We start from the raw sequence: 61,502 nt of genomic DNA, 5'->3' as shown, positions 1-61,502 counted from the left end.
TGTTGAAATTGGAGGAAAGAAAAGCAGGTGGCGAAGACTCAAGAATGGCCTCCCACAGGGAAGCTCAGCTCAGTGGCCTAGTGGTAGAGTGTCCGCCCTGAGACTGGAAGGTTGAGGGTTCAAACCCCGGCCGGGTCATACCAAAGACTATAAAAATGGGACCCATTGCCTCCCTGCTTGGCACTCAGCATTAAGGGTTGGAATTGTGGGGTTAGATCACCAAATGATTCCCGAGCGCGGCACCGCTGCAGCCCACTGCTCCCCTCTCCCCCAGGGGATGGATCAAAATCACACGGGGATGGGTTAAATGCAGAGGACAAATTTCACCACACCCAGATGTGTGTGTGACGATCATTGGGACTTTAACTTTAACCACTTCTCTTCAACACCGACCAACCAAAAAGTGCAGACACACGTCGCTTCTTCTATGCAGACGATCTTGGCATAGGTGCACAAGCCACTGATTTCAAAATCGTGGAAGACAGACTCTCCAATGCTCTGACAGAGCTAACACCCTACTATGAAGAAAACCACCTTCGTACAAACCCATCTAAGACACAGGTGTGTGCCTTCCACCTGCGAAATCGTGAAGCTAAGCGCCAACTGAAGGTCAGCTGGTCAGGAACCCCCGTTGAACACTGTGAGCACCCAGTCTACCTAGGGGTAACCCTGGATAGATGCCTCTCCTTTCAGACCCACATTGAGAAGACTAAGTGCAAAGTAGCTGCGAGGAACAACATTGTCCGCAAGCTCACTGGCACAACATGGGGTGCTAATCCACAGACTCTCAAGACAACTGCACTTGCTCTCTGCTACTCAGCTGCGGAGTATGCCTGCCCAGTATGGGAGCAAGCTGCCCATGCCAAGAAGCTGGACCCCGCCCTAAATGCTGCCTGCCGTCTTATCACTGGCTGTCTAAAACCAACACCTACAGAGCGCCTCTACATCCTGGCAGGAATAGCCCCACCAGAGATACGTAGACAAGCAACAAGCAAGGAAGAGCGGCAACAACAGTCCACTGACCAAAGACAACCTCTCTTCGGCCATGTACCAGCCAAAAACCGCCTTAAGTCCAGGAAAACTTTTCCGAAAAGTGTCCCACCCCTCGGAACACCAAGCATAGGCAATGAAAGAGTCACTCGGTGGGAAGAAAGACTTGACAATCTTCCACCAGAAACTACAATGGAGCTTAAGGCAAGCGAAGCACTGCCCCCAGGAGCAGACACCAACTATGCAACGTGGAAATGCCTAAATAGACTAAGATCTGGTGTTGGACGTGCAAAAGTCACTCACCAAATGGGGACATCTGAATGATCAGAACGCTGAGTGTGACTGTGGCACTGAACCACAGACCATGCAACACCTCCTCATATGCCCCCTGCTGGAACATCCCTGCACAGCATCGGACTTAGCAGAGTTTAATGAGAAGGAACAGAAATGTGTTCAGCTATGGCTGAACCACATCTAGCCAAGCCTTGTAACTAACTGCCTTGTAGACACGATAAGAAGAAGAACTACGGAAATTACTTAATATAGCCACAGTGTTTGAACACTTAAACAGCGACATAGAGACAGACAGCAGTTCAGTCTAACTGCATAGCCTGTCAGCATAGGCAGCCATGTGATTACGCAATCCTCAGAGGAGGCAAGGCAGGAAGTTGCCTCCTCCGAGCGACTCGTCTTCGGTTTTAACATAACTATAAATATATATCAACGATTTTGGTTCAAAATGATACAAAAATACTGAAATTAAAAGGAAAATGATTTTATAATAAAAACAATTGAATTTGTTTTTTCCCCTTTTCATGATGGCAGGGGAGGCATGGTCTCCCTTGCTTCCTCTGACCGCACGTCCCTGGTTGTTAAAACTTTAAAAAAGCTTTCTGTGTACCGTCTTTCTTTGTAAATAACTCGCGTGCACACTTCCGTGTTGCTGCGGTACTACTGCTGCGTCACAGGCAGCGTTTAGAAAGTTATTAAAACTTTAAAAAGGCTTTCTGTGTACTGTCTTTCTTTGTAAATAACTCGTGCGCACGTGCAGCTTATAGTCCCGTGCGGCTTATAAAAGAAAAAAACTAAAATATCCCCGAATTTTAGCTGGTGCGGCTTATAGTCCGGTGCGGCTTATAGTCTGAAAATTACGGTAAATATAAATAGTTATGATAAAATAATAAAATAGATGAATAAATAAACTAGCAAACAAGCAAGCAAAAACACCAAAATAAAAAGAGAGAAACAAACAGAAAAAAAATCATTACAGCAAGGTGTCTGGAGCAGGGGCAGTAGAAAGTCATGAACAGATGTTGATGAGTGATCATATTGATCAGTGATTCCCAACTTTTTTTCATTCACGGCACACTTTTTCATTGGGAAGAAATCTTGAGGCACACTACCAAAAACCAGCTTCTATATGAAAATTACAAAAGACATTGTGAAAGTGCTATATAAATAAAGTCCTATTCCTATATATGTATATGTATGGAGAGAGTCAAATAATTGAATAAAAATATATAAATGAATATATATAGTTTAACTTTTTTTTAAATAAAAGTGTGTAAATGTTTTTTAAAAAGGTTTTAGACGGTGTAAGGAATAAACTATTGAAAGTGATTGTGATTAAAATCCAAAAGAATCAAAATTACTTTGTTTACTGTTTTAGACTAGCTCTATAAATATTGCGACAACAACTTTTAAAGACGCTCTGCTATTCTGGCAGCATCTGAGCAGCCTACGCAGATGATCTAGCAATAGGGATGATCTTGACTGACGTCACGTTCGCTCATAAATATTCAGCGGATGCGAAAGGTCGGACAAACATTGGAATGGTGACATCTGCATGCATCATTTTGGAGAAGGACGACGTCCCAGGAGCAAAATTCCAACACGGTTTCATTGCCAAACATTGTGTGGAACAACTCAAATGTTGCCTGACATGCAGAGGCCTCAAAGTCAGCGGGAAGAAAGCCATTTCGGTCGAAAGGTAAGCTTTATTTTGCAATAGCTCTCTCACTCCATAGAGGTCCTGCTAGGTAACCTCGTGTTGCTGACTTTCCTGAAAATGAATCGACAAACTACGTTGGCTGACATGCAGAGACCTTAAGGTCAGCTGAAAGAAAGCCATTTTAGTCGATAGGAAAGCTTTATTGTGTGATAGCTCTCTCACTCGGGTGAGGTCCTACAAGCTAACCTCGTGTTGCTAACTTTCATGAAAATTAATCAACAAACATAGCGTGGAACAACTTAAACATTGGCTGATATGCAGAGGGGCTCCTCCGGCCGTCATGACTACTTTTTACCGCGGCACCATTGAGAGCGTCCTCTCCAGCTGTATTGCTGTCTGGGGTGGCAGCTGCACTGACTACGACTTGAAGGCCCTGCAGCGCATAGTGAAAACGGCTAGAAAGACTATTGGTGCTTCTCTCCCCTCCTTGAAGGACATTTACACCTCCCATCTCACCCGCAAGGCGACCAAGATTGTGGGTGATGTGAGTCACCCCGCTCACTCTTTGTTTGAACTTCTGCCCTCTGGGAGGCGGTACAGGAGCCTGCGCTCCCGCACCACCAGACTCTCCAACAGCTTCGTACTCCAGGCTGTTAGGATCCTGAACTCGCTCCCCCTTTCGGCGTAGCGTCCTGTTCTTGCTGTCTGCTGTATGCACACTGGCTCGGTTTTGCCCCTCTTATTTATTGGTCTATTATTTATTCATCGCTCATTTTATTTTATTTATTATTTATTGTTTATGGTTTGTGCCTTCTTGTTTTTGTTTTGTGTCGCCTACTTGTATGTCTCGTCACCGTGGGATGGAGGAAACGGAATTTCGGTTTCTTTGTGTGTCTTGACATATGAAGGGATTGACAATAAAGCTGACTTTGACTTGACTTTTGACTTGAGAGACCTTAAAGTCAGCAGAAAGAAAGCCGTTTTAGTCGATGGGTGTTAGGGTTGAAAGATTATTTTGATCGTATGATTATGTTGGAATGTAGACTATAATGATTAACTAAACTTGTCCTGCTCTCACAACGCAGTAAAATAAAGTGGTTGCATTCTCTGCTTGATTGAACAGCTGCAGAGGAAGCAATCAAAGTTGTTCTGTTTCCCCCAACGTCGTAAAACACCCCCTGCTCTGATTTGACCAGAGGCCGGGGATTCACCAAACCTGTCCACTCTCACCCCCACCCTGTTTTCTCTCAATAAATACTCTCTTGCAAGAATCCAAAGTCAGACTTCGTTCGAATGTCGCTGTATGCACAGTCACAAACGTTGAGTGAGCACCACTCTAACAATGGGTAAACCTTATTTTGCCTCTACCCAGCAAAGGCATTTCTCTCGGCTCCTCCTCGGCTTTGGAAAAGATAGGAAGAAAACTCCCCTCATATGATCCCGGTCAGCATATCGCGAGTTGCTCCGGCAAACACCAAAGCAGCGGTGTTTTGTTGTAACAATAATAGGTCCGTTAATGTTATTTCTGATCAAAAATAGCGAGTTGGTCCTTTGCGCTCCTACTGTTTACTACCTGTGCAGCTGGAGTAAATGTCCGACCACGCAGTGGCCGCCACGCATGCGCAGTTCGCTGTTCTAAGAATAGAAACTTTGGGGTAATTGTGACAAGCACGCAGGGGGAAGAAAAAAGAAGACGTGTTGCTGACCCTCCAAACTGAAGTAGACAAAGTAGTATCGTGGAGTTCAGAGGCTAAATTAACCTTGAACGCTTCCAAATGCGAGTCCAGCTTCTTCAGTCTAGATCAGGGGTGCTCAATACGTCGATCGCGATCGACCGGTCGATCGCCAAGCCACTCTTGGTCGATCGCGTGACATTAAAATGTTTTTTGTTTTTTCGCACTTAACGCGTGTACAAACAACGGCGCTAACAACACAACACAAACACGCTAGCTCGCGAGTTCCCTCCAATTGTCAGAACCCTATTTTTTCTCTTAAACTTAAGAAAGGGTATACAAATGAGTGGGGCAGCTGGCCATAGTAAGAAGTATCCCTTTCATAGGGAATGGGAGTAGGTCTTTTTTTCACGATGACATAGTATATATATATATAAAATATTTTTTTTTAGTGGGTAGATCTTTGTGACTTGGTCATTTCAAAAGTAGCTTGCGAGCTGAAAAAGTTTGGGCACCCCTGGTCTAGATAATGCAGACACCAAATGGAAACCCACTATCAACATCAACAGAGCTCCCATTGCCTACAATCCCAACCCCGAATTCCTAGGGATTACCTACGACAGACAACTTACTTTTGACGAACATGTCAACAGCATCTATCGTACAAAGCAGGGGAGAAATAATGTACTCCGCAGCCTCTCTGGCAATAGCTGGGGCTGGCTGAAGGCTGATCTCTGTCAGGTCTACATTGCAACTCAATGCAGTTTAGCTGAATATGGAGCTCCAGCCTATGCCCCCTGTTTGTCAGCCACAAACATCGGCAAACTTGAAAGAACTAACGGCGGTGAGAGTGATCAACAAACATCTAAACTCAACTCCCGTGGAAGTAGTCCGAGCAGAAGCCCAATTACCACCTCTAGCACCCCGCCTTTCCATCCTTTCCCTCCTCAAAGCGGGTGCATGGGCAAACTTCCAACGAACGATGAACGCCACAAGGTTCTTCATACCACAACACGCAAAAGACTTGCAAAACACAACCTTATCCCCCTAACCCTCCCCATTCCTCAGTCACCAGAACAGCGCCAACCACCATGGGAAATACCACCCCCCATCAACGCCATCTATACTGAAACAAGTACAAGTCTTCCCCTCGATATACAACCAACGGCGCCCCAACTAACCCGAGCCAGCTACCCAACCCTCCCGATGTAACGATCTTCACCGATGGCTCGACATCCGAAGGTACCTCCAACGGTGATGCAGGTATGGTGGTGATGAGACACGATGCGGTAATCCACGAGTGGCATGCCCCGACTGGTGCTTGCAGAAGCTCATTCCACTCTGAAAGAGCAGCCTTCCAAGAAGCACTCAAGCAGAGAACGACTTGTAGTGGCTGTAAGTCCCTGGTTCAAGCGGTCGACAACCGTTCTCCCCAGACCCGACGAATCACGACTTGCAAAAGACAGCAGTGTCCACAGTAGCTGGCAAGAGTCTGGCTGACGCGCAGGCGAAACGTGGACAGAACTACCACAACCAACCACCACCAACGCAGATACAGCCATCCGTCTGGCGGTTATACGTCGACATTACCTGCCAACCCTCGACCACCTTCGTCTGAAAGACGTCTTCACAAAGAAGCCGGATGAGAGAACCGAAGCAACCCTATCAAAGGCTGATCTAACGGACCTGATACGCTTCCGCAGTGGTCATCATCCGGCCCTCAGACGTTAGCAGAAGATGGCGAATTGCACTGAAAACGACCAATGCCGCCTGTGCAACAAAGAGGTGGAGTCAGCAGAACACCTGTGGCTAAGATGCCCGGCACTAATGATGGAGCGGCATGTCCATCAATTAGGTGCCTCAATGGATGAGTTGATTCATCTCCCAACCGCAACTCTAGCGCATCTGAGGTCTATCCTTAGGCGCCTGAGGTGAAAAGAAGAAGAGGCTGAGTGGCTATCACAGTCAAGGTGTCTCGACTTGACTGTGTATTTTATGTTGGTGAAAAATGAACAATCTATAAACCATAACCAAACCATAAACAAACCCCATGACAACACTTCATTATCATTCACCTCAGAGAAATGTGACACGCTTTTGTCATTTTTCAACTCTAAAAGAGAAAACATCTACCACCAGCTCGCATCCTCCCCCTCTACTATCCCACAACCTGAACAGACCCATCTCTAATCTCACATTTCTATCAAAACCACTGGAAAGAGCCATCACATCTGAACTCAAGACCCACCTCCTCTCAAATAACCTGTATGAACAATTCCAATCTGGTTTCCGTACACAACACAGCACGAAACGGCCCTACTTAAAGTCACAAACAATCTCCTCCTGTCCTCTGACTCTGGTTCTCTCACCATCCTCCTCCTCCTCCTTGACCTGAGTGCTGCCTTCGACACAGTAAACCACTCCATTCTTAACCGTCTAGAATCCATTGGTATCACCGACACCTTCCTCTCCTGGTTAAAATCCTACCTGTCTGACAGATTTCACTGCATCACCATTGACCAACACAAATCCCACACCACCCCTGTTGCACACGGAGTCCCTCAAGGATCAGTTCTGGGCCCCATTCTCTTCACACTGTACATGCTTCCCATCGGACACATCATCCGCCGCCATGGTCTCAAATTCCACTGTTATGCCGACGATACACAACTCTACATCTCCACCAAAACCATCTCCCCTGCCATTCTCTCCACCCTCACTCGCTGCCTCACAGATATTAAAGACTGGATGACTCAAAACTTTCTCAAACTAAACAGTAACAAAACGGAGATCATCATCTTCGGTCCTAAATCCAGCCTCCCCACCTACCACAACTTCACACTCTGCATTGATGGCCACTCTGTCACTGCCTCCCCCCTAATCAGAAATCTTGGAATTTATATGGACCCCACACTCTCCTTCAAACCACATATCAACCACGTTACCAAAACATCTTTCTTTCACCTACGAAACATTGCACGCCTACGTCCCTTTCTTTCCACCCCTGCAGCAGAGACATTAATTCATGCATTTATCACCTCCAGACTGGATGACTGCAATAGCATCCTGTATGGTCTCCCCTCAACTGTCCTTCAAAAACTGCAATATGTTCAAAACTTTGCTCACCCACTCACCCAGCAGACAGTACACCACCCCTGTCCTCTGTCATCTTCACTGGCTCCCCATAAAACAGCGCATACATTTCAAGATTCTTGTCACCACATACAAGGCCCTAAACATCCTTGCCCCCCCCTACATGTCTGAACTCCTGCATCGCTGTACCCCCACCCGCCGACTCTGCTCTGCTGACGCCAACCTGCTCACCCCCACTACCTCGACCAAATACCGGACCATTGGGGATAGAGCCTTTGCCATTGCTGCCCCCACTCTCTGGAACTCTCTCCCCTTGACCATTCGTAATGCTGACTCTCTGCACTCCTTCAAACACCATCTCAAGGCCCACCTCTTCAACTCTGCATATGACACCTAACTCTTCGTGTGTGTGTGTGTGTGTGTGTGCATGCGTGTGTGGTTGTGTGGGTGTGCGTGTGTGTGTGTGTGTGTGTGTGTGCATGTGTGTGTATGCACGATTAAGTGCGAATTTTCTATGTAAAGCGGCTTTGAGTGTTTAGAAAAGCGCTACATAAAACCGATCTATTATTATTATTATTATTATTATTATTATTATTATTATTATTATTATTATCCAGGTTCTCCGGTTGAACTGGATGGTCTGATTTCAATCAGTCCGCAAATGCACCACAGAGTATTGCTCTTAGCAAAGGCACACAGCAGCACACACATAAACTGAATATGTGCCAATGCAGCACGATCAGACCGACACAACATGAAATCTCAAGATTCTCCGATTAGCCACGCATGCGCGATTAGCAAGTGGCTGGCCAGGCCAACTGACCAGTGGTTTTGCGATCCTGTTTACAATGTGCTCCGAAATTACTATTTGACAATTTCCCACAGCACAGCTGAACATCTCTCACGGCATAACAGTGTGCCGCGGCACAGTGGTTGGGGAACACTGGTATAGATTGTTATTCCAGTCAGAGGGAACTTTGTATTTGAAGGCACTTCTACCAATTCTACATATACTGTTAAAAGCAACATCAAGAGAATGTAGGTATTTCTCTGATATGTTTTGATATATTCTGTCAGCATAATCCATTATTGGTTGCAGCAGTTGAGTGGAGATAGTTTTCCTGACTTACAGAGTGAAACAGTTTATGGAGCGTGAGCGTGTGCTAAGATTGTGATTTACTCTATTAACAACAGATTCAATATGAGGCTAAAATGATAATGTAGTGCCGATCCAAAGACCAATATATTTAAATTGTACACTTTTACAAGGGGGCGGCGACACGGTGGAACACTGGTTCACACGTCCACCTCACAGTTCAGAGGGCGCGGGTTCGATTCCGCCTCCGGCATGTTATCCCCGTGCCTGCGTAGGTTTTCTCCGGGCACTCCGGTTTCCTCCCACCTCCCAAAAACATGCATGCTAGGCTGATTGTGGACTCCAAATTGCCCGTAAGTGTGAGTGTGAGTGCGGATGGTTGTTCGTCTCTGAAGTGACACCGTGAGGACAAGCGGTACAGAAAATGGATAGATGGATGGACTTTTACAAGAGGAAAACCATCATTAAAGCAGTTAGACAATTCAGATGAATGATGTGATAATTTTTTACTAGTTACTAGGTACTAGTTCTACTCGTACTAGTAAACTAGTACCAACCTACCTACCTATCTCTGTGTTAAAATCTCTAAGAATGATTAGTTCATTTAGATGTTCAAATAAGTTAATAGTAGACAATATGCATTTAGTTGATTCAGGATTGACAGGTGGGGTCCTATTATTGCCACCAATAATCAAGTGTTTGTTTTCATGAAGTATGTAGATACGTAGATAGAACCCTAACCATAATGTCTTTTTGACTATTTTCTTAACTGTCATTTTCTTCCCTGAAGACCCTTGCCAGCTGAATAGTCTACACCCTGAGGACTGTAGCTGATCTTAACTGGAGCTCATTTAAGTGGAGTTTGCAGAGCTTTCTATGTCCATGAAAAATAGATTTAAGTAACTTTAAAGCAGCTTTCACAATTACATTTTTATTACCAATGTTGTGTCCTATTTGTCACAAATAGTTTTGCTGAGGTGTTTATCACAGTGATGAAGTGTAGAAAGTGAAGCAACTCGCCAGTTCAAGAACTGTATAGTCTGTGCCTTTTGTCTTGCTATCTGACGAGAACTTTGTTTTGTTCCCTCTGATTGTGCACATAGAGATGAATGTTTTCCGCAAAAAGCTTTGAAATCTCTTATTCAAACAATTTGGTCTCTTCCAAAGAGAGTCGCCGTGCAAAGACAGTGCAAATAGATTTGCTGGCGACCGTTAGTCGCCGTTACGCAGCGGCACGGCGACTAACGGTCGCCAGCAAATGTATTTTGTTGTCTCGATCACTTCCAGGACTGTCTCAGAAAATTAGAATATTGTGATAAAGTTCTTTATTTTCTGTAATGCAATTAAAAAAAACAAAAATGTCATACATTCTGGAGTCATTACAATACAGAAATATTGCAAGCCTTTTATTATTTTAATATTGCTGATTATGGCATACAGCTTAAGAAAACTCAAATATCCTATCTCAAAATATTAGAATATTTCCTCAGACCAAGTAAAAAAAAAAGATTTATAACAGCAAAACAAAATCAAACATTTGAAAATGTCCATTAATGCACTCAGTACTTGGTTGGGAATCATTTTGCACGGATTACTGCAACCAATGCGGCGTGGCATGGAGGCAATCAGCCTGTGGCATTGCTGAGGTGTTATGGATGCCCACGATGATTCAATAGCGGCCATTAGCTCATTTGCATTGTTGGGTCTGGTGTCTTTCAGCTTCTTCTTCACAATACCCCACAAATTCTCTATGGGTTTCAGGTCAGGGGAATTGGCAGGCCAATCGAGGACAGTAATGCCATGGTCAGTACACCATTTACTGGTGGTTTTGGCACTGTGGGCAGGTGCCAGATCATGCTGGAAAATAAAATCATCATCTCCAAAGAGCTTTTCAGCAGACGGAAGCTTGTGGTGCTCTAAAATCTGCATTTACTCTGGACTTGATGAAACACAGTGGACCAACACCAGCAGCAGACATGGCTCCCCAAACCATCGCTGACTGTGGGAACTTCACACTGGATTTCAAGCAACTTGGATTTTGCTCCTCTCCAGCCTTTTCTTCAGACTCTGGCGCCTTGACTTCCAAATAAAATACAAAACTTGCTTTCGTCTGAAAAGAGGACTTTGGACCACTCTGGAACTGTCCAGTGCTTCTTTTCCATAGCCCAAGTCAGACGCTTCTTCCGTTGTCTTGAGTTCAGAAGTGGCTTGACCATGGGAATAAGGCTATTGTAGCCCATTTCCCGGACACGTCTGTGAACAGTGGCTTTTGAACAGTGCAGTCCACTGTCTTTGAAGCTTCCCCAAATTCTGGAAGTGACTCTTCTTCACAATGCGGTTAAGGCTGCGGTCATCTCTCTTGGTTGTGCAGCGTTTCCTGCCACATTTCCCCCTTCCAACAGACTTTTTGTGGATTTGCTTTGAAACTGCACTCTGTGAACAGCTTGCTCTTTGAAAAATTTCTTTTTGTGTCTTACCCTCCTGATGGAGGGTGTCAATGATGGTCCTCTGGACACCAGTAAGATCAGCAGTCTTCCCCATACTTGTGATTTAGTTTACTGAACCAAGCTGAGTGTTTTTCAAGGCTCAGGAAACCCTTGCAGGTGTTTTTCGAGTTAATTAGACGATCCAAGTGATTAGTTGAATACCCTACTACAGGGGTGCCCAAACTTTTTCAGCTCGCGAGCTACTTTTGAAATGTCCAAGTCACACAGATCTACCCACTAAAAAAAAAAAAAAATTATATATATATATATATATTAAAGATTAAGATTAAGATTAAAGTCCCAATGATCGTCACACACACACCTGGGTGTGGTGAAATTTGTCCTCTGCATTTAACCCATCCCCGTGTGATTTTAATCCATCCCCTGGGGGAGAGGGGAGCAGTGAGCAGCAGCGGTGCCGCGCTCGGGAATCAGTTGGTGATCTAACCCCCCAATTCCAACCCTTAATGCTGAGTGCCAAGCAGGGAGGCAATGGGTCCCATTTTTATAGTCTTTGGTATGACCCGGCCGGGGTTTGAACCCACAACCTTCCAGTCTCAGGGCGGACACTCTACCACTAGGCCACTGAGCTGGTCGCCACTGAGCTGGTCACAGTATATATGTATATATACAGTGCCTTGCGAAAGTATTCGGCCCCCTTGAACTTTTCAACATTTCGCCACATTTCAGGCTTCAAACAAAGATATAAAATTGTTATTTTTTGTCAAGAATCAACAACAAGTGGGACACAATCGTGAAGTGGAACGATATTTATTGGATAATTTAAACTTTTTTAACAAATAAAAAACTGAAAAGTGGGGCGTGCAATATTATTTGGCCCCTTTACTTTCAGTGCAGCAAACTCACTCCAGAAGTTCAGTGAGGATCTTTGAACGATCCAATGTTGTCCTAAATGACTGATGATGATAAATAGAATGCTCCTGTGTGTAATCAAGTCTCCATATAAATGCACCTGCTCTTTGATAGTCTCAGGGTTCTGTTTAAAGCGCAGAGAGAACCATGAAGACAAAGGAACACACCAGGCAGGTCCGAGATACGGTTGTGGAAAAGTTTAAAGCCGGATTTGGATACAAAAAGATTTCCCAAGCTTTAAACATCTCAAGGAGCACTGTGCAAGCAATTATATTGAAATGGAAGGAGTATCAGACCAGAGTCTGTCCATAGGACAACAATCAGTCGTGCACTGCACAAATCTGGCCTTTATGGAAGAGTGGCAAGAAGAAAGCCATTTCTCAAAGATATCCATAAAAAGTCTCGTTTAAGGTTTGCCACAAGCCACCTGGGAGACACACCAAACAAAAGAAGGTGCTCTGGTCAGATGAATCCAAAATCGAACTTTTTGGCCACAATGCAAAACGATATGTTTGGCGGAAAAGCAACACAGGTCATCACCCGGAACACACCATCCCCACTGTCAAACATGGTGGTGGCAGCATCATGGTTTGGGCCTGCTTTTCTTCAGCAGGGACAGGGAAGATGGCTAAAATTGATGGGAAGATGGATGGAGCCAAATACAGGACCATTCTGGAAGAAAACCTGTTGGAGTCTGCAAAAGACCTGAGACTGGGACGGAGATTTAGCTTCCAACAGGACAATGATCCAAAACATAAAGCCAAATCTACAATGGAATGGTTCACAAATAGACGTATCCAGGTGTTAGAATGGCCAAGTCAAAGTCCAGACCTGAATCCAATCGAGAATCTGTGGAAAGAGCTGAAGACTGCTGTTCACAAACGCTCTCCATCCAACCTCACTGAGCTCGAGCTGTTTTGCAAGGAAGAATGGGCAAGAATTCCAGTCTCTCGATGTGCAAAACTGATAGAGACATACCCCAAGCGACTTGCAGCTGTAATTGCAGCAAAAGGTGGCGCTACAAAGTATTAGCGCAAGGGGCCGAATAATATTGCACGCCCCACTTTTCAGTTTTTTATTTGTTAAAAAAGTTTAAATTATCCAATAAATTTTGTTCCACTTCACGACTGTGTCCCACTTGTTGTTGATTCTTGACAAAAAATTAAACTTTTATATCTTTATGTTTGAAGCCTGAAATGTCGCGAAATGTTGAAAGGTTCAAGGGGGCCGAATACTTTCGCAAGGCGCTGTATATATATATATATATATATATATAGTATATGTCATCGTGAAAATGACCAAGTCACAAAGATCTACCGACTAAAAAAAATTATAATTTTGCCGATGTTTGTGGCTGACAAACAGGGGGCATAGGCTGGAGCTCCATATTCAGCTAAACTGCATTGAGTTGCAATGTAGACCTGACAGAGATCAGCCTTCAGCCAGCCCCAGCTATTGCCAGAGAGGCTGCGGAGTACATTATTTCTCCCCTGCTTTGTACGATAGATGCTGTTGACATGTTCGTCAAAAGTAAGTTGTCTGTCGTAGGTAATCCCTAGGAATTCGGGGTTGGGATTGTAGGCAATGGGAGCTCTGTTGATGTTGATGTCATGCCTCGTCCCCTGTTTTGCTGTCTGTATGGGTTGTAGTCGTTTCTGTGTGTCTGTGTGCTCGCCCCTCCCTTCCTGTGCCCATGATCAGTGTGATCATGCTCACCTGCCTCTTGTTAACTGTCGCGTATTTATGTTCGGTTTGGGTACCACTCGATGTCGGAGCATTGTGTGGACAATGCTTGTGTCACCGTCACGAGAGTCTGTCTTTGAGTTCCTGCAATAAACCCTGGTCCAAGCTGCATTTGGTCGTCCTGCTCCATTTCTACACTCCGTTCGTGACAGAATGCTCCGACCACCACAGCGACCAGCGCTTGGACCTCTCTCCACCATCAGCTCCCACTGCGACGTCCGATCCGCGTCCATCGTCCGAGCAGGTTCCAGCGCGATCGGCTCCGCTGTCGTCATCGGACTTCGCTGCCGCGACGCCGGACACGCGGCCGCCATCGGAGTGCCTCCCGGCGCCATCGGCTGCGAGAGTCATCGGACTTCGCTGCCGCGACGCCGGACACGCGGCCGCCATCGGAGTGCCTCCCGGCGCCATCGGCTGCGAGAGTCATCGGACTTCGCTGCCGCGACGCCGGACACGCGGCCGCCATCGGAGTCCTCCCGGCGCCATCGGCTGCGAGAGTCATTGGACTTCGCTGCCACAACGCCGGACCCGCGGCCGCCATCGGAGTGCCTCCCGGCGTCATCAGACTCGCGGTCGCCATCGGGCTCCACCCCAGCGTCGCAGGCCCCTTTGACGTCGCCCGTCTTCAGGCCAGCTGCACCGGACCCGCGATCGTCCCACTGCTGCGGCGCGTGGTGGCTCTTGCTGCTGCCACAGCTCCGCCTTACGAATGCCGCTGATCGCGGTCCGGACTTTCGAGTGCCGCTGATTGCGGCAAGGACTTTTTTTTGCCGCCCGAGTGCGGGTTTTGCGTGAGTTGCCGCCCGAGTGCGGTTCGGTTCCCCTCGTCGCCGCCCGAGTGCGGTTCTGTTTCCCCGAGTTTCCGCCGATTGCGGTTCTGTTTCCCCGAGTTTCCGCCGATTGCGGTTCTGTTTCCGACGATTGCGGTTCTGTTTCCCCGAGTTTCCGCCGACTGCGGTTCTGTATCCCCGAGTTTCCGCCGACTGCGGTTCTGTATCCCCGAGTTTCCGCCGACTGCAGTTCTCTATCCCCGAGTTTCCGCCGACTGCGGTTCTGTTTCCGCCGACTGCGGTTCTGTATCCCCGAGTTTCCGCCGACTGCGGTTCTGTATCCCCGAGTTTCCGCCGACTGCGGTTCTGTATCCCCGAGTGTTCTGTATCCCCGAGTTTCCGCCGACTGCGGTTCTGTATCCCCGAGTTTCCGCCGACTGCGGTTCTGTATCCCCGAGTTTCCGCCGACTGCAGTTCTGTATCCCCGAGTTTCCGCCGACTGCGGTTCTGTATCCCCGAGTTTCCGCCGACTGCGGTTCTGTATCCCCGAGTTTCCGCCGACTGCGGTTCTGTATCCCCGAGTTTCCGCCGACTGCGGTTCTGTATCCCCGAGTTTCCGCCGACTGCGGTTCTGTATCCCCGAGTTTCCGCCGACTGCGGTTCTGTATCCCCGAGGCTCCGCCGACTGCGGTTCTGTATCCCCGAGTCGCCGCCGACTGCGGTTCTGTATCCCCGAGTCGCCGCCGACTGCGGTTCTGTATCCCCGAGTCGCCGCCCGACTGCGGTTCTGTATCCCCGAGTCGCCGCCCGACTGCGGTTCTGTATCCCCGAGTCGCCGCCCGACTGCGGTTCTGTATCCCCGAGTCGCCGCCCGACTGCGGTTCTGTGCCCCGTGTCGCCGCCCGAGTGCGGTTCTGTGCCCCAAGTCGCCGCCGAGCGCGGTTCGGGCTATTTCAGAGACCAGTAGGGTCGTCTGGACTCGTGCGCTGCCCCCCCCGGCCCCCCCGCGTGCCGCCGTGGGGGGTTGGGTTTTTGGGACGTCGGGAGCCGTCCCTTGTGGGGGGGGTTCTGTCATGCTTCGTCCCCTGTTTTGCTGTCTGTATGGGTTGTAGTCGTTTCTGTGTGTCTGTGTGCTCGCCCCTCCCTTCCTGTGCCCATGATCAGTGTGATCATGCTCACCTGCCTCTTGTTAACTGTCGCGTATTTATGTTCGGTTTGGGTACCACTCGATGTGCATTGTGTGGACAATGCTTGTGTCACCGTCACGAGAGTCTGTCTTTTGAGTTCCTGCAATAAACCCTGGTCCAAGCTGCATTTGGTCGTCCTGCTCCATTTCTACACTCCGTTCGTGACAGTTGATAGTGGGTTTCCATTTGGTGTCTGCATTATCTAGACCAGGGGTGCCCAAACTCTTTCAGCTCGCAAGCTACTTTTGAAATGACCAAGTCACAAAGATCTACCCACTAAAAAAAAATGTTTTTATATATATATATATATATATATATATATATATGTATATGTATATATATATATATATATATACGTATATGTCATCGTGAAAAAAAAGTCCTACTCCCATTCCCTATGAAAGGGATACTTCTTACTATGGCCAGCTGCCCCACTCATTTTTATACCCTTTCTTAAGTTTAAGAGAAAAAACAGGGTTCTGACAATTGGAGGGAACTCGCGAGCTAGCGTGTTTGTGTTGTGTTGTTAGCGCCGTTGTTTGTACATGCGTCAAGTGCGAAAAAAAAAGAAAAAACATTTTAAAAACACGCGATCGACCAATAGTGGCTTGGCGATCGACCGGTCGATCGCGATCGACGTATTGAGCACCCCTGCCCTACTAGTATACTTTTTCAGGATATTCTAATATTTTGAAATAGGATATTTCGAGAGATCAACAGGCGGATCGGTGCCGCGTCGGCAGTAATGCGGACTCTGTACCGGTCTGTCGTGGTAAAGAGAGAGCTGAGCCAAAAGGCAAAGCTCTCAATTTACCGGTCGATCTACGCTTCTACCCTCACCTATGGTCACGAACTATGGGTCGTGACCGAAAGAACGATAAGGTGAGAAGCTCGGTCATCCGGGAGAGGCTCGGAGTAGAGCCGGTGCTCCTCCACGTTGAGAGGAGCCAGATGAGGTGGCTTGGGCATCTCATCAGGATGCCTCCTGGACGCCTCCCTGGGAAGGTGTTCTGAGTATGTCCCACCGGTAGGAGACCCCGTGGACGTCCCAGGACGCGCTGGAGAGACTATGTCTCTCGGCTGGCCTGGGAACGCCTTAGGATCCCCCGGGATGAGCTGGAAGAAGTGGCTGGGGAGAGGGAAGTCTGGGAGTCCCTCCTAAAGCTGCTGCCCCCGCGACCCGACCCTTGATAAGCAGAAGAAAATGGATGGATGGATGGATGGATGGATGGATGGATGGATGGATGGATGGATGGATGGATGGATGGATGGATGGATGGACGGACGGACGGTTTTTAGAGCAATTTTATCATACAGTTATTCATGATTTTGGGGTTTCTATTGTTCAGTAGTTCTGCTTTCAATGAATTTCACAATTTAATCTGCAATTATTGTATCCATTCATCATTTATAAAGATCTGGCACATGCAATTGAAATATATCCTGTTTTACATACAAGTACATTTCTAATGGGCAATACTTAACATTATTGTGACTCCCTGCGTCAAATATTGTGAATGGCTTAACAAAATTCCCCATGATCAGTCAATGCGATTTCTAAATTGGATCCAGACTTAAGAGTCACTTGTAATGGAATGTATTATTGCTTATTACTTGAAGCACTGAAGTGGTGGCACAATTGGATTTCCAGGAAACACAGTGGGGCTGTATATCAAGTAGTGTATGAAAGGAGGGACAACAGGGTCGCATTCGCCAGTACAGTATAGGTGTTCATCACTCTGATCGCAAAGCATGATACAGCATATAAAATGAAGTACTTGCCGACACATAAATTCATATTATATGCCTGGCCAGAATTTGATACATGTATGCTTGTATGGGACAAAGGGCTGGGACAAGAGACTATAAGGTTGGTTCTCAGAAGGTATGGCCAGGTGGGTTACATGATCGCCTGAACACCAGGTCATAATGATATCTGCTTTAAATCAATCCTTCCTGTTGTATGCCCCAAATTAAATATAGTTCACTCACCTCTTTGTTTGCAAGAGATTGTTGAATGCCGTGGTCTATTCCATTGTGTGATTGGTACCTGCAGTGGTGCAGCTAGGATTTATTTTTTCTGAGAGAGAACCTGAGCCTCCTTCATGAGCCATCACTTAATGCGTGTCCCAATGATCCTTGCAGCTAAGTTGTCTGGAGCTTAATGCCCATCCATTGCAAACAAGCTCCGGTGGCCCAAAAAATCGATTTCAGACAGACCAAACTGAAACTTCACTGGGTCCTGCCCTCTCAACTTCGGAACCTGCCATGAATGGTGGCCCTGCACCCCTGAGATATGTCTCCTCTGGGAGTGCAGTGCTGCTGTAGACATGTAGCTGAAAGCCAACCACCTGCAATTCCCGTACTTGCCAGTAAGGAAAGTGCACACTTTGTGCTCCATGAGGTGAGCCCATGGAAAAAAACACTTGTGAGGACTTTGCAGAGCAGTGGCTCACCCCATCAAAGATGTAATTTGGACTATCAGAAAATTGTTGGTAAGGAGGCACAGACAGATCCCCCTGTGGCTGTGCTCCAAATGGCTGCAGCTACCCTCACAGCTGCATGTGGCTGTGCCCTTGGCACAGTGAACAGCACCAAGAAGAATCGTCTGTGTCTGTCCGGAGTGGTGAACCAGAGCTACACAGAAAATGTCATGACAAAATTAAATTATTTTTTAGAACAAGAAGTTCGGATTCTGAGCTTGCCATCTTTTGTCAGTACAGTATATGTGTAATTTACTTTCTAAAATCTGTTCTACCAATGAATTGTCGTTAAATTGGCCATTGTTCCACTGACCTTAGCTCACTGTGAAGGAGCATGGGCCCAGCGATTATTTTCTTCCAATCATTTGAAAGGTCATGCTTGCAGGTTTCTGGGCATGGTTTGACCATGTTCACCTCTCGATTTGTGTGTGCTCTGTTTCTTGTCATTGAAAGTCAGAGAAGAGAGAAAAAAAAGAAGAGAGTTGTAACATTGATATGTCCTGGAGGTGTTGTCCTTATATCTGGTGATCACCTTACAGAATCAGAAGTCGTAGATATGCACTCATTTAAGAAGTCGTCTTCAAATGTAGACACGGTAAAACTGTGAACTATCTCAGTTTTCTTGCTCGTCAGCCTCCCACAGGTCACCTCATCTTACTTGCCCACTCAATTTGGGATACACAGGCAGCTGGCAAGAATAAGAAATCTTGGTGTCAGCTGCTGTGGCATTTATTATTAAAAAAAAAAACATTGTGCCCACATTCTGTCATTCTGTCTCATTAAGTGTGCGCATTACCCGAGCTTTAAAAGCTGACAACTTGGGTAACCCAAATTAGAATTGTTTCCTCAATGGGTTTCTTGTAAGTGCACAAAATGGTGTCGTAGTGTGCTTACCGTAATTTTCGGACTATAAGTCGCGGTTTTTTTCATAGTTTGGGTGGGGGGGCGACTTATACTCAGGAGCGACTTATATATGGTTTTTTTCACAAATTTTTACTTGATCATTAACACATCACTTACTTACAAGTATAGTTGACCACTTCACATGTTATTTTTAGTATAGTTGATCACTTCACATGCTTTGATATCTTTATCTTGAACATATTCAAAACATGAAAAATAGAGAGAAAAAATCAAATAAAGTAATTAACACTAAAGCGCCATATCTTCTGGACATGTCCTCTGTCACCAGGATGACATGAAGGACGAGAAATTTGATGGATGGATTTAATGATTTGGAGTGACACAAATGGTTTGATAATATTGTTGTTTATGTGATAGTTATTTAAAATATAGTTTATATATCGTTGTATGGGCCTGTGGAATAATTTGAACTGCGGCGCGGCACACGGCATTGTTGACAAAGGACGATCGATAAAAGACGAGAAATTTGATCGATGGATTTAATGATTTGGAGTGACACAAATGGTTTAATAATATTGTTGTTTATGTGATAGTTATTTAAAATATAGTTTATATATCGTTGTATGGGCCTGTGGAATAATTTGAACTGCGGCGCGGCACACGGCATTGTTGACAAAGGACGATCGATGGATTTAATGAATTGGAGTGACACAGATGGTTTTATAAACGTGTTATTTATGTAATAGTTTTTTTTAAATAACTGAATGTTACGTCAGGCCCGTTCTCAGCTCCTCGTTTGTGTTTGTCACGTTAGCATACCGTATCATTTAGCCTGTTGTTGCTCGTTCATGTCTGTTCTTGGTGTTGGATTTTGTCGAATAAATTGCCCCCCAAAATGCGACTTATACTCCGGAGCAACTTATATATGTTTTTTTTTCACATTTTTGGGCATTTTATGGCTGGTGCGACTTATACTCCTGAGCGACTTATAGTCCGAAAATTACGGTATATAAAAATGTCATTTTTCTAGCAAGGCAGCTTATTAGGAAGCCAAAGGGGTCCTTTGTCATGGTAGTTTACGTATATCAAGCATGTTCGCCGTTCGTCACCGTGAATGCTCCCCCTCCTACATTGAAGTCTGTTGACATTTATATTAAAAGAGAACCAATACGCAGATGACAATATCAGACGGACCAAGTCATTTTGACACTATGTGAATTGGATGGAAGAGAGATTGAAGCAGGAATTTATTCTACTACTGTGCCCAGCAAAGCTCTTTGACTTGAGTTTTCCCAGGTATGTCTAATGTTTTAATGACATTTCTCCAATACAAGGTGTTGTGTGACAAAGTTTCAAAGTGAATATCCATCCATCCATCCATTTTCTGAACCGCTTAGTCCCCACGGGGGTCGCGGGAGTGCTGGAGCCTATCCCAGCCGTCATCGGGCAGTAGGCGGGGGACACCCTGAACCGGTCGCCAGCCAATCGCAGGGCACACAGAGACAAGCAACCATTTGCACCCGCACTCACACCCAGGGACAATTTGGAGTCTTCAATCGGCCCACCAAGCATGTTTTTGGGATGTGGGAGGAAACCGGAGTGCCCGGAGAAAACCCACGCGGGCCCGGGGAGAACATGCAAACTCCACACAGGGAGGGCCGGAGGTGGAATCGAACCCGCACCCTGCTTTTGCCCGCATACAGACAAATGGTGAAAGCATCCAGGCCGGTGCGCAAGCGGGTTAGAGTGTGGCCTGAGGGTGCCTCTGATGTGCTTCGAGACTGCTTTGGCCCTACTGACTGGGAAATGTTTAAGCAGGCAGCCACTTGCGATGATCGGACGGATATAGAGGAGTATACTGACTCTGTTTCCTCTTACGTCGCGAAGTGCATTGATGATGTGACCCACTCGAAATACATCGTCACTCGGGCTAACTGGAAGCCGTGGCTGACTGGGCCTGTCCTCAGGCTGCTGAGGGCCAGGGACAAAGCCTTCAGAGCGGGGGATGAGGCTGGCTTGAGGACAGCGAGGGCCGACTTGTCCCGGGGCATCAAGGAGGCGAAAAGGGCGTTCTCTTGCAGGATTACCGCCCACTTCAAGGACAGCAAGGACGCACGGAGCCTTTGGCAGGGCATTCAGACCATCACGGACTACAAGCCCGCGCCGCAGAGCTGTGAGGGCGACGTCCGTCTGCTCAACGATCTCAATCGCTTCTTTGCTCGCTTCGACGCTCAGAACAGCACTTGCCCGCTGAAGGCCCCTCCTCCTCCACAAGAGCAGCCCCTGTGCCTCTCTGCTGATAGCGTGAGGAGGGCGCTTGCCGCTATCAACACTCGTAAGGCGGCGGGCCCTGACAACATCCCGGGTCGAGCGCTGAAGGACTGCGCTGGGGAGCTGACGGGTGTCTTCACGGACATCTTCAACATTTCCCTGCAGCAAGCCGTCGTCCCTTCGTGTTTCAAGGCTGCCACCATCGTACCTGTGCCGAAGAAACCTGCCCCGTCCTGCTTCAATGACTACCGCCCCGTGGCACTGACGCCCATCATCATGAAGTGCTTTGAGCGGCTTGTCATGGAGCACATCAGATCCATTTACCCCCCACCATAGACCCCTTCCAGTTTGCGTACCGAGCCAAACGGTCCTCTGAGGATGCCATCTGCTCGGCCCTCCACTCGGCCCTCACCCACCTGGAGAGTAGGGACTCGTATGTGAGATTGCTGTTTGTGGACTTCAGTTCTGCCTTCAACACCATTGTGCCACAAAGACTCATCTGCAAACTCGCCAAGCTGGGCCTCAGTACCTACCTCTGCAACTGGCTCCTAGACTTCCTCAGTCAGAGACCTCAGGTGGTACGTGTTGGCGACAAAATCTCCGCCAGCATCACGCTGAGCACGGGGGCCCCCAAGGCTGCGTGCTCAGTCCGCTGCTCTTCCCCCTGCTGACGCATGACTGCGCTGTAACCTACAGCGCCAACCGCATGGTGAAGTTTGCTGACGACACGACTCTGGTGGGTCTCATCACCAAGGGCGACGAGACTCAATACAGGTTGGAGGTTGACCTTCTGACCACGTGGTGCAGGGACAACAACCTCCTGCTGAACGTCGACAAGACCAAGGAGATTGTTGTTGACTTCCGGAAGGGTCACACCGAACACCTGCCGCTGACCATCGACGGTGCTGTGGTGGAGAGAGTGAGCAGCGCCAGGTTCCTGGGGGTGCACATCAGTGAGGATCTCTCCTGGTCCACCAACACCGCATCACTGGCAAAGAAGGCCCAGCGTTGCCTGTACTTCCTGCGGAAACTCAGGCGGGCGAGCGCTCCTCCGGCCGTCATGATTACATTTTACCGTGGCACCATTGAGAGCGTCCTCTCCAGCTGTATTGCTGTTTGGGGTGGTAGCTGCACTGACTACAACTTGAAGGCCCTGCAGCGCATAGTGAACACGGCTGGTAAGATTATTGGTGCTTCACTCCCCTCCTTGAAGGACATTTACACCTCCCATCTCACCCGCAAGGCGACCACGATTGTGAGTGATGTGAGTCACCCCGCTCACTCTTTGTTCGATCTTCTGCCCTCTGGGAAGAGGTACAGGAGCCTGCGCTCCCGCACCACCAGACTCACCAACAGCTTCATACTCCAGGCTGTTAGGATCCTGAACTCTCTCCCCATTTCTGCGTAGCGTCCTGTACTTTTGCGCTATGCTTACTGTCTGCTGTATGCACCCTTGCTCCGTTTTGCTCCTCTTATTTATTGTGTTATTTGTTTATTTATTATTTATTCATCACTCTTTTTATTTATTGTTTGTGCCTTCTTGTTTTTATTTTGTCGTTTGCTTGTATGTCTGTCGTGTACTATGTCTCGTCACCGTGGGATAGTGGAAACGTAATTTCGGTTTCTTTGTGTGTCTTGGCATGTGAAGAGATTGACAATAAAGCTGACTTTGACTTGACTTTGACTTTAACTGTGAGGCGGACATGCTACCCAGCGCGCCACCGAGCCGCCCAAAGTGAATATCGCTCTTTTTAATTCATCATTTCCTTTTTTTACAGTATCACTGCCATTATCACGTATCCATGTGATACTTTCTGAAGTGAAAGTCATATCTTTCTGGGTTTTTTTTTAATCCCACAGGGGATGTGCAATATATTTACATGATGAGGCCGCCAGAATGAAAGCTATTCTCACCTGATTATGAAATTAGAAGTATTTGTGCATTTCCGGTGCAGCACTCCTTATCACTTAAACGTTGTCAGTGAGGACTTTGAATCAAATTTTCTTATTCTGTTTCTCTTGCCCATTTGTGTCTAATTATTGTCTTCCCTTTATCTCATTGTTTCTCTCTAGGTCTCTGTCAGATTAAGGAGGAATTCTGCAGGATCACACTACAACAACTGCAGCCCACATTCAGCAAATTGGATTAATACACACCCTCGCTGTTGAGTCTGTACAGGAGGAAGGGTGGAGCCCTTGGGAAGAAACCTGATATGATACTTGACATGTTAAATGAGGCATGTGCTACAGTATTGTAGTAGTATTTAGTTTTATGTTGTTGCTTTCTGGTGTTTGTAGGGTTAAGGTTAGGATTAGGGTGACCCCACACCCGATAAGTGGAAGTAAATGATGAATGGAATAACAGGTCATGGCCCACAAAGAAGTGGTTTTATGAGCGTCAATGGTGTGTGGTTCACTCGGCTGATTTCAGTGCAAACTGCCTTGGTTTATTTCATACTCATCAATTGATAATTTTTTATGATGAGCATGTTTGCCTCACACTTGTGATATTGCCGTTCAAATATTGGCTCCAGTCACACACAGACACAAACAATGAATGATCGAGGTCTCCAAATATTCACTTCACGCTGTGATCATTCACCGGTTGAGGTCTGCTTGCAGTTCCTTATAAATGTATTTAAAGTGGTTCAATCTTTTACATGGATTTCAACATGTCAATTCCTGCTTGTTCAGTGTCAGACAGGGTGCACCTCTTTTTTAAAGGGAATGAGAGGAGTCGGTTCCGTTGGATGGAAGCAGGCCGGCTGTGTTCACGCCCACAAGGGCGCTAATGGCCCTTTCTCAATGTACCCGTCTACAATATTATCAAAAGAAAGACTGTAGTGACTATGTGATGAGGTTAAGCTTCATGCAGGCATTGAGGCTTCCAAGGACTGCTTACATGCATACGCGGGGCCAAATCTGGTCAATACGGCATGCACAGATGCTGGAGTATGTGACAAGAAGCGGGTTGAACTTTGTTCATTTCTGTGCCCTTGTGGTTGCTTGCCAGCGCTGTTTGCTGTCGTGCAAGTATCTTCAAACCTTCATTCAGTACAATTGTGTCCTTGTTGAGAAGACGCTTTTATTCGTTGGATTATTTTATCTTTATCAGAAAACTCATGACAAAGTTCATTGGCCACATCGAGCATGAATGTTTTGGCATTAATTACAATCTGTGAATGGCTTTCCATTCATAAGCATTGCTAAATAAAGGACCAGCAAGGCTACCCGAATTGAAGTCACCTTGCTGAGTCCATACGCCTAGTTGCTGCTGAACGACCCTTGTGAGCTACCACATTGTCCAATAAAAATAGTGTTTCGGTATGCGAAATTGTGAACCCAGAAAATAACGTGTTGAGGCCGAAAATAGATAGTTGAGTGGATTCAAATGCAAAATAATGTTTAATATTTTAAATGTTAGTTATAATACAGATTTTTGTAAAGTTTTACTAAAAATATCAGCGGAATTATTAGTTATTTATAGTGTTAAGAAATGTCAGGTTAGCTTTGTCTGCGCGCCAGATGCCGTCGTCAAAATAGCCACGTGTATGCCTGACCCCTGCTTTATGCCAATAACATCTCAAACCATACTCAATAATAATGTATGATTGCTGTGCCACCTATCAAAAGAAAATAATATTTTTAGAACCACATTCTTTTCTCTCAAAATCTAACATTAGTCACAAAGGGTGTCATTATGTTGTCATTTTAAATTCATCAAAATGGCAATCATCTAATGGTTTGTATGACAGACACTTGTGTGTTTAATTTAATTTAATGACAGGGGTTCTTGGTGTCATAGAGGGATTGTTCTTCAGGCACTACTAAAAATATCCAAGCCTGTTGTTAAGTGAATATTTGAAAAACAGACTTCCATTGTATTTTAGGTTGTGTTAAGCTGCCCAGAAGTGATTCTTATTTAGAGTGACACTACCTTCAGAGTCACTCAGTACGATGGCTGTACTCTGCGTCCACAAAAATACACCTGCACTGTTTAAGGTTGACATGCAGCAGGGATGAGCAGCTTAATTGCTGGAGGGGACCACCATTTTTCATCCGTGCTACTGGAGGGCCACATAGGAACATGCGTTTCAGAACCAGAAATGCTATTTTTAAACTATGCAAAATAAGTACCGTAATTTTCGGACTATAAGTCGCTCCGGAGTATAAGTCGCACCAGCCATAAAATGCCCAAAAATGTGAAAAAAAACATATATAAGTCGCTCCGGAGTATAAGTCGCATTTTGGGGGGCAATTTATTCGACAAAATCCAACACCAAGAACAGACATGAACGAGCAAAAACAGGCTAAACGATACGGTATGCTAACGTGACAAACACAAACGAGGAGCTGAGAAAGGGCCTGACGTAACATTGTTATTTTAAAAAAAACGATTACATAAATAACACGTTTATGAAACCATCTGAGGCGGCTCGGTGGCGCACTAGGTAGCACGTCCGCCTCACAGTTAGGAGGGTGCGGGTTCGATTCCACCTCCGGCTCTCCCTGTGTGGAGTTTGCATGTTCTCCCCGGGCCCGCGTGGGTTTTCTCCGGGCACTCCGGTTTCCTCCCACATCCCAAAAACATGCTTGGTAGGCCGATTGAGCACTCCAAATTGTCCCTAGGTGTGAGTGCGAGTGCGTATGGTTGTTTGTCTCTGTGTGCCCTGCGATTGGCTGGCAACCGGTTCAGGGTGTCCCCCGCCTACTGCCCGATGACGGCTGGGATAGGCTCCAGCACGCCCGCGACCCCCGTGGGGACTAAGCGGTACAGAAAATGGATGGATGGATAAAACCATCTGTGTCACTCCAATTCATTAAATCCATCGATCGTCCTTTGTCAACAATGCCGTGTGCCACGCCGCAGTTCAAATTATTCCACAGGCCCATACAACGATATATAAACTATATTTTAAATAACTATCATATAAACAACAATATTATCAAACCATTTGTGTCACTCCAAATCATTAAATCCATCGATCAAATTTCTCGTCCTTTATGTCATCCTGGTGACAGAGGACATGTCCAGAGGATATGGCGCTTTAAAGTGTTAATTACTTTATTTGATTTTTTCTCTCTATTTTTCATGTTTTGAATATGTTCAAGATAAAGATATCAAAGCATGTGAAGTGATCAATTATACTAAAAATAACATGTGAAGTTGTCAACTATACTTGTAAGTAAGTGATGTGTTAATGATCAAGTAAAAATTTGTGGAAAAAAAACATATATAAGTCGCTCCTGAGTATAAGTCGCCCCCCCACCCAAACTATGAAAAAAAAACGCGACTTATAGTCCGAAAATTACGGTACATACTTGCTCTTGATTTACTGTATTTCATTTTTGATTATATATTTTTCAATGCATTTATATAGTAACAAATGTTAACCTAACAACCTAACAACTTTAACCTCAAACAGCAAACCACAAAATAGTGTAATTTTTGCAAAAGACTCACAATTGCCACACAAAACAACTTTACAGATTTGCACAAACAATAGTGTTTATTTACCAAAGGCGGCAGAGGTACGTACTCCTTTACGTGTTACGTCCAGTTCTCTGATTGTTTTTTGCCCCGATCTATGGCAAACATAATGTCCTCTGATTGGTTCATCGACTCTTCATATTATGCCTGTATATTACGGAAGCCACACAAAACAACTTTGGTCCACAAGAACATTGCTCGATGAGACAAGTACTGCTGATATTATTCCTTTTCCTTCAATGGAGTAAACTGTCTATTGCAGTTTTCCCCCCTTTAATAAGACAATTTCTTCCACTTTTTTTACATTAAGATAAAAAAATCAAACTACAGCCACAGAATACGGGAAAAATGGCGAAAGCGTGCAATTGTGACTTATATGGTTGAATTAATTTGAATTAATTAATGGTGTTATGTTGGTGTTAATGTTTGAATGTTTGAATTTAATGTAAAACAATTTGAGAACTAGCGATTAACAAGCTTTACTCGTGCCAATGTGTTTTATGATGACTTGCAGTTAAAAGGTACTGTTTTGGGCTGTTTTTCAGATCTTAAACCAAAGAGTTTGCTTAGCGTGTTTCTTTCAAAGACCAGCCCTGAAAGTGTGGAAGCAAAATTATTTCCTCCAGGAGGGTCCGAATGCAAGTTTGTATCTGCAAATAGTGATGGGAAAATGAAGTTTCAAGATGATTCATGAACCTGTTGTCTTCATTGAGCCTTCTGTTCAACATAGAGAGCGGAGGCTTCGTGGCCGTTTGTCTACCGTCGATCATCGGACACAAAGTGATTAGACCACCTGTCAGGATGGGTTTGGAGTCTGTAAAGCTAAAGTTAACTAGCGCTAGGCTAGACTTCCAGCATGCACATAGCTCCTCGTGTAGACTAGAGCGTGACAGTTTGAATAGTGCTACAGTACACATAAACACACTTTCTACTGGGGTAGTAGACAAATCCAATCACTCCACCCCGACCGGTTTTGCTGATGAAACGGTGCCTGTTTCAGATAATTTTACATGTGTAACAAATATTTACTATCAGATTCCCACGGTCGTATCGTCCCGCCGCGCTAACAAACATTCGAGAGGTGATGTTAGGCCTAGAGAACACAATCTTACTCGCATCTCGTTTAAATATCCTTCGATAGATACGCACCCTGATCGACCGATTACGCTTAAACTCGGTTTTATGAATATTAGATCGCTTCATACAAAAGCAGTTCTCGTTAATGACCTCATCACGGAACATAATCTAAACGTTTTTGGTCTCTGCGAGACCTGGTTAAAACCTAATGAACTGCTGCCGCTTAACGAGGCCTCGCCTCCAAATTTTGTGAGCTCGCATGTGGCGCGTCCTCGAAAAAAGGGTGGGGGTGTCGCCCTCATCTCGAATTCTGAGCTTAGACTTAGGCCTCGTTCGATCAACGTATTTAAAACATTTGAAGTTCTCATTGTCCGATCCACCGCTTTACCGTCATTTTATCTTGCTGTTATTTACCGTCCACCCGGGGCTTACTCTGGCTTCCTGGATGAATTTTCAGAATTCGTGGCTGATCTAGTAACCAATGCGGATAATATAATTATCATGGGCGATTTCAACGTCCACATGAATTTACCGTCAGAGCCACTTACTTCGGCGTTTCAGACTTTAACTGATATGTTTGGTTTTACGCAAGCCGTACAGGCAGCAACGCATAAGAATGGAAATACCATAGATCTGGTATTATCCCGAGGACTTGCAACCTCAAATATAGCAGTACTGCCATACACTACTGTTTTGTCTGATCATTACTTAATAAAATTTGAAATTCTAGTTTCTTGTCAAAGACAAGAGAGCACTCGGAATTATAGGAGCCGTAATTTTAACTCCATGACTGCAACTGCGCTATCTGAGTTACTGTCGCCGGCAACCGCTATATTTCCCGCATACACCGGCTCTGTTGATAATCTTACAAATGAATTCAATGCGACATTGTTAAATGCCATTGACTCTGTGGCGCCGTTATGTCTGAAAACTCGCCGTAGATTGCCTACTCCGTGGTTCACAGACGAAACGCGTACGCTTAAGCAATTATGTAGAAAGCATGAGCGCAGATGGCGTCTAACCAAACTTGAGGTTTTCCATCAGGCATGGCAGGATAGCCTCTTGAAATATAAAGATGCGCTTATCTTAGCAAAAACTCTGTATTTTTCGCAAGTTATTATTCTCAATAAAAACAATCCGAAACACCTATTTGATACAGTGGCAAAGCTGACTCTACGCCAGCCGACCCCCGATAATTCCTTCCACTCAGCTGACGAGTTCATGAAATTTTTTGCTCAAAAGATTGAGTCCATTAGGGACGAGATCAAGAATACCATTCCAATCGCTCGGTCGAGCCCGCCGTTTACCAACGCTGATGATCATGCAACAACCCTCTCAACTCTTAATAGCGTGTCCCTGGAAAGGCTTACACAAATGGTTAGTGCGGCTAAACAAACATGTTTGCTCGACCCTCTTCCAGCCAAACTACTTAAAGAATTATTGCAACTTTTAGGACCGTCTGTCTTAAATATAATCAAGCTGTCTGTCTCCTCTGGGATAGTGCCAACAGCCTTTAAAACCGCTATCATTAAACCGTTACTTAAGCGACCAAATCTTGACTCGGACTGTCTCAGTAATTATAGGCCAGTTTCAAACCTCCCATTCATAGCAAAACTTCTTGAAAAAGTAGTAGCACAGCAGCTTATTGATTACATGGTCGCCAATAATCGATATGACTCTTTTCAGTCTGGTTTTAGAGCTAATCATTCCACTGAGACAGCACTTGCTAAAGTGACTAACGATCTCCTCATAGCTATGGATTCAAACACTTCATCTGTACTGTTACTACTCGATCTTAGTGCTGCCTTCGACACTGTAGACTTTGATATTTTATTAGGGCGTCTTAAAAGTTGTGTTGGTATTTCAGGGTCAGCACTAGGCTGGTTCCATTCCTATCTATCAAATAGGACGCACCGAGTGGTCCATGGCAATGCGTCCTCTGAGCTCTATAATGTTACGTGTGGTGTCCCACAGGGATCGGTTCTCGGACCAATTCTATTTAATATTTATATGATACCGCTTGGGGACATAATACGTAAATATAATATTAGTTTTCAATGCTACGCGGATGACACCCAATTATATATGCCGTTATCGATGACAGATCCGCGGGATTGTTGTAATCTTGAGGCATGCCTTGCGGAGATCAAGCAATGGATGTCTCTCAACTTCCTTCGTCTTAACCCAGATAAAACTGAGATGTTGATAATTGGTCCAACTCGTTTTCAACACTTGTTCAAGGAAACCGCTATAACTATAGATAACCGTACTATCACTCAGAGCGATACTGTAACTAATCTCGGGGTAATGTTTGACCAAACTCTCTCCTTTCAAAAGCACATTAAGAATATAACCAGAATTGCGTTTTTTCACCTTCGTAATATTGCAAAGATTCGTCCGATCCTCTCGACCGGTGATGCGGAAACTATTATACATGCGTTCGTCACGTCGCGCCTGGACTACTGTAATGTACTATTCTCTGGTCTTCCTAAGTCCCGCATCAAAAGTCTACAGTTAGTACAAAATGCTGCTGCAAGGCTGCTCTCACGGACAAGAAAATTTGATCACATTACCCCAATATTAGCCAACTTACATTGGCTCCCGGTCCATTTAAGATGTGACTTCAAGGTTCTTCTATTAACCTATAAATCACTGCATGGCTTAGCGCCTTCGTATCTCGTCGACCTAGTTGTTCCTTATGTTCCGTCTCGTAACCTTCGTTCGCAAAACGCTACCCTTTTAGCGACACCGATGTTGTTTAACAAAGTGGTCTTTGTTAAAAAGGAACTGTCTCGGTAGATGTCTTCTTTTTGCTGAGTTGTCAGCTGGTCCTGTCTGACCCAGCTGTAACCTCTCTCCTGACCCAGCCGTAACTTTTCTCTTCTGTGGTACATCATAAAAACAGCAAGGCCAAACAGCAAGCATATATTGCAGTAATATTGCGGTAAAGCATTGATTAGAGAACGCATGATAACATATATATATACATTTTTCTAACACTTGCCATTTCAAATACCGTATTTTCCAGACTAAAAGTCGCTCCGGAACATAGGTCGCATTAGCCATAAAATGCACAATAACGTGAAAAAAAACATATATAAGTCGCTCCGGAGTATAAGTCGCATTTTGGGGCAAATTTATTCGACAAAATCCAACACCAAGAACAGACATGAACGAGCAACAACAGGCTAAACGATAGGTATGCTAACTTGACATAAACACAAATGAAGAGCTGAGAACGGGCCTGACGTAACATTCAGAGTTATTCAAATAACTATTACATAAATAACACGTTTATAAAACCATCTGTGTCACTCCAATTCATTAAATCCATCGATCGTCCTTTATGTCAACAATGGGTGCGCGCCGCTGACGGTGCTTGCACTTCAAAATATTCCACAGGCCCATATAACGATATATCCATCCATCCATCTTCTTCCGCTTATCCGGGGTCGGGTCGCGGGGGCAGCAGCTTTAGGAGGGACTCCCAGACTTCCCTCTCCCCAGCCACTTCATCCAGCTCATCCCGGGGGATCCCAAGGCGTTACCAGGCCAGCTGAGAGACATAGTCTCTCCAGCGCATCCTGGGTCGTCCCCGGGGTCTCCTACCGGTAGGACATGCCCGGAACACCTCTCCAGGGAGGCGTCCAGGAGGCATCCTGATGAGATGCCCGAGCCACCTCATCTGGCTCCTCTCAACATGGAGGAGCAGCGGCTCTACTCTGAGTCTCTCCCGGATGACCGAGCTTCTCACCCTATCTCTAAGGGAGAGCCCGGACACCCTGCGGAGGAAACTCATTTCGGCCGCTTGTATCCTGGATCTTGTTCTTTCGGTCACGACCCATAACTCGTGACCATAGGTGAGGGTAGGAGCATAGATCGACCGGTAAATCGAGAGCTTTGCCTTTTGGCTCAGCTCTCTCTTCACCACGACGGACCGGTACAGAGTCCACATTACTGCCGACGCTGCACCGATCCGCCTGTCGATCTCGCGCTCCATCCTGCCCTCACTCGTGAACAAGACCCCAAGATACTTGAACTCCTCCACTTGGGGCATCCCCGATCCGGAGAGGGCATTCCACCCTTTTACGACCGAGGACCATGGACTCGGATTTGGAGGTGCTGACCCTCATCCCGACCGCTTCACACTCGGCTGCGAACCGCTCCAGTGAGAGCTGGAGATCACGGCCTGAAGAAGCCAACAGCACCACGTCATCTGCAAAAAGCAGAGACGCGATGCTGAGGTCCCCAAACCGGACCCCCTCAACGCCTCGGCTGCGCCTAGAAATTCTGTCCATAAAAATTATGAACAGAATCGGTGACAAAGGGCAGCCTTGGCGGAGTCCAACCCTCTCTGGGAACGAATCCGACTTACTGCCGGAAATGCGGACCGAACTCTGGCATCGGTGATACAGGGACCGAACCGCCCTTATCAGTTGGCTCGGCACCCCGTACTCCCGAAGCACCCTCCACAGAACCTCCCGAGGGACACGGTCGAACGCCTTCTCCAAGTCCACAAAACAAATGTGGACTGGTTGGGCGAATTCCCATGCACCCTCGAGGATCCTGCCGAGGGTGTAGAGCTGGTCCACTGTTCCACTGAGGTGAAAGAGAGCTCCGTAGAGTAGGACCGGCCGTGCGTAATAGCCATGTCCGAGCCCCATCCACCGTCCCCGGACAGCCACCCGGCCCAGCGCCGGCCCCTGACTTCCATCCACGGAGGTGAAAGAGAGCTCCGGAGAGTAGGACCGGGTGTGAGTAAAAGCCATAATAGTTTTTCAAACCTTCTGTGTCACACCAAATCATTAAATCCTTCAAACTCTTCGTCCTCCGTGTCACTTACAAACAAAGCCGCTAATGATGCCGGTAGTACGAGGGGCCCTTCGTCATCTTCGTCATCCCGTGATTGAATCTTTGTCCTTTATGTAAACAACTGCCGCGCCGCGCTGCTGACGTCACTTGAAATTCAAATTACAGTAATCCCTTGCTACATCGCGGTACGTTTATCGCGGTTTCACTTTTTTTATTTTATTTTGAAAATTTATGAACGAATTCACATATAAGTCGCTCCTCAGTATAAGTCGCCCCCCCACCCAAACTATGAAAAAAAACCGCGACTTATACCGTTTCTTTTCATGTATAATGCGCAAAATTGAACTAATTTATTGTCCTAAAATCTTGGGTGCGTATTATACATGGGTACAACAATTTTTGAAGAAAATCTCCCTCGAAATAAAACTTGAAATCACCTTTCTTCTTGTTTGTTGTCAATCGCGCATCGCATTCAGCCATCCTGCCCAACACACTTAGTCAGTAAAATTCATAATTGACGACACATCGTTTGATGCGATGATGCAATCCTTGATGGTGTGTTATTGTCAAATATTGTTTGTTGTTTAATCTCCATCGCAGACCGGATATCATACGGAGGCCGCCATGACAGTATGCGCAGAACGGATGCGCAAGACACGTCAGCTATATAAAGAGCGAGAGTTCAGTTCTCTACCTATGTTTGTTGTCAATCGCGCATTGCATTCAGCCATCCTGCCAACACAGTCAGTAAAATTCATAATTGACGACACATCGTTTGATGCGATGGTGCAATCCTTGATGGTGTGTTATTGTCAAATATTGTTTGTTTTTTAATCTCCATCGCAGACCGGATATCATACGGAGGCCGCCATGACAGTATGCGCAGAACGGATGCGCAAGACACGTCAATCGCGCATCGCATTCAGCCATCCTGCCCAACACACTTAGTCAGTAAAATTCATAATTGACGACACATCGTTTGATGCGATGGTGCAATCCTTGATGGTGTGTTATTGTCAAATATTGTTTGTTTTTTAATCTCCATCGCAAACCGGATATCATACGGAGGCCACCATTACAGATGCGCAGAACGGATGCGCAAGACACGTCAGCTATATAAAGAGCGAGACTTCAGTTCTCTACCTAAATGCGTATTACAGGTAATATTTTATTTCACAACACTTTGCCTTGTTCCTTTCTTCTCTGCTGTTCACTTCAAACACGCTCCATACGAACACAATGCTCTTGTATCAGACGCTTGCTCGATCACCTGCTCGTTTGCTGTCACAATGTACCCTACACAAATCCGAAACATTTCTCCGCTATCGAGTTTGCTAGCGCATGCGCAGTGATACTGACCGGCAGAATAACATCCGGTTGTTCCCAAAGATGATCTTTTTTCTGAAATAATTTTACGTTTACGGACTTAAGTAGGAGTCAAAATTTGGGTGCGTATTATACACGGGTACAGGCTTTTTTCCAGCATCGACATGCCATTTGTAGGGTGCGTATTCAGGTACGTTTACTGACTGTGAACTGGCCTACATAGTTCTCGTTCACTCACTGAATTGTTCACGCCTGGAGAGGCAACACGTTCACTTACTGATTGGTTAATGCACGGGAAAGGTTGTTCATTCACTTCTTCTTCTTTCGTGTAACGTCAGATATCCAACTCGGTGTCGCGTAGCCATGCCCGCGTCTCTGGTCCTAGGTCAAAGAGGCTGGCTTCCGAGGGTGGTCCATATAAGGGGCAGATGTTGATTATATGGTCGGCGGTCTGCTCAGGGTCACCACACTCGCATGCCGCACTGTCCGCCAAGCCCCACGTCTTCATTGATGACCCAAAGCGACCGACCCCAGTCTGTAGGCGGTTCAGCGTGGTCCATTGCCGGCGTGGTAAGTCGTCTCCTCCGATGGCGCCATCTCCTGGGTCCCAAATGTAGCGGTGGACTCGGGAGGGTCCGGCCGACTCCCACTCCTGCTTCCAAGCTGCTGCCAACCATGCATCTCTGGAGATGTCCTCAGAGGTGGAGTTGAGCATCTCTTGTGCTGCCTTGTTGTAGGGGTGGCGGGACTTGAGTCTGCTTGGAGGTGCTGGTGTTATTGTGGTGTTGTGCAAGGTGTGCCAGTCATATTTTTGTGCCTTCCTGGCCAGGGCGAGGGTGGCAGCCTCCCGTCGGAGGCCGGCCGGTGCTATTCCCGCGAGGACCGGCAAGAGGGACACAGGAGTAGGTTTCAAGCATCCAGTTATTATCCGGAGGGAGGTATTAATAGCCACGTCGACCTTTCTCGCATGCGGGCTTCTGCTCCAGACTGGGCTGCAGTATTCTGCTGCAGAGAAGACCAGGGCTTGGGTGGATATTCGCAGCGTCTTAGCGGAGGCTCCCCAGGTTGTTCCAGCGAGGCGGCGGATCAGCGCGGCTCTGGATGTCACCTTGGCCTTGACTTCTTCCAGGTGTTGTTTGAAGGATAATGTCCGATCCAGACGCACTCCAAGGTACTTCGGGGCTTGCTGGACCTCCAGACATTTGTTGTCAACGCGCACCTCAAGTTCCCTCCTGGCTTCTCTGGTGCTAAGATGGTATGCCGCTGCGACTGTCTTTTCGACGCTGAGCTGTAGACGCCACCTCCGAAGGTATGCTACCAGTGTGCCCGTGTCTTCATTAAGACCCTCTTCCATCGCCTTCCACGTTGGTCGGCTCAGCATGATGGCAAGGTCGTCTGCGTAGCCATACTTTCTCGATGCTGTATCAGGTAGGTCGTGGATGTAAACATTGAACAACATCGGCGAGAGGACAGACCCCTGCGGTACCCCGTTCCTCAGTCTTCTGAGCCTACTGCACTGGCCACTGCTGGTCTGGAGGATGAAGCTGCGGTTGGAAATTGTCTCCATGATGAACTTCACCATGTGCCGGTCTGGTATTGTCCTCAGCAGCTTCAGGTGGAGTCCCCGGTGCCACACGGTGTCATATGCAGCCGTCAGATCCAGGTACACTACCCCAGCTTTCTCACTGTCCTGGAAGCTGTCCTCGATGTCCTGACAGAATAGTGTTACCTGGTCTGCTGTTGATCTTCCACGACGGAAACCAGCTTGTTCCCGTGGGAGCTGTGAGTCCACCACTGGCTCGATGCGGCTATGGATCATCTTCTCCAAGATCTTAAATGGGACACAGAGCAGCGAGATTGGTCTGTATGACTTAGGATCTTCTGCCGGTTTATTTGGCTTCGGCAGAGCTATGACAGAGGCACGGCGCCAAGTCTTTGGGAGCTTTAATCTCCGGTAGCATGATGTAAAGAAAGCACAGAGCCAACCAGATGTTGTTGTGCTCTGGTGGATGACAAACTCTGGGTGGATGTTGTCACGGCCAGGGGATTTGCCTGGCTTGAGCTTGCTCAAGGCCTCACTGAGTTCCTCTGCTGTGAATTCTCCCGAGAGGTTGGAATCGGCACTGGCCGCTCCCGAGAGGCCAGACACCTCACACGATATCAGTCAGGCAAAAACTTTGTCAGCATCCGGGAAGCGGCCGTTCTTCAGGAGATGGGATGCAATGGCATTCGCTGTGACTGGGTAGCTGTGGGGTGTTGTATTTCTGCCTGTGAGCTGGTTGATGGTCTGCCACGCCTTGCGACTAGAATGGGTGAAGTCGATTGATTCGACGACTTCTGTCCATCTGGCCCTACGGGTGATATCCAGCTTCTGGAGCAGTGCTGCTCATTCACTGACTCATTTGCGAATGTGGGAGTCAGCATGTTAATTTACTCACTAATCCGTTCACGTGATAAACGGGAAAGGCAGTACACGCACTTATTGACTCATTGTGAACGGGAAAGTCAGCATGTTCAGTCGTTCACTCACTGATCCGTTCAGTTGATGAATGGGAAAGGCAGTTCACTGACTCGTTCATAAACAAGACGTTACGTCATTCTTCTTCATTTTGTTTTACGGCGGGGAGGTAACAGCTTCAGGCACATTACTGCCACCTCCTGTGTTGGAAAAGTTACGTAATTACAAGACAGGTAACGAGAGGCAGGTGACTGTGATTACATTGATTGTGAGGTAACACGGGAGGGAGGGGCGAGCACACAGACACGGACAGAAACTATGACAATATGGACACGATCGGGGACGAGTCATGACAGTACCCACGCCCCCCCCCCCCGCCCACAAGGGACGGCTCCCGACATCCCAAAAACCCAAACCCCCACATTGAGTGCGGGAGGGCGGAGGGGAAGCGCACCAGTCCAAATGACCCACACTGGTCTGTGACAAAGTCCGAACCGCGCTCGGCGGCAACTGGGGAAACAGAACCGCACTCGGCGGAAACTCTGGGACAGAACCGCACTCGGCAGAAACCCGGGGACAGAACCGCAATCGGCGGAAACTCGGGGACAGAACCACAATCGGCGGAAACTCAGGGAAATAGAACCGCACTCTGCGGCAAACGGAGAGTCAGAACCGCGCTCGGCGGCAACTAAGAGGTGAAAGCCGCGTGCAGCGGCAAGAGTCATAGCCGCACACACGGCAGCATACAGGAAGCTAGAGCTGCACGCAGCAGCAGTAGTCAGACGCGTGTTTCAGCAGTGGGAGCAGGGTCTCTGATGGTCACGGGTCCGGCATTGTTAGCACGAGGCCCGGCAATGCCGCGGGTCCGGCGACGCTGGGGTGGGGCCCGATGGCGGCCGCAAGTCCGATGGCGCTGGGCCAAAGTCCGGCGACAGCTGCGGATCCAGCGGCGCAAAGGTGGATCCCAATGGCACACGTGCGTCCGGCGTCGCTGAAGCGAAGTCCGATGGCGGCCGCGGAGCTGATGGCGCCGGGAGGAACTCCGATGGTGGCCGCGGGTCCGGCGTCGCTGGAGCGAAGTCCGACGGCGGCCGTGAGTCCGATGGCGCCGGGAGGAACTCCGATGGTGGCCGCAGATCCGGCGACGCTGGGGTGGATCCCGATGGCGCACATGCATCCGGCGTCGCGAATAGGAGCTGGTGGTGGGGTTGGTCTAAGCGCTGGTCGCTGTGATGGTCGGATTATTCTGTTAGGAAATAAGTGGATCCAGGGCGACCAAATGCAGCTTGAACCAGGGTGTATTGAGGGAAAAGGTAGTTGGACGGGAGGATGAGGGGAACAAGACCCACAGAACCGGCAAACTAAGATAACTCAACGGACCAACCGACAGACTGATCAACAGCAGGTTTTCGCAGATTCTACAGATTTATCATGTACTACTATGTCTAATTTAGCAAAATTGAAATTTTGAAAAAATCACCCTCTGGGACCTATTTTTCCACAAAATGCACTTTAAAAAAGGACAAAAATCTCAAAAGAAATGTGTTTCACACATTAGTCAAGCAGCACATTTGTCAGTGAGCTCTTAAAGTTAAAATCCTATTTGGAAAGCACTTGTCCTCTTGATTATGCATCACGCTGTTAACATGGACTCCTTGTTGTACTCGAATCAAGTGCAACTCCAGTCACGATGTGAAACAGTGGACAGGCAAGACAGATTGAGGAGAGCTGTGACACACTGATGTTTTAATCATTGGTTTGTCAGAATTTTCCATTGGTCATTAAATTGAGGTTGGTCCCGGCAAACAATTTTTGATATTCCTTCGCGTGTCGACAAAGGAATAGCGTGTGACGCTATCCACTCCACGGTTGATGATCTACAACACCCTGAGGCGCTGCTGCTGATCTTCGGGGACGAGAACAGCTGGATTTGTCAATTGACACACAGCACAACTTTGCGTCATGACTGCTTAATACGCGTTTGGAGGAAAAATCTGAAAAAAATCTGACTTTTATTTATTCACCATGCTTAGTAGAAAAACAAAGACAAAAATGTATTTGTATTAATTGTGTGCATGATACAGCAGTTTATACCTAGAATAGCTAGATGTGTCAATTGACACAATTGAACATTATAGCATGCGCAATATAGTATGTAACATGTAACAAAGTTCTTTCACTAGCATTTCAGTCACAGACTTGCATGTTTGTACCTGTCCCTGATATCAGGCAGCCTTATCTTTGCAGGCCATGCAAATTTTAGCCATGCATTTTCCACATACAGGACCTTTGCAAACATCACGAGCGGTTACAGCTCTGTTGCGGCTACACCGCAGTTTTATTTGTTAAGTCACTCTGTCCCGAAACTGTTGACTCTCTGCTCATCCTTTCCCGATATATGGCTTCACACCTTGGCAGTACTTTGTTCCAACTTCAGCTAGGATCTAAAGCTTGATTCCAAACTTGTCGGGTTTATTTGGCATATGTTGAGCGAAACTACAGCGGGTTTTGGTGGGAAACAGCTGTTCATCCACTGTCAGTGAATCCTGTGGAATATATGCCTTCTGACTGGACTCAACAAATCTGTCCAAAACCCATGACATCAAACAAAATGTGTCTTTCTTGACCCTCTCTCCACAAGTGGAACAGACATAAAAACGGTACTGTTTGACTCTTCTGAATCGGTCACGGGGCATTGCTTGACGAAAGGCTTGGCTTCCATATTTTTCTGACCACGGCAAATCCAGTGGAAAGTTCTTGTCATTCATACACACTTTCAAGTACAGCAACCCAATAAATGCTTCAAGCTCATCATCTGATATATCCCACAATGGATCAGAAGTGCGGGCATACTCAACAGTGCAGCGCTTGATGTGACGAGTCATGCCTTCATCAACAAGGGACGACCACAGGGAACATGCTTTTTTTTCCGTACTGTAGTACTAAAGTCTAATTCCACATCCACAATGCCAGTAGGTTGCAGTGGCGCTCTCATTGTTAGAGTGCACACAGGTTATATTCTCACAATATTGTCAGGGGGTTTTTGGGGCTTCAGACCTGAAAGCAGAAGTCTTCTCTGCTATCTGTGGGGAAATGGGAGCTGAACACCAAGCTGTTGTTTCAGTGAAGCAATTCCAAATTTTTGAGCTAACAAAGCAGATAAGAATGTATGAAGTTGCAGAAAAATGTCGTGATGAAAACTTTCTGGTGGGATTGGCCTACCTGAATATTTGGAAGGCTAAATGAACTTAATTTGTTGCGTCAAGGGAAGATAAACACCTTCCGTAGGTCACAGACAAGATTCATTTGAACTTAAAAGCTTGCATTGTAAGGTCGTCATTGTAAATGAGAAAATGTTCTCAATTGACTTACCTGGTAAAACATTGAATTAAAATTAAAAATTTAATTGTGGGACAGATGACTTAATAAAGGAAATACTGATTCATTAAAGAACCTGCATGAATTTGTTTTCACTACACAAAAGTCAAAGTCCGCTTTATTGTCAATTCCTTCACATGCCAAGACACAAAGAAATCGAAATTACGTTCCCACTATCCCACGGTGAAAAGACATAGTACACAATATACATACAAGTAGACAACACAAAAAAAATAAAAACAAGAAGGCACAAACAATGAATAAATAAGAGTGATGAATAAATAATAAATAAACAAATAACACAATAAACAAGAGGAGCAAAAATGGAGCAAGCGTGCATACAGCAGACAGTCAGAATATAGCGCAAAAGTACAGGACGCTACGCAGAAGGGGGGAGAGAGTTCAGGATCCTAGCAGCCTGGAGAATGAAGCTGTTGGAGAGTCTGGTGGTGCGGGAGCGCAGGCTCCTGTACCTCTTCCCAGAGGGGAGAAGATCGAACAAAGAGTGAGTGGGGTGACTCACATCACTCACAATCGTGGTCGCCTTGCGGGTGAGATGGGAGGTGTAAATGTCCTTCAAGGAGGGGAGTGAAGCACCAATAACCTTACCAGCCGTGTTCACTATGCGCTGCAGGGCCTTCATGTTGTAATCAGCGCAGCTACCACCCCAAACAGTGATACAACTGGAGAGGACGCTCTCAATGGTGCCACGGTAAAATGTAGTCATGACGGCCGGAGGAGCGCTCGCCCGCCTGAGTTTCCGCAGGAAGTACAGGCAACGCTGGGCCTTCTTCGCCAGTGATGCGGTGTTGGTGGACCAGGAGAGATCCTCACTGATGTGCACCCCCAGGAACCTGGTGCTGCTCACCCTCTCCACCACAGCACCATCGATGGTCAGCGGCAGGTGCTGGGTGTGACCCTTCCGGAAGTCAACAACAATCTCCTTGGTCTTGTTGACGTTCAGCAGGAGGTTGTTGTCCTTGCACCACGTGGTCAGAAGGTCAACCTCCAACCTGTATTGAGTCTCGTCGCCCTTGGTGATGAGACCCACCAGAGTCGTCAGCAAATTTCATCACAACTGCTGACTATGATGTATCTTCAGTAATTCCATGTAGGGGGGATCCCAGCTCACGATTGAGCAGCAGCTGAGAGTTCAGTATCATTTAGTGTCATCAATTACTTCAACCCACTTCCCTTTTCAACAACTCATATACCGTATTTTCCGCACCATAAGGTGCACTTAAAAGCGCACCTTCTCAAAAACGAAGATGCGCCTTTTAATAAGGTGTGCCTTTTGTGTGGACCAAATCCCCAAATCTTTAAAGTTGTTTTGTGTGATTTCCGTATTATACAGGCGTAATATGAAGACGCGATGAACCAATCAGAGGACATTACGTTTTACGTAGCTCGGGGCGGTAAACCAATCAGAAAACTGTACGTAACACAATGAGTACGTACTTCGCTGCCGTTGATAAACGAATACTATTGTTTGTGCAAAGAAAACAGCATTATGACTGTTAGAGTGTTGCTTACTCTAACTTCTTTGCAAGAACCACACATGAGACAGTTTGGCCATTTACGCGTGCAAGCGGAGAAAGCCATCTGCACACTGTGTGGTACAGTGATGCTTGAAGGCAGTCTGACTTAAACCTCTTGCAAGGTCATATTTATTGAGAGAAAACATGGTGGGGGTAAGAGTGGATGAGAGTGGAGAAGTTTGGTGGTCATCTCAGCAAGTGGTTAATCAGTGCAAAGGGTCTTAGCTTTGTTATACAAGGTTGAAGAAACAGAAGCATTAGTGGAGCATTTTAGATAACTAACTAAGCAAGAATGTTTCCACATCATGTAGAACGTTTCAACAACTGAATGTGGAAACTTTCCAGAGTCAAGAAAAGGTGAAAGGTTTTAACAAAATTAATAATTCCAATCTACATCCAACATAATCATACGATCAAGATAATTTCTCAACCCTAACAAGGACCCTCTAAAACGGCATATACAACGAGACATGCTTATGAGGCACAATTACAGCTTTCTGGAAAGCCAGGATCATTGCAGAAGAGCAATGTCACAACAACGAGACAATGACGAGAGGGAGCTTGGCATGTTTAATGGCGAACTTGCCCAAATGTTCAATTTGGATACAGAAGATGAATACTTGGATGAATTTACGTATGAATATTGATCAACAATAATGTGAGTACAGTAGAGTACAAACGGTAGAATAAAGTACTTGCTCCTGTGACGTTTTTTTGTTTTTTGTTTACCGTAAATCATGGCATGCATGCGCCCTATAATGCGGTGCACCCTATGTGTGGATTAAATACAAAATAGACCCCGCAATTGAGTCTGCGCCTTTCAACCCGAAGCGCCTTTTGATGCGGGAAATACGGTAAAACAAATAAGTGAAATGAAGTTGTAATAAGTGTACTTGCCGAAATGAACAAATAATATTAATTAAAAAAAAAAAAACTTTTAAAAAGCTGTACACCAAAAACGGTGGCCATTGTGAATCCTGACTTTTTTATTTAAAATATATCAGCACAAATTGATCTGTTCATTTTTTTTTTGTAAATGTCCTGTTATCTACTCAAAACGTGTTGTGGGTATTTTGACAATTCGGCTGACGACTGTGTATGTGTGACGTGTATGCAGACTGCACATGCAAAACAAATACCGATCGCTTAAAATTGCTTAACTGAAGCATAAGAATGTTTTCACCTGCTGCTCTACATCACACTTTGTTTGAAAACATTGCTCCCCTGCTTTAAACTTCTTGTTAAACCAAACATTCTACTCAGCCAGTGGTGAAGTATTAAAATTACCCAAAACCCACAGGATACACAGGAACAGACAGGTGTTGGTAAAAATTTGAAGCTGTTCTTAAATGTTTCCCTCTATTCAATACCTAACTAAGTTGCTAATTCGGTGCAACATAGCCATATACAGCCAATAGATAAACAGATGGGAGAGTGAAGGAAAGAAAATGAGAGAGGATCATCAACTTGTGTTGGGGTGGAGGAATCAACATTCACAACAAGGGCCACCAAGTGCATTCATTCATTAAGACCTCTTATTTTGCATGAAGCTGAAGAAAACAAACACTTAAACAATTGATGGTTGAGACAGATATGCCAATGAAGTGACAGGTACAATGTTCCCTCTCATTTTTCAAGTGTCTGTGCAAACACACAAGCTCCCTGTACACACTGTGGACCACTGTGTGCAACACTAGATGAAATAAATACAATAAATAAATAAATAAATAAATAAATAAATGTCAATGAAAACTTGAACTTTTATTTTGTGTGACAGCTAGTTCCTTTTCTGTCAGTCTTTTGCGCTCTCCCGCAATAATGTACCGATCCCCTGTCCCATCTTGAGTCTTTGTACGATTCCAACAGCTTTCAAATGACGTTTCTGCTGAATGTGACGCTTGTCAATCACTGATTTACACTACAAAAAGGCGCAGAAATAAAATCATTCGTCCACTTAATTAGATTAGATTACGTCTAACATTAGATATTAATCAATCAGTTTATGATGAATTTTATTTTGTGTGCAGCATGGAGTTTCTTGTGCGCAGAGACTGGGGACAGCTTAGAGGAACAATGGACAGGTCTTAGGACATGTCACTTTTTTTTTTAATTAGTCAGTGCTAGAGACCATATGACCATGGTTACCATGGTTACAGTATAAGCCGAGCCTTTTATGCTTGGCATTTATAAGCATTCGCTGCTTGGTGGGATACCAGCACGCATTCTCTACATTGATCATCAAGCCAAGGAAAACTATACTGTTACCCACTTAATAGTCTAAGCAGGAAGATAGTGTAATGACTCTATCAGTTAGTTTGTTCAGTTTGGACTACCATCAGAAGAACTAGTTACTTATAGAGCCATGTGTTTGAGCAACAATAAAGACGTGACAAAGATTGTCACTATGAGACCAAACATCAGAGCTACACATTGTACACCGGTGCCGAACGAATACAGAAAGTCAAGCAAATGGCAGCTAGCCCGCAAGCTCAACAGCAGTTTTTTTTTTTTTTTTCGGGCTAACAAAATACAAGAAAACGCCACATGAAGTCGCTGAATTTATTGCCCAGCACGGCAAACCGTTTTCAGACAGGGATTTCATAAAGCAGTGCCTCATCAAAGTCACAGAAATAATGTGCCCAGAAAAAGTGCCGGATTTCAACGATGTGAGCTTATCCAGAAATACAGTGGTGCGGAGAATCGAGGACTTGTCAGCTAACTTGAAACTAGCTGAGAAACAACGCTTGTGTTTTGTATTTTTACTCGATAGCACGCGATGAGAGCACAGATGCCACACCACCGCGGAACTCTTAATTTTTTTGCGGGGAGTAGATGATAATTTTTGCTGTACGGAGGAGCTGCTCGATATGATGAGCTTAAAAGGCACGACAGGAAAATACATTTTTGAAGCTGTGTCAGAGGCAGTTGAAAAGATGGGGCTTAAATGGGACAACCTCTGTGGAGTAACAACGGATGGAGCTGCGGCCATGACGGGCAAGCACAAAGGATTGGCATCGTTGGTGTGCGCCAAGGTAAAAGAGAGTGGAGGTGAGGCTGTTAGGATGCACTGTATAACCCACCAAGAAGCACTGTGTGCCAAGACTGTCCACTTGGGCGATGTGATGAACACTGTTGTAAAAACTGTCAACATAATTCGAGCTAGAGGACTGTTCCACAGAGAATTTCAGGCTTTCCTATCTGATGTTGAATACGGGGATGTACTCTACCACTCTGATGTGCGTTGGCTCAGCCGCGGCGCTGTCCTGCAGCGGTTTTATTCGTTGAGATCAGAAATCAACCAGTTTTTAAAAGAGAAGGGCCGACCTCTTCATGAATTACGTGACCCTCTGTGGCTGGCTGACCTGGCATTTCTAGTTAATCTTACGCATCTTCTGAATACACTAAACAAGAACCTACAAGGCAAAGAACAGCTGGTGCCACACCTGTATGTGCACATGAAAGTCTTCTGTGTAAAGCTCCACCTGTTTGAGACACAACTACGAGGCTTTAATGCTAAACACTTCCCTGCGCTATCTGAAATCAAGTCTGCTTTTCCAAAAAGCCGACCTTTCTGCTAAAAAGGAGAAATATGGCTCTGTGATTGCATCTTTCGTGACAGAATTCAACCAGCATTTCCAAGATTTTTTTGTCATTGAAAAGCAAATCAAGCTGTTCTCGACCCCCTTCCTGGTGGATGCAGGAGAAGTTGAAGAGAGTCTGCAGTAAGAACTGATTGAAATGCAATGTGATGATTCTCCGAAGAGTCAACATCAGGTTTTCTCCCTTCCTGAATTCTATTAGAATTTGGATTATGCCAAGTTTCCTCTGATGAGACGCCACGCAAAAAGAATGATGAGCCTGTTCGGGTCAACATACATATGTGAACAAACATTTTCTCTGCTAAAACAGAACAAAAGCAGACTGAGAACCAGAATTACTGATAGCCATCTCTGTGAAGTCCTTCCTGTCTCAACCACCAAACTTTCTCCTGACATGTCAGCTTTCCTTCAATCCAAAGGACAGAATCACTGCTCCCACTGAGTGCAATGTTCTTCACATTATAGGTGAGTTAGAAATACACACAGTATTCATGCCTCAATTTGTAACTTCTAGTGTGTGGCCCGGCCCTTAGTTTATTTTTCTGCATTTGGCCCCCACTAAAAAAAAAGGTTTGGACACCCCTGTACTACACTAAGAGCTAGATTTTTTTTTTTTTAATGACCAAAAAAAATCAAGTAACCAAACAAGCAACCACACCAAAATAGTCAAATAAACATCAAATTGTCCTATACATTGGACCTTCTTTTGCTCTTACTCCAGATTTGCATTTAAAAATACAAGCTAACTAACTTTTGATGATCTGAGCCAATTTCGTCAATAATATAATATATAATATCTACCCCATGTTACTGAAAATCCTCTCAGGCGGATGTAGCCACAATGCAGAGTCTATTTTCATGACATGAGAACGTCTTGGATACACCACACCTGGGGTGGGGGTTGAAGCTCTAGTTATAAGGGGCGCTTCCACAAAAGCACGTACCTCCAGGATTGAATCCGCTAACGGATTACGACAGCTGCTCAGAAGCCTGGAGACCTACAAGCAAATTATTTTGTTCAGACAATAAAAAATTTAAGTTGTTACCTGCTGACAGTTTCGACTGATTCTCCAGTCTTCCTAAGAGCCGTCATCCGACGTGCTGCTGTCATGTCATTTATCCATTGGCCGGCTCAGCAGACCTGTCAGCCTTTGGTGGTCTTTAGAGAAGGGAATCCCAGGTGTGTGATAGGATGTACGCCCCCTCGTCTCTGTTGATGGTCCCGCTTGCTTGCGTCCGTATCTCTATGGCCTCCTTGATCCACCTCTTTAGTTTATTAGATTCTGTTGTTATGATTATTGCCCTGTCCCAGTCCATGATGTGGTTGTTTCTTCTGCAGTGGTCTGTGATGGCCAATTTTAGATTTTCCTTTTCTGCTTTTTCTTTTTGTGTCCGTGTAAATCGCCCCGCTGTCTCCTTTCCGCATTATTTTTGATGTTTCCTTGTGTTGTATGACCTACCTGTTTCCCCAATGTATGTTTTGTTGCATGACTAGCATGGTATTTCATAGATGATGTTGCATTTTTGTTCCGGTGTTATTTTATCTTTGGGATGTACGAGTACTTGTTGGAGTTTGCTGTATGGTTTGATGTGTGTATTGATGTGATGCTTTTTCATCGCCCGTTGTATTGGATCAGTTATCCCTCGGATGTATGGCAAGATTACGATGTCTGGTGGTTTCTCAGTCTGTTGTGTGCGTTTTGTTTTCCTTTCCCTTGTCTTGTCCTCTTTGTTTTTGACTTGTTTTCCTTTGTTTATGGCCCATCTTGGATACTGGCAGAGTGTGAGTGCTTGTTCAATGTGTCGTTCAGGGATGAGAATGGCAAATGTGAAAAAGCACGGAAAAGTAGCGGGGGGGATATATACATATACAGGACTGTCTCAGAAAATTAGAATATTGTGATAAAGTTCTTTATTTTCTGTAATGCAATTAAAAAAACAAAAATGTCATACATTCTGGATTCATTACAAAAAACAGAAATATTGCAAGCCTTTTATTATTTTAATATTGCTGATTATGGCTTACAGCTTAAGAAAACTCAAATATCCTATCTCAAAATATTAGAATATTTCCTCAGACCAAGTAAAAAAAAAAAGATTTATAACAGCAAAACAAAATCAAACATTTGAAAATGTCCATTGATGCACTCAGTACTTGGTTGGGAAACCTTTTGCACGGATTACTGCATCAATGTGGCGTGGCATGGAAGCAATCAGCCTTGGGCATAGCTGAGGTGTTATGGATGCCCAGGATGCTTCAATCGCGGCCTTTAGCTCATTTGCATTGTTGGATCTGGTATCTTTCAGCTTCTTCTTCCCAATACCCCACAAATTCTCTATGGGGTTCAGGTCAGGCCAATCGAGGACAGTAATGCCATGGTCAGTACACCATTTACTGGTGGTTTTCAAAGTCAAAGTCAAAGTCTGCTTCATTGTCAATTTCTTCACGTCAAGACACACAGAGATCGAAATTACGTTCCCACTATCCCACGGTGACAAGACATAGTACACAATATACATACAAGTAAACAACACAAAAAGTAAAAACAAGAAGGCACAAACAATGAATAAATAAGAGTGATGAATAAATAATAAATAAACAAATAACATAACAAATAAGAGGAGCAAAAATGGAGCAAGTGTGCATACAGCAGACGGTCAGAATCATCATCATCATCATCGTTTTAAAGTCCGCTTTCCAGGCGCCGCTGGGTTGGACTGGGTTCTCGATATGGCCGTCTCTAGCCATACTGAGAATTTTTGGAGCAAAACTTTTTACAGCCGGATGCCCTTCCTGACGCTAACCCAAAGGGAAATTGATTTTCTGTCGGGGTTGACTCCCTTAGCCCATTCCTCTCCCGAGGAGCCCACTGGGCAGTGGTACTATTTAACCCATAGTTGGGGGCTGGTTCGTGGGCACCAGGGCGTGTCCACACACCGGTGGGCCTGCGTGCCGCACGTCTAGGGGCCAAACCTCCTCCGAGTCCCTTGTAGTTTAGCCTGGGTCCGTGTTGTACCCAGTTACCATGTGTCGCCGCGTGGAGGCACTACATAGGGCTTGCTGTTAGAGAGGCTATGTACTGGCAGGGAGAGACTTACGCACTCGGCTCTCCCGTTCGCATACTGCTAGCCAGCGGTGAGGGTTGACAGTGAGAAGTGACATGCACTGGACACTCCACCAACACACTAGACGCATCACAACAACCCGACTTGGTGTTATGAAGTCAGACACACTGTTATGAAGTCAGACACACTGTTATGAAGTCAGACACACTATCAGAATATAGCGCAAAAGTACTGGACGCTACGCCGAAGGGGGGAGAGAGTTCAGGATCCTAACAGCCTGGAGTATGAAGCTGTTGGTGAGTCTGGTGGTGCGGGAGCGCAGGCTCCTGTGCCTCTTCCCAGAGGGCAGAAGATCAAACAAAGAGTGAGCGGGGTGACTCACATCACTCACAATCGTGGTCGGCTTGCTGGTGAGATGGGAGGTGCAATGTGGGCAGGTGCCAGATCATGCTGGAAAATGAAATCATCATCTCCATAGAGCATTTTAGCAGACGGAAGCATGTAGTGCTCTAAAATCTGCATTTACTCTGGACTTGATGAAACACAGTGGATCAACACCAGCAGCTGACATGGCTCCCCAAACCATCGCTGACTGTGGGAACTTCACACTGGATTTCAAGCAACTTGGATTTTGCTCCTCTCCAGCCTTTCTCCAGACCCTGGTGCCTCGACTTCCAAATGAAATACAAAACTTGCTTTCGTCTGAAAAGAGGATTTTGGACCACTCTGCAACTGTCCAGTGCTTCTTTTCCATAGCCCAAGTCAGACACTTCTTCCGTTGTCTTGAGTTCAGAAGTGGCTTGACCATGGGAATACGGCTATTGTAGCCCATTTCCCGGACACGTCTGTGAACAGTGGCTTTTGATACCTGGACTCCAGCTTCAGTCCATTGTCTTTGAAGCTCCCCCAAATTCTGGAAGCGACTCTTCTTCACAATGCTGTTAAGCCTGCGGTCATCTCTCTTGGTTGTGCAGCGTTTCTTGCCACATCTCCCCCTTCCAAAAGACTTTTTGTGGATGTGCTTTGAAACTGTACTCTGTGAACAGCTTGCTCTTTGAGAAATTTCTTTTTGTGTCTTACCCTCCTGATGGAGGGTGTCAATGATGGTCCTCTGTACAGCAGTCAGATCAGCAGTCTTCGCCATACTTGTGATTTAGTTTACTGAACCAAGCTGAGTGTTTTTCAAGGCTCAGGAAACCCTTGCAGGTGTTTCGAGTTCATTAGACGATTCAAGTGATTAGTTGAATACCCTATTATTTTTCATGATATTCTAATATTTTGAGATAGGATATTTGAGTTTTCTTAAGATGTATGCCATAAAAATCCGGAAATAAGATGGCGGCGTGTGCACACGCAGCGGCCTCTCTCTGTCCCGAACGGTGTTTTGTTTTGTCGTTTCATGTGGGTTTGTCCGGCAGTTTTGTGTGTTCGTCTCGTCGTACTGAGTCGTGCTACAAGTACAGCGGGCTGGTTCTGCTCGCCATCGGCGAAGGCGAGTTTTGTGGCGTTCTGCACTTTGAAGCGGGGACATTAAAGGCGCTCGGTCTGCTCCGTCCTGAAGCGTCGCCGGACTCGCCTGCTATTCCTCCCCCGGTTGGGAAGCGTCGGAAGCGGTGTGCGAGGAGGCTGAAGAGGGATGAGCGCGGGGGCGTCCGGGCTAGGCTGGCGGCCAACCCGGCTCGCCCGGCCGTGCCTTCCATTCTTCTGGCGAATGTTCGGTCGCTGGACTTCAACATGGTTTACATTCGCCTGCTGAGATCTACGAACCGGACAGTGCGTAACTGCTGTGTGCTCGTGTTCACTGGGACTTGGTTGACCGTCATCATTCCGGTCTCTGCTGTGCATCTGGAGCGGCTAGCGTGCTATCGGGCGGACCGGGCCATTGTACGAGCGGGAAAGTCGCGAGGAGGTGGGATGTGCGTCTAGATCCGTGACGGATGGTGCCGGGACTCTGTGGTGGTATGCGAGCACTGCTCGCCACTGGCGGAGTTTGTGGTCTCCAGGCTGTTAGGGTCCTGAACTCTCTCCCCCCTTCTGCGTGGCGTCCTGTACTTTTGCGCTTTGTTCTGACTGTCTGCTGTGCACTCTTGCTCCGTTTTGCTCCTCTTATTTACTGTGTTATTTGTTTATTTATTATTTATTCATCACTCTTATTGTTCATTGTTTGTGCCTTCTTGTTTTTATTTTGCGTTGTTTACTTGTATGTTTATCGTGTACTGTGTCTCGTCACCGTGGGATAGAGGAAACGTAATTTCGATTTCTTTGTGTGTCTTGGCATGAAAGGATTGACAATAAAGCAGACTTTGACTTTGATAATCAGCAATATTACAATAATAAAAGCCTTGCAATATTTGAGTTGATTTGTAATGAATCCAGAATGTATGGCGTTTTTGTTTTTTTAATTGCATTACAGAAAATAAAGAACTTTATCACAATATTCTAATTTTATGAGACAGTCCTGTACACATCAATATCATTGTAATCAGTAGAGGTTTTGCTTTCACTTCTCCTTACAATCTCTATTACTTCTTTTGTACTAACTGTACCAAGAAATATAGATTTAGCATTTCTCTCCCATTGAGTAGCCTCCATTCCCCTGAGTCTGTCTGGATCCTGTATTTTTCCTGCCAGCTCTGGTCCTACATTTACAAAAAAAATATTAATTCCATTTACCACCTCTTTCACATTGTTTATTGAACGGTCATTTTTTATATAATAATCGGGGTAGCTTGTGTTTTTGTTTTTAGCTCCATTCCTAATAACACTGTTTAGTACCTTCCACATCCCCTTCATATTACTTTCATTACTATCTAATGTTTTATTATATTATTCCTTCTTACATGTCCTCATAATGCTGGTTAATTTATTCTTGTAGTTTTTATATTTAGTTTCTGCCTCTATAGTTCATTTTCTTTATGAATTGTTTGTACAGCGTGTTCTTCTTTTTGCAAGCATTTTTTAATCCTTTAGTGACTCATGGGCTGTTTGCCTCTCTTTGTCCAACCCTGTATTTCTTTACAGGACAGGTTTTATCATATAATGTTTTAAAGATATTTATAAATCTACTGTATGCTATGTCAATATCTCCTTCCTCGTAAAGTCCATTCCAGTCCTGTTTTATAACAGTGTGTATTTGCATGAAATTTTTGTAGTTAAAAAATGTCAGAAAAAACTATTAGCCCCTTCACTTTATCAAATCTGACCCTCGCAAAAAGTTTGGACACCCCTGCTCTACACCCAGTTCACCCACGACTACATCGCCTCCCACGAGGACAACATCATCCTGAAGTTTGCAGACAGAACAGCAGTGACTGGACGCATCACAGGTGGAGACGAGGCAGTCTACTGGCGAGTGGTGGACAACCTGGTGTCATGGTGCGACCATGACAACAACCTCACCCTCAACACAGACAAGACAGATGAGTTGATAGTGGACATGAGGAACGAGAGAAGACCTCATCAGCCACTTTTCACCCGGCAGCTTGAAGTTGAGAGGGTGAGCAGCTTCAAATACCTGGGTGTCCAAATAATTGAGGACCCCACCTGGACATTCAACACCACACAGCTGGTCAAAAAGGCTCAACAGCGGCTGTACTTCCTGAGGAAGCTGAGGAAGTTTGGGATGCCTCCCAAGATCTTCAGCAACTTCTTCAGCTGCACCATCGGCAGCATCCTGACCAGCTGCATTTCCGTGTGATAAGGCAGCACCACTGCCACAGACTGCAAGCGCCTGCAGACAGTAGCGAAGACGACAGAGAGAATCACCAGGACTCCTCTGCCCTCCCTGCAGAGCATCCACAGGAGAGCGGCCTCTATCCTCAGAGACCCCACCCACCCCCAACATGGACTGTTCACACTTCTCCCCTCAGACCGGAGGTACAGAAGTGTAAGATGCAAAATCTCCCGCTTCAAGAACCATCAGACTCCTAAACAGCTGAGAGATCACATTCCTCAGCCACTGATCTGCACTTTATATTTCCAAACTGTTTGCATTCACTTTATTGCTGCTATCATAGGTATTGCACACTCCTCACCTGTATAAATGTAAATACCGTTTTTTCCCATGTATAATGCGCCCCCATGTATAATACGCACCCTAAAAATGGCATGTCGATGCTGGAAAAAGGCCTGTACCCATGTATAATACGCACCCAAATTTTGACTTTTTTTTTTTTAAATTTTTTTTTTTTTTTAAAGTCCCAATGATCGTCACACACGCGTCTGGGTGTGGTGAAATTTGTCCTCTGCATTTGACCCATCCCCGTGTGATTTTGATCCATCCCATGGGGGAGAGGGGAGCAGTGAGCAGCAGCGGTGCCGCGCTCGGGAATCATTTGGTGATCTAACCCCCCAATTCCAACCCTTAATGCTGAGTGCCAAGCAGGGAGGCAATGGGTCCCATTTTTATAGTCTTTGGTACGACCCGGCCGGGTTACTTAAGTCCGTAAACATAAAATTATTTCAGAAAAAAGATCATCTTTGGGAACAACCGGATGTTATTCTGCCGGTCAGTATCACTGCGCATGCAGTAGCAAACTCGATAGCGAAGAAATATGTGAGACTCTCAACGGGATCACCAATATTTGAGTGATGTTCCAGTTATTTATCACAATTATTTATTATTATAATAATAATATATATAATTATTTATTTATTATTCACAATTGTCATGGTGATCTTTCTGGTGATTTCTTAACTAGGCTGGATGTATTTTTTTGTTGGCGTTGATTTCTCCGACTGCCCAGAAAGGCACCACCGCGATCAGTTAGGTTAAAATGAAAAGAGAGGAAAGTGACGTTGTAAAGAACCGTCCGTGACAAGATTTTCTTCAAAAATTGTTGTACCATGATTTTCTTCACAAAAAAAAAAAAAAGAAAAAAAATTTCTTTTTAAAATTGTAAATTTCTTTTACCCATATACATGGGTACAATGCGCACCCCAGATTTTAGGACAATAAATGAGTTAAATTTTGCGCATTATACATGGAAAAAAACGGTCGTTTTATTTTGTTTTTTTTTTAACAGATTAATGCCCCTAATTTATTTTACTTTTTTTTATTCTATTTTATTTCATTATTTATTCTTCAATTTTTTTCACTGGCATCCTAACGGATAGCAAAAGAATTTCATTGTACAAAGAAAGTGCTTTCATTGTACATATGACAAACGCTTTAAATTTAATTGAATTTTGACGACGCATGTGCCGTGCGGCAGTTTGTGGCCAGAGCTGCCAACAATTTTTTTCCCCAAGCCTAATAAGACTTGTTTACAGTGTATTTAGTAGGTTTTCTTTTGTAGTTTAAGAAGAGAATACTTGGCACTCTTGAACGAAAATGAACTGCCCATCAAAAAACGTTCATTGGCCCCAGAATGAGCCCGTTCACAAAAACATTGGCTGAAAGTGGATGAGCAAAAATTCAGTCTACATTCAGTCCAAGTTCTTCCAAAATATGAATGACTTCTTGAGCTTTTGTTCACTGAACTTGTTCAGGTATAACACTGCCTATGTATATGAATTCTCATTACTTTGTCAATGACATGCAATAGGATTCTCCTAAAAAAATAAACACTGGAATATTATTCATAAGGGAAAATAGTTCTTTCCTATTGTTGGAAATGTTATCTTATGGGAGGCGAGAGCACCCCAATTGCCATCCGCCTCGTATCAATCCCTTTGTCCAACTACTACTTCAATGCGTGTTGATTTTCTTCTAAGGAAAGATGTCCCTGAGACACAAACCAAACTTACACCAGCTTAGTATAAGGGAGGTCTGCGTGTGCGCATTTCAACTCGCGCTCGACAGTGAGTCGACACCGGGGATACGTAGTGGTTATTCCTTTTAGACACTCCGCACAAGTATACAAACTTTCTCAGCCGAATTCAGGGCAGTACCTTTAATGATTGTTTTCCGGCATTATGTTGCCTTTCTGGTTGTCTGTTTAATTAGATATGGATGTTCGGTTACCACTGTTTGAATGAACTGTGTAGCTGCACGTATCGCATTGTTGAACAATGAATAGCCTTGATAGAAATCAGATTTTGATCGGAATGTTTTTCAAAGTGCACTTTGCTTAAATTTTCTTTACTTGACTTCATTATTTTTTTTAATATTGTGTTATTAAGCTATGAAACATAGCGTTGGGTTTTGAAATGTAATTTTTTATTATTTTTGCTGACCTTTCAGCGACCCACACACCACACTGTGGTAGGAACTCGACCCCAACCCCACCCAAAACTAAACTGAGCTACTAAACTTAACTGAACTAAACTAGATGAGCTACCCACACGCCACACTGTGATAGGAACTCGAAACCCCCACGCTCACTTGGCCATAGGTATTTCCACCCCTTGAACTCTTTTCTGTTTTAACAAGTGCGTCGTTTCCCCTTGGTTATTTTCCCAACTGACCCCTGGACTTCTAGAATCCTTGGCTTTCTGCGGTTGTTAATTTGTTATCTTTGTTGATTGCTTGAATCTGTTGCGACTATTTGTCCTGTCATTTTTTTGTTAACATCTGTCATTATAATAATGTAGTTTTATTAATATATAATAATTAATATAATATAAACATTGAACCTTATTAACTATAGCCTATAATCATTTGTGTGTATAAAACAAAACACGTGGGGTTCAAACCCATTATTCTATTGGTTGCAGTCTGTCCACCTAGCCTTTTAGTCCCTTGAGGGTTACGTAGGACGAGAACTTTCAAAGCGCACAGAGACAAATTTATCTCGACACAGATATATGATGAGTTTTAATCCCGTTACAAAGTGATGGGCGTACTGTCAACGATTCACTCCGTTCAGTAGTAGGGTAGAAGTCTGCCATCTTTGATATCTAACTACGGCAACTACAGTAGGTCCGATCAGAAAAAGTAATTGATGCATGCACAAATTTTGAGGTCAGTAATTTGTGTTAATTAGTTGAAAAAAAAATACTCACTGATTTATGAATCAAATAATAAAATATTATTCATGTGTGAATACTTTTCAAAAGATTTCATTCATTAAACTCATTCAAATGCAACACTGGATATAAATGTTAAGCAACCACCACACTGCTGTAAGTGCTTTTTTGTGTGGCTCTAACCCTGCTCAGTTGGAGTTTTACCAATGTGAGATGCACTCTGTGACACCTTTCCTATTGTTTTCTCTCAAGTAGAGAACTGTGTAATATATTTCTCTATTTATGCTCAAACATCTAATATTCCTGAACCCAGCATCCTACTCTTACATTTTTTGCTTCTTTCAAAACATGCTGCACATTCATGTGTGAAAAAGACATGAAATAAAATCTCTCAAACTTAAGTATCCCTCTTGAAGCGCTGAAGCCAGTGAGTCGGGACATTAAAAAAAATGCGAGTGAGCCCTGGAATCATCATCTAGCAGCACAACCACAAAATGTCTCGCAAAACACACAACCGAATGTAGAGATTACACTACCTTTTAGGGATATTAAGGAAAACCAAGTCTGATTCAAGTGATTGAATATTAGTTTCAAATCAAATTGAGTGGTCGGTTATCTTGGTTGTGTAAGCGTTATGGTATGTGGTGACACGGAATTGTGTCTAGCGCTTGAAGAAGGCAGAGTGAGGCAACGTACATGAGTTCACTTACGACCAGCTAATCTGCTCCATAGCATTTACATTATCAAAAGTTCTAAATTATTTATTATATTAATTTACCTATTTTCCTCCAGTATTTTGATTGCAGTTTTTTTCCCAGTTTGGCCGGGGGTGTGACTTATACTCTGGAGCGATTTATGTGTGACATTATTAACACGTGTCATTTCACGTGTTATTTCTACACCAAACCGCTTAAGGGTGCTCTAGGCCTGTGTTGATAATTTCAACACTTCAGTCTGACCTAAGCAACGTAAAAGAGGAAGCGCCACATCTTCTACCTCTGGAGTTAGCGGAGTTGTTTAAAAGTGACACAGAGGATGAAGATTTCATTGGATTTAGTGATTTGGAGTGACACGAACAGTTTGGTAAACTTGTTAGCATGTTATTTATGCTATAGTTATCTGAATAACTCACAATTGTCAGGAATGATTTGAGCCAGGGCGACCAAATGCAGCTTGAACCAGGATTTATTGAAGGGAAAGGGAGTTGGAAGGGAGGTAGGTGGGGAACCGAAGACACAGACGGGATAGAGACTCACAGCCAGGAAACAGACAGACCGACCGACAGAAGTCCACTTGGACAAGGATACAATTCTGACCGTGAGCCTCCAGACAGATCGGGGGGAAACCAGACGACAGGAACAGGAAAATTGGGCGCGGACAGGGACAGAACATAACAGTAGACACCGACAAGGAGGAACACACGGGCAAGGTTTAAATACATGAGACAACGAGAGGGAGCAGGTGACAGACATTAAGGTGATGAAGGGGTGTGGCTCTGAAGGTGCTCTGGCACGGGCATGACAGTACCCCCCCCCCCCCACAAGGGACGGCTCCCGACGTTCCAAAAAACCAAACCCCCACGTGGCGTGCAGGGGGGAAGCGCACCAGTCCAAATGACCCCACTGGTCTGTGGCAAAGTCCGAACTGGCAGCAGCAAAGTCTTACCCGCGCACAGCGGCAAAGGTGAAACTTGGAGAGTCCGTGCTGCAATCGGCGGCATGCAGGGAGTCAAAGCCGCAATCGGCGGCATTCGGGGAGTCAGAACCACAATCGGCGGCATTCGGGGAGTCAGAACCGCAATCGGCGGCATTAAGGGAGTCGGAGCTGTGCGCAGCGGCAGGAGTCGAGCATGTTGCAGTCGTGGACGCGGGGTCGGGTGATGATCGCAGGTTTGGCTGCTACTGGCACGAGGGCCAACGGCGGCCGCGGGTCCACCGACGCTGGGGTGGGCCCTGATGGCGGCCGCGAGTCCGATGGCGCTGGGCCGAAGTCCAGCGACAGCCGCGGATCCGGCGGCGCAAAGGTGGATCCCGATGGTGCACGTGCGTCCGGCGTCGCTGGAGCGAAGTCCGATGGCAGCCGCGGAGCCGATGGCGCCAGGAGGTACTCCGATGGCGGCCGCGGGTTCAGCGTCGCTGGAGCGAAGTCCGACGGCGGCCGTGAGTCCGATGGCGCCGGGAGGAACTCCGATGGCGGCCGCAGATCCGGCGACGCTGGGGTGGATCCCGATGGCGCACGTGCATCCGGCGTCGCGGATAGGAGCTGGTGGTGGGGTGGTCCAAGCGCTGTGATGGTCGGTCTTCTGTCAGGAAATGAGTGGAGCCAGGGCGACCAAATGCAACTTGAACCGGGATTTATTGAAGGGAAAGGGAGTTGGGAGGGAGGCAGGTGGTGAACCGATTACACAGACGGGATAGAGACTCATGGCCAGCAAACAGACAGACAGACCGACCGACAGAAGTCCACTTGAACAAGGATAAAATTCTGACCATGAGTCTCCAGACAAAACCGGGGGGAAACTAGATTAGCAGGACAGGAACACAAGGCGCGGACACAGACGGGGGACAACAGTAGACACTGACATGGAGAAACACATGGGCAGGGCTTAAATACATAAGGTAACAAGAGGAAACAGGTGACAGACATTACGGTGATGAAGGGGTGTGGCTGAGGGAAGTTGCCGGCCGAGCGTGCTCTGGTACGGGCGTGACAACAATATGACAACGTAATGTGCGTAATGTGCGGCCGCCACCCAGCCAGGCTCCAGCGGCAAGGAACCTGTGGCCGCAATTTGACCACTGGACTGGCCCCTTTGAACGTTTTGTGCTCCCGCCTGCTGCCCCCTCCTGCCAACACGGGGTTGGGGTCTGTTTTTGGGACGTTAAGAGTTCCTGGTCTGAGTGGAATTCTGTTTCTTGCCCGCTGTCCATGAGCCTCTGCCCCGCCTGTGTCTCTGTTCTCCACTACCCCCCTTCCCTTCAATAAACCCTGGTCCAGGCTGTATTTGGTTGCCCTGCTCCATTCATCCCTGACAGATCATAGTCTGACAGTCGGACAATCGCCGGACTGGGCCATTCGGACCGTCGTGCTTCCGCTTGCCATACCTGTGAAATTTTTCAATGGAATTGTTGGTATCCTACTCTTTTGGGTTGACGAAAAGTTCATGTTTGGACTAAGTAGTACTGCTGCACATTGTGGTACATCATTACCTCCCACTTAACTTTTCACGTTTCAGTTAAATACTTGAATTCTTTGTTTAAAATGTTTTATATGTAATAGTACATATGCTGCGCTTTGCAAATTTTATGGGTCTGATTTTCATTTTATTTTTGTTTTATAAACTATTTTTGTTATAAACATGAAAAACATTTTTTTAAAGAACTTAAAATCTTGCATTTCTAAAAAAATCCTACAAAAAAGACGTGGTTAAAAATAGTTATATTTGCAATGCAAATGTTTAAAACTAAAAAGAATGTTATAAAGCAATATTATTGTTGGAATGTTTTTTCATGTACGGACCCTGGTCTACTAGGTTGGTCGTGATAGTGGACCTCTTGCCAATTTATCTGGATGTTCCTTAATCCAGGGGTCCCCAAACAATTAACAATTAATTAATAACAATCCAAATGGTTACTATTGGGGTCAAATGATGGTAATGGTGGATTCTGAGGTAACGCCAAATGATTGATTTGCATGCTGACAGATAAATCTTGGAAGAAACACATTGACTTGAGCAACAGGTTTTTCTGGATTTCTTTCATTCATCTCCCTTTGACATGGGCATGGTCTAAAAAGTCAAATGTATCCGCACATAAATCTGAAAAAAGGTGGTAAGGAAAATAAATTCATAAACCAAATGAAACTATATATTCTCCCAAAGATCTGTGTAAATTTCCAGTCGCAGACATCAAGGTATTACACAAAAGTTGGGTCGTAACAACCGAGTCACAACTACTACACACACTACAAACGATCCTTAAGGGAAATAAGGTAATTCCTGTTAGTTACATGATTTGAAGCCTTTCCTGTTTTTGTCAATCAATCAATCAATCAATCAATCAATCAATCAATCAATCAATCAATGTTTTATTTGCCAAGTTTGAGCATGCCAAACAAGGAATTTGAATCCGGTAGATCTCGGCCTCTGTACAACATTTAAGTAGCTAACATTCAGGACAACATGCGCAAAAATTGACAATTATTCTCAAACATCCCCTGATCTTAAACTCCCAGGAGGGCAAGAAAAACTCAAAACTCCTACTAGGGGAAATGAGAAACCTTGAGAAGATACCACAGATGGGAGGATCCCTCTTCCAGGATGACCAGGCTGCAATGGATGCAGAGAGGACACATAGTACACATAATATGGACAATCCAAAGGTAAAGCATCGAGAGCAGGATGTTATTGCACAGTAATGTCTCTGAGAGGTGTGAGTTCATCAGAGCCACAGCCTGGGGGAAGAAGCTGTGTCTGTGTCTGCTGGTTTTGACGTACAGTGCTCTGTAACGCCGTCCGGAGGGGAGTTGCTCGAACAGACGGCAACCTGGGTGAGAATGGTCTGTAGAGGTATTATTTGCACGTTTCCTGGTCCTGGACAGGTACAAGTCCTGGATAGATGGGAGGTTGGTCCCGATTATCTTTTCTGCAGTCCTGATTGTCCGTTGCAGTCTGTGCTTGTCTTGTTTGGTGGCCGATCCAAACCAGATAGTGATGGAGATGCAGAGGATAGACTGGATGATGACAGTATAGAAGGTCTTCAGCAGCTCCTGTGGCAGGTTGAACTTCCTGAGCTGTCTCGGAAAGTACAGCCTCTGCTGGACCCTCTTCCGGACAGAGTCTATGTGGCTGGTCCATTTCACGTCCCGAGAGATTGTGGATCCCAGGAACTTGAAGGTGTCTGTGGAGAGAATAGTATTACTGTGGATAGTAAGGGGTGGAAGTGGTGAAGGGTCTCTCTTGAAGTCCACGGTCATCTCCACGGTCTTGAGTGGGTTCAGCTCCAGGTGGTTTTGGCTGCACCAGTGGACCAGCCGCTCCCCCTCCTGTCTGTACGCAGTCTCGTCACCATCCCGGATGCGTCTAATGAGAGTGGTGTCGTCCGCATATTTCAGGAGCAACCACAGAAGAGTCGCCTGAGGAGCAATTGTTACTGTAGAGAGAGAAGAGCAGTGGGGAGAGGACGCACCCCTGGGGGGCATCAGTATTGGTGGTCCGGGTGTCGGATGTGATGGTCCCCAGCCTCACATGCTGTCTCCTGTTGGTCAGGAAGCTGGTGATCCACTGACAGGTGGAGGCAGGCACCGCGAGCTGGATGAGCTTCTGGTGGACGATGTCAGGAGCGATGGTATTGAACGCCGAGCTGAAGTCCACAAACAGAATCCTGGCGTACGTTCCATGGGTGTCCAGGTGGTGCAGGATGTAGTGCAGTCCCATGTTGACCGCATCGTCCACCGACCTGTTTGCCCGGTAGGCAAACTGCAGGGGGTCGAGCAGGGGGCCGTGATGTCCTTCAGGTGGTTCAACACTAACCTCTCGAAGGATTTCATGACCATAGATGTCAGGGCGACGGGTCTATAGTCATAAACCCGTGATGGTGGGCTTCTTGGCCACCGGTACGATGATGGAGCTCTTGAAGCACAAGGACACCTCACACAGTTCCCGGGAACGGTTGAAGATCCATGCAAAGGTGGGTGCCAGTTTCAGACTTTCAGGCAGGAGGGAGCCACGCCGTCTGGGCCTGGTGCCTTCCTGACCTTTAGTCTCCGGAACATCTGACACACCTCTACCTCCTGTCTGTACGCAGTCTCGTCGCCGTCCCGGATCAGTCCGATGAGAATGGTGTCGTCCGCATACTTCAGGAGCTTCACAGAAGAGTCGCCTGAGGAGCAATCGTTAGTGTAGAGAGAAGAGTAGTGGGGAGAGGATGCACCCCTGGGGGGCGCCAGTATTGGTGGTCCGGATGTTGGATGTGATGGTCCCCAGCCTCACATGCTGTCTTCTGTTGGTCAAGAAGCTGGTGATCCACTGACAGGTGGAGGCAGGCACCGCAAGCTAGATGAGCTTCTGGTGGACGATGTCAGGCGCGATGGTATTGAACGCCGAGCTGAAGTCCACAAACAGGATCCTGGCGTACGTCCCTGGGGTGTCCAGGTGGTGAAGAATGTAGTGCAGTCCCATGTTGACCGCATCGTCCACCGACCTGTTTGCCCGGAAGGCAAACTGCAGGGGGTCGAGCAGGGGGCCCGTGATGACCTTCAGGTGGTTCAACACTAACCTCTCGAAGGATTTCATGACCACAGATGTCAGGGCGACAGGTCTATAGTCATTCAAACCTGTGATGGCGGGCTTCTTGGCCACCGGTACGATG

General features: G+C 45.8%; 1 long non-coding RNA gene across 1 annotated transcript; it reads right to left on the bottom strand.

Annotated features, from left to right (window-relative positions):
• Positions 1-1,294: 1,294 nt before the first annotated feature.
• Positions 1,295-22,326, bottom strand: LOC119128528. Its single transcript, XR_005099039.1, has 3 exons — positions 22,316-22,326; positions 19,106-19,108; positions 1,295-1,514 (listed from the first exon to the last, which is right to left on the bottom strand). It is a non-coding gene; the product is annotated as an uncharacterized LOC119128528 (long non-coding RNA).
• Positions 22,327-61,502: the final 39,176 nt, after the last annotated feature.

Source organism: Syngnathus acus, chromosome 10 (assembly GCF_901709675.1).
Source record: "Syngnathus acus chromosome 10, fSynAcu1.2, whole genome shotgun sequence".
Lineage (NCBI taxonomy): Eukaryota > Metazoa > Chordata > Actinopteri > Syngnathiformes > Syngnathidae > Syngnathus > Syngnathus acus.
Note: the sequence above shows the minus strand (reverse complement) of the source record. Positions and strands in the feature narration are given on the sequence as shown.